Raw genomic sequence first — 72089 nt, 5'->3', positions numbered from 1 at the left:
TTTTGAAATTTAGGGTGTTACAAGTTGGTATCAGAGCCTTTTTTTTTTAGGGATTCAAATGTACCTTCGGGTATATCTGCACTCAAACTGAGGAAAAGAGGAAATTTTTCAAAATAAATGATTTTTCTGAAACGAGTAACAGTTCCTAAGAGAAAGCGGAAGGAGCAATGTGTACAATCAGCCATAGCCCGAACAGTGATTTCCCAAAATACCATTACCTTTGTGTTATGAGATATTTTGCATGCTAGAGATAGGCTAGGTATTTCATATATTAGGACTAGAGTGGCCTGATTTGTGATGCCTTAGCCTAGGATTAGTTGTTATATGTGATGCGCTTTCGAGTATGTGTTGAGTATGAGTATCCAGTGGTAATCCTTGTAGAGAGGGATTTGAGTAGAGGAGTAATCTAGGAGAGATATATAGATGAGCATTAGTGGAACCTACCGAGAGAGTAACTAGAGACTGCAAGAGGTAGAGTTAAAGAGTTCGGTGATATCTTATGAGTATGAGTAGAGCTAGTGGAATTATCACCTAGAGCGCGTTATATGTGGTTAATCAATGCCCGAATGCTGCTTGCTTCGTGCTTTGTGGAACTCCCAATGATGGGAGTCAGCTAACAAGTGAATGTGACGATATTCAGGAGGTAGATTACTGGCATCATAAGGAGTTTCTCAACAGCTGATGGTGGAGAAATGTGAGAACCTAGGAAGAGCCTAGGAAGTGGCCTTAGTCAGGTGAGTACGCTGACAGAGTAAAGCATTTTGTTGGGGAGCGAGCACGCGTGTTGTGATTGGTGAAGAGGAGGTTGAGCAGGTACTTAGGGAATCTGGGATGGTTCGTGCAGAGAGTATGGGTAGATGTGGCAGGTAGTATGGGCCCGAACTACTAAAAGCAGAGGACCCACACTCGATGCAGGAAGTACTCCAGGGGTTCTAAGTAGCAGATCGAGAGGTGATGTCATGGTTTGAGTACCATGATTGGTAGCAGATCGAGAGGTGATGTCATGGTTCGAGTACCATGATTGGTAGCAGATCGAGAGATGATGTCATGGTTCGAGTACCATGATTGGTAACATATCGAGAGGTGATGTCATGGTTCGAGTACCATGATTGGTGGCAGATTAAGAGGTGATGTCATGGTTCGAGTACCATGATTTGAGGTGGGTTGAGAAGAGAGGACATGGTTTGAGTACCATGAAACTTGGCGGTTAGTGCTTCTGGTTTTGCCAGTTATTCCGTAGTGATTATCTAGACCAAGGTCAGATGTGAAGGAGTATGGGCCCAGAAGGCCAGGGTGAACGAGTTTTAATGGAGCATCCCTTGATAGGGAAATCGAGTTAGCTACGAGGGATTGTTGATGATATGCATGTGGAGCCGGAAGACTCAAAGATGAGTAGGGACAGTGCGTTATGAAGGGGTACGGTCTGAGCTGGGGGACCGGACGATAGTAGATATGTCACTTTCCATGACCCGAGCGGTGCTATTTCTGTTTCTTGTGGGAGACGTAAGGAGTGTTGAGATTTCGGTCTCTGAGTTGGGGTGAGCCCTGTGGGATCGCACTGATGGTGATTTTTTTTTTTCAATCAGAGTATCTGGCAATAGGTGTGTCGCGAGGGAATGATATAGCTTGATCAGGTGGTCGGTGAGGACTGAAATGGTCAAGGACCATGATGTTGGATTAGTGTCTAAGTCCATAACTATTTTGGTATGTACTTGACCCGATGGTGCATGGTCCTTTTGGGTTGCCTTCACCAAAGCAACATCATAGGATGAATTATGGAGAGAAAGGATTAAATATGATTTATTAATATATTATGGGAATAATATATTAAAGGAGAAATCATATTGTTTAATTAATATTAGTCAATAATTAATTGGTAATTAGTTTTGTGACTAAAAGAGATTAATTAAACTTAAGGGACTGAAATTGTAATTATAAGATAATTGCAATTTGGGCCATGGATTGCCTTGAATCAAGGGGTGGACGAATTCTATGGGGAGACCCATAAGGAAATCGTCCAAGGGCTTGATTAAAGGAGTCTATGAGTTGCTTAGGGCTTAAGCATCCAAATTAGGGTTTCCTTGTTAGATAACCCAAATAGCCCAACTATATAAAGACCCCTTAAGGCTCAAAAACGTGGCTAAGCTTCTTGTAAGGGTTTCTACACGTTTTTGCTAGCCTCCAACCTCTCTCCTCTTCATCCTCTTGCTTATGGTGTTTGTAAGCCATTAGAGGAGTGACACTTGTGACTCTATGCATTCCAAAGTCAAATCAAGGAGATTTGGGATTGTTATTGCTACATAACAATCAAGGTAATATCATAAACCTAATTATATGTTAATATCGATTTCCATATACTAGAATTAGGGTTTATAGTCTTGGATTCAAAGCATGTACAATAGAGAAACCTAGATCCAAGCATTAGGGTTTGTATGAGCACATAGGATGTCTTATGACCAAAACCCATCAGTGGTATCAGAGCCTAGGATGGTTTCAATTGTATTGATGCATTGTATATCTAAAAAATTCGATTTTTTGGTGTTTTGGAGGCTGGACTCGCCGATTCCATAGCTGAAATCGCCGAGTCCAGGGTGACTCGACGAGTCAACTCGTCAGATAATGCTTATCTCGGGATTTCTTGTTGTTTTTGCATATGGATAGTTACCTTATCATGTTAGATCAATATTAATACGATTATATGATATATTTGATATTTGACTATATTTTTGATCTAATTGAAGATATTTATCAATTAATAAGATAGTTGTTTCCTTATAAGATAATTGATTAATTATTTTGAGTAAATTGATAAATTGTTTTGCAAGAAATCATTAAACAAATCAAATATGGATAATTATGTAATTAAATGTTAGTTTAGATTATTTTTTATTTGATACTTGTTGTTATGAAAAGTTTCATATTTTCCCCTTTAGGTTTTATAGTTTAAATTTGAACCCAAAAGTTTTGAAGTTTTGAAATTTAAATAGTTAAAACCCTAATGTTTTGGAAAAGGTTTCAAAACTTGCCCTCAAGTTTTGGAATTTAAAAGTTGATTAAAAGTTTATTAGGAATGTTAAATTCTAAAACCCTAGTAATGTTTTGAAAAGTTCAAATACACCCTTATGGTTTTATTAATTAATTAAGGTGTATAATTAAAAGAAGTTTAATAAATCCATAAAAGTTTAGGTTTGCAATTTAATTGAATTAAAAGTATAATTGTTAAATTTGACCACCTAGTATTTTAAAAGTGTAAAATGCACCCTATACTATATGTAACATTAAAAGTCTAACATTATATATATATGTATGAGTAAAAGTCAGTCTTACCGTTAGTAGGACTCATTCACGAACCTGGTCTATAAGGGGTGTTTAAGGAAATTGCCTATAATATGGCGATTGAATGGGTATCCACTCTTACCCACCGCACTCTTGACTAGTGGAGGGTCGTTAGCCGAACGGGTAGGATAGGACGAAACCTTCCATTATAAGTATAATGAAATACAAAGTAACTAAATGTTTTTCAAATTCCCAATCTTAGTTACTTAGGCAAAAGTGAATTGATGCAATTCCATGAAATTACACTTAGTGCCCTTGCGAAGACGTTAGTGGAGCGTGTGTGGTTTACCGGCACACTAAATGGTTCTAAGCAAAGGTAGCAAAGGGTGACTCAATGTTTGTCATAGTTCGGTGGAGCGTGTGTGGTTTACCGGCACATCGAATAGGTGATTGTAACATGTGAGGGCACCATGTAAGTTTGCATGGTTATTCACACCCGCTTTGTGATCCTCGGCATCCCAGTCACAAACAAGAGGGGCATATCGAGATTTAAACATGCCATTGAAATGTTCAATGAGTCTCAAAGGATCTAGGAGTTTTCATAGATTTAAAACTTAAATTTCTTTTTCGTTTTTCATGGCGGAAATTAGTGAATCGTCATTCACTTACCTTCAAATATTCTGCAACTAGATTACGGCATCCCTTTTCTAGGTTGTAGCGTATTGTGTTGGGTCCTATCCTTGGTATCTCATTTGGGTGATTTACTAAGGACTCAATCAATCAACTAACTTGAATTTGTTTTCTCCCGTTTTGTAGATGTCAAAGTTCGACAACTATGGTCTTCCCAAATCCCGTGGAACAAGCATTCCACATGAAGATGATATTCCTCGATTTGATCAAGGAACAAGAAATCATGCTTTACTTCCTCCTCCTCCTCTTATTATTCTCCCTAACCCACAAGTTCGAAGGCTTGAAAAGTTCAAGCTCACTCAAGCCCTTTTGGCAAGTAAACATAAAGAAGGAAAGTCCGTGTGTGCACACATCCTAGGGATGAAGTCACACATTGATAAGTTAACAATGTTGGGATCCGTTATCTGTGAGGAAATGGCTGTTGATTGGGTTCTTCAGTCACTTCCCAACTTATATAGTGAGTTCGTAAGAGAGTACTATATGATGAACTAATACGTGACCCTTATAGATCTCACCTATATGCTTATTGCTGTTGAATCAGCAATGGTTTGGCGCAATAGAAAAGCAAAGTTGATTGGTGAATCTGCCTTCAAGACCTCTATGGATATAGACAATGGCAATGAAAGACATGCAATGATCGAAAAAGTTTTATCATAAGAGAAAGGCAATGTCTGAAGTAGTTCCATGTGTTGTTCCAAAAGAGTCAATTTGCTTTTATTGCTAAGAGATGTGGTGATGGAGACGAAGTTGCCCTATTTACCTAAGAGATCTAAGAGATGGGAGAGTCAAAAGTATGACTACGCTTCAGGTAAAATCCACTATCTAACTCCTTTAAGTTCATATTCATTGATTCTTAATACATGATGTGATAAGATTGCATTTGAATGTTTTGAAGGATCGGTGAAAAGAAAGGAAGCTTGATAAGAGAGCAAGATGAATCTAATCACAAGAGATGGATCTTGATCGCATGGACTTGAAGATTGGATTTTGAGCTTAGATAGTTATGATAGAGTTGTTAGAAATTTTCCTTTTACATAGTTTTCAATAGATTTTGCATTGTAAGGACAAATGTTTTTCCGCTGTTTTTATAAATAAAATAAATTTTGTTTGACTTATTTGTTTACTTCCTTGCAATGAAATCGTTATGAAAATTGATGTTTGCATATTTCTACAACGAATGGATATTATTCTTAGTTATGTTATTTATGGAAATGTCGAGAATTTACCAAATAGAAAGAGTTTCTCATCGCCCAAAGTTTCAATTGGACTGAAATTTGGAATCACGCAACTTGGTTGCATGATGTGACAACCCGATATTTCAACTCTTTGTAATGGCCTAATAGGTCAAGTATTGTAACCATTTTTGAGTTAATCAAAATAAACGTTGATAATAAAATGTCCAAAAAGTTTCTATTTAACTACCTACTATGTTTTATATCATTAAACCGGGATCGTATGTAAAAAGAATGCCCAAACCCGACTTCGTATATTGAAATTAAGATTCTTCCAATTTCGGCTTAGCAACAGTCAACTGAAAACTCGAATCGGAGATCGAGCGACTTTTGGCCGGGATGACCTAAACAAGAATCGAAGGTCTTGACAATGGTTATTCGGCGGTAAAAAGTCTGGCAAAAACCGACGTCAGATAAAGAAGTTATGAATTTTTAAAGAAATTCCTTAATCACGTCATTTTAATAAATAAATAATGAAAATAATTTTGGAATTTGCCGACGGAATCTAAACGAAAGTTATAGAGCGTAGTCTCACCTTCGCGGGGATATAAAGAACGTTGAAAACGGAGTTCGTGTGAAGAAGATATGAATTTTTGAAGTTTATTAAACAAATTATATATTTATTTAATTATAAATTCTTGGTATTATCCGAAGGAGTCAGCACCTAGGGCCGAAGTACGCGTCGCATACCCTCGTACGCCCCGCGTACTCAAGGCCAAGGCCTCGGATCATCCACGTCCCGGTCTATGCGAGCCTACCCCCGTCCCATCCGAAGTGCAAGGCAGTCGAGGACTCGGTCATGCGTGACGTACGCGTACGCCCCGCGTACGGAGGCGGTTCCAGCATCCTATAAATAGGATGCGAGGGTTCCGGAAAAATTTGCTCATTCTCTCTCACTTTTCTTGCGTTTTACCTTGTTTTCCGTGCTCGCACTACCCCGAAGCCCTGGTCATTTTGTGCAAGTCCCGAAGGTCGATTTTACTCCCGAGATTCCCGAGAATCCCGAGGAAAATTCGTTTCCCGAGACGAAACTCTGCCCGGTTTTCCATCTCGCTATCTTCAAACTTTCAACTGAGTTCATACCCCTTAATTAACCCTTTTAATATTCTAAACGCTTTTATATGCTTTCTATGGGGGGAAATACAAGAAAAACACACGACTACTATCGGTTGTTATATATAAAGATTATTATACACTTTTATTAAGTGGAATCATGTGTGATTTATAAACTTTATAGGGAACTCCCGTATACAAAAATATATTACAATAGATTCTATCTTTAAAAACTATAAATGGTTGTAATGCATGTATAAACTAAACATTTTCTTAGATTTAAAGTATGTTGTGTCTACCTTATAGGCTACAAAAATCTATGTTTTCATAACAAGTGATTCTTTTCTTGATATTCTAAAAACAAACGAGGCACACTTTTAGAAAACTATAATAGTTATAGTTTTATGAGGACATTGCTAACTTTTACATACTAGAAACACGATTTTCGAGAAATCACTTTCATGGACGATAACAAACGAACATTTCAACACGTAAATATGTTTTTATACTACGGTTCTGTGAGACATTTACTTCACGTACGTTCGAGTACACATTTCAAGTCCTGTATTATATACCAGAATCCCTTGGAGGGGGAGCATGGTGTTTGTGTATAGATCTATACGGGCTTGACAACCCGCGCCCTGACTGTTAGCTACAGTCCACTGTTTGGGGTGACAAACGTCATAACATTTCAACGCCTGAAGAACGTTGTGTATAGGCAATCCGAGTCAATAGTATGGTTATAAAGCTCATAGGAGGTATTAAAAAATACATTGATTTACGAGGTTTTCAAACATATTGGTTACTTTTACACTTACAAACATTTTGGAAACAAACTTTGGTCTGGAAGGAAGACTACTTTTATACTAGTAGAAAATACAGGATTTTCTAAACACAAACAAACAAGGACAAGATATTTCGTTTCATACAAACATTGTCATTAAATACTTATGAAACTCACCAGCTTAAATGTTGATCTACTCTTTCAAAATTACTTATATGTCCCAGGGATTCAGTAACTACAGGTATCATTATGCTTTTGATGAAGAGATGTTGCGGCGCCAGTTTAATCTCATATTTTGACATCATATTTGTAATTGATTTTGAACATGTAACGTTTGACAAATGTAAACTTTCAATTATATATATATATGATGGTTGTATTGCTTTCTTTACTATATATTCACTTGTTACGCTACCACATGAAGTCATCCGCCCCCGAACGTTTCCGCCGTTCAGGTTTGGGGGTGTGACAGATTGGTATCAGAGCAATCTTTATAGTGAACAAAGTATATCGAACCACATAAGATATACAAACTATAAATGCTTAAGGGACTAATACTCTCTAACAAAATGATTTTATTTACGCCTAAGCCGCGTTTCGTGTAACTTAAAAATGTTAGTTCATTCAAGTACAAATACATGCATACAACAAATTAGTTTCATATTTATTAACTATACAACAAGTATTTAGACAAGTTGGACACTACGATTAAGACTCGATATATGTAATCAGATTTGGGACAAATATAGTGTGATCAACTATATTTGCCCGAAATCGGACCAATATATATCGAGGAACGCTCGTAGTGAGCAACGAGTCAAAACTTACCAAAAACATCACAAAGATCGAACACAAGAATTTAAATACTATAGGAGTATTTGGTGCATACGCTAGATTAATTAGTACTACATGTCTCAAGTTTTATTCAAATCTTATAACCCTATTCTCGTATAGTCAAATGGCTGGATTTCACCCACATGGAGACCCCTACTACCCACAACAAGGCAACGAAGGATGGATTGAAGAGGATCCGGAGGAGGACGAGGAGCCCATTGAGTTGGATGGCGGGGACGACTCCGGGACTGACTCAGAACCAGAAATAGTCAACCCTCCACCCACTAGGAGGAACTTTCAAGGACCGACTCCCGTCTGGGGGAGTCACCTCGTCCACTGGAGCCAACAACAAAGTATACGCTCTCCCTATGGCATGTGCCAAGATTTCTACGATGTCCGAGGTGGAGGTTCAGCCGATCAGGCACTCCCGGTTATGGTGGGCAAACTCGCCAATCAGTCCTACCAATCGAGGCTTCAAGCAAACCGAATCCAAGAGGTAAACGTGGAAGTACAAATCCACACGGCCGATATCAACCGCCTAGAGATGTTGCAGAACGACATCCGCATCCGCGCCGAAGCATTCCAAGCACAAGCGAATGCAGCCTTCGCAGAATTGAGGGAACAACAAGCCGCCCTTGATAGGTGTCTTATGGAGTCGAAGCAATCAATTGCAGAATCGAGCTCCAAGCGCAACACGCGTCGCAAGTAGTACTTGCGAAAATCCTCAAATTTTGTTATAACTTAGGACTTCGGCTAAAAGTCTTTAAATTTCTCGAACCTTGTAATCGGAGACCTTTATAAGGGTCAAATTTTCATGATCGTTGTATCAACTTTTATATTAATATAAGTGACACTATTATAAACTACGTTGAGTATTTCGTTCAAACCTTGAAAAGTCATCAAGAAACCAAATACTTGTTTCATACTTTCAGTCTTACAAATAACTTTCATTTTTATGCTATCATCCGTTGTTGAACCATGTCGATTTGGTTCATGAGACACATTCATTTGTCACTTATTCTTATCCATATCATCATCTTTTAAACGTATAGTTAAAGATGTCGCCACGCAGGAATACAAGACGTAACCCTATCAATGAAACACCGATACCACCACCTTCACCTCCTCAATTTGATGTTGTCATGTTCCAAGCAGCAGTCACCGCATCGGTAGCAGCTGCCATGTCACAGCTAAATAACTCGAGTACTAGTGACTCGAGAACTGGCACACACGTTTCCAACCATGGCGAGAGTCATGGGCAACCCCGAGAATGCACTTATAAGGACTTTACTAATGCCAAACCCTGTATGTTTTATGGAACTGGTGGTGTGATGGCTCTAAGACAGTGGATTGAAAGGACAGAAGCAGTCTTTGAAATCTGCTCCTGCCTCGAGCACAGCAAGGTCAAATTTGCAACCTTCACACTCATTGATAGAGCTTTGACTTGGTGGAACGGCCACGTTAAAGTACTTACTCTAATAGTGGCAAACTCCATTAGCTGGGAGAGCCTCAAAGCCATGATGATGAGAGAATACTGCCCAAGGGGAGAAATTCAAAGGCTCGAACATGAACTCTAGACTCTCGGAATGGTTGGTACCGACATCGTAACATATACCAATAGATTCTGCGAACTGGCAATCCTTTGCCCAGATATGATTGCTCCTGAGAGAAAGAAAATAGAGAGGTACATATGGGGACTAACGACCCAACTACGATCAAGCGTGTTAGCTTCCAAACCTAACACCTTTGAAAGTGCTAAGGAACTGGCACAATCTCTGATTGACTACGGAGGTCATCAGAACTCAACCGTTTCTGCACCAGAACCATAGAGAGGAAACAACAACAACAACAACAACAACAACAACAACAACAACAACAGGAAGAGAGTATGGAATAAAGGGAAGGGTGGGTCTTCCCAAGAACCCACAAAGAAACAACTGGTTTCGGTAAATGCTGCCACGGTACCTACTACAACTCCTACAAATACCTACCCAACAAAGCCTTATGAAGGTAACCGTCCAAAGTGCACCAAGTGCACTTACCACCACCATGGACCTTGTCGGGAAATGCAGTGCGCCACTGCAACAGAAAGGGACACACAACCCGTTTCTGCAAGGAGCCCGCAGGGCCGACCACTCAAGCCCCCAGTGCGGGTATAGGCCAGACTTGCTACGGTTGTGGCGAGGTGGGCCACTACAGGAGGAACTGCCCTAAGACAGCAGGCACCGGCGGCGTAGGACGAGTTTTGACTATAGGCCACGACGAAGCTATAGCAGACCCAACTATAGTTGGTGGTACGTTCCTCCTTGATAATTCATATGCATGCATATTATTCGATAGTGGAGCGGAGAGAAGCTTCGTGAGTCAAAACTTTATTCACATACTTAAACCTAAACCTAGCAAACTAGAAAAATCATTCACTGTAGAGATGGCCAACGGAAAAACCGAAAACACTAACTACATATACAAGGATTGTATGTTAACTTTAGACGGTCATTCTTTCCCAATCAATCTCATGACGGTTCCTATTAAAAGTTTTGACGTCATAGTCGGTATGGATTGGTTAAGTCTTCTTCGCGCCGACATTATGTGTTTTGAAAAAGCAGTTCGCCTTAATCTTCCTAACAACGAAACATTAGTGATTTACGGCGACAAATCAAGTACAAACCTTCGTATCATTTCGTGCATCCAGGCTCGAAAGTGTTTACGGAAGGATTGTCGAGCATTCCGAGCGCACATAGTCGATACAAGCTAGGAACTGAAGGACATCAAGAACATTCCAGAAGTACGCGATTTTCCCGATATCTTTCCAGAAGAACTACCAGGATTACCACCACAACGCCAAGTCGAATTCAGAATCGACTTAGTTCCAGGGGCTACCCCAATAGCGAAATCGCCTTACCGTCTAGCACCAGCAGAGATGCAAGAACTTTCCAGTCAACTTAATGAACTCCTGCAAAAAGGATTCATAAGACCAAGTTTCTCACCTTGGGGAGCACCAGTCTTGTTCGTAAAGAAGAAGGACGGATCGTTCCGCATGTGCATCGACTATAGAGAGCTGAACAAACTTACTATCAAGAACCGTTATCCTCTACCCCGCATTGATGATTTGTTTGATCAACTTAAAGGAGCAAACTACTTCTCGAAGATAGATCTACGATCCGGATATCACCAATTACGGGTACTTGAGGGGGATATTCCTAAGACAGCTTTCCGAACTCGTTATGGGCACTACGAATTTGTCGTAATTCCATTTGGATTAACCAACGCACCAGCAGTATTTATGGACCTAATGAATAGGGTATGTCGTCCCTACTTAGATCAGTTCGTCATCGTCTTTATCGATGATATACTTATCTACTCCCGAAGTAAGGAAGAGCATAGTCAACACCTACGAAAAGTCTTAGAAACACTGCGATCGGAGAAACTCTATGCGAAGTTCTCTAAATGTGAATTTTGGATTCAAAGAGTCGAATTTTTGGGCCATGTGGTTAGCGAGAAAGGAATACACGTGGACCCCTCCAAAATCAAGGCCATCGAGAACTGGTCGGCACCAAAGACACCTACGGAAATTCATCAATTTCTAGGTCTCGCTGGCTACTATCGCAGATTTATAAAGAATTTATCTAGCATTGCGAAACCTCTTACTACATTAACCCAGAAAGGCGTGGCCTTTGACTGGGAAGCAAAACAAGAGAAGGCGTTCCAAACACTGAAACAAGCCTTGTGCACCGCACCGATACTATCCCTCCCCGAAGGGATAGAAGACTTCGTAGTGTATTGCGATGCGTCAAATCAAGGACTTGGTTGTGTTCTTATGCAAAGAGGTAAAGTTATTGCTTATGCCTCCCGACAGCTTAAGACACACGAAGTGAACTATACGACACACGATATTGAGTTAGGAGCAGTGGTATTTGCTCTGAAGATCTGGAGGCACTACTTATACGGAACAAAGAGTACTATTTTCACTGATCACAAGAGCCTTCAACACATTTTCGATCAGAAGGAACTCAACATGTGACAACGATGATGGGTTGAGTTACTAAACGACTACGAATGCGAAATTCGTTATCATCCTAGCAAGGCCAACGTGGTAGCTGACGCCCTCAGTCGAAAGGAATACACTGGTCGGAGGGTCAGATCTCTGACTATGACTATCCATTCCCACTTATCCACACAAATTAAAGAGGCACAAATGGAAGCTTTGCGACCTGAAAATGTGGTGGGTGAATCCCTGCGGGGAATGGAAAAGAATCTAGAAGTCAAGGGTGGCGGAGCATATTTTCTTATGGACCGAATCTGGACGCCAAGACATGGCGGGTTCAGAGACGTAGTAATGACTGAAGCACACAACACGAGGTATTCCGTTCACCCGGGTTCAGATAAGATGTATCTGGATCTTAAAAACTTGTACTGGTGGCCTAACATGAAAGCAGAAATTGCTACCTTCGTAAGTAAATGCCTTACTTGCGCTAAGGTTAAGGTCGAGTATCAGAAACCTTCAGGATTACTACAACAACCGGAGATACCAGAATGGAAATGGGAACGGATTACTATGGACTTCATAACCAAGTTGCCCAAGACAACGGGTGGACTCGATACCATATGGGTCATCGTCGACAGGTTGACCAAATCCGCGCATTTTCTACCCATCAAGGAGACTGACAAAATGGAAAAGCTTACAAGAACTTACTTAAGGGAAGTAGTGCAACTGCATAGTATTCCGGTATCCATTATCTCCGACCGAGATAGTAGATTCACTTCAAGATTTTGGCAGTCACTACAAGGTTCCCTGGGACTAAGCTAGACATGAGTACAGCCTACCACCCACAAACAGACGGGCAGAGTGAGAGAACGATACAGACTTTAGAAGATATGCTGAGAGCCTGTGTGATTGACTTTGGAAAGGCATGGGATATCCATTTACCCCTTGTCGAATTTTCATACAACAATAGTTATCATACAAGCATAAAGGTTGCTCCGTTCGAAGCCCTCTATGGTCGAAAGTGCAGATCCCCTCTGTGCTGGGCTGAAGTTGGCGATACCCAGTTAGCTAAAGGAAGAGTTCCTGAAAGCACTCTCACCGGTCCGGAAATCATACGAGAAACAACAGAGAAGATCGTTCAGATTCGTGAACGATTGAAAGCCTCTAGAGACCGACAGAAAAGCTACGCTGACCAAAGGAGGAAACCTTTGGAATTCCAGGTAGGAGACCACGTTTTATTAAAGGTCTCACCGTGGAAGGGTTTAATATGCTTTGGAAAGCGTGGAAAACTAAATCCAAGATACATAGGGCCTTTTGAGATTCTTGCCAGAATCGGCCCTGTGGCTTACAAGCTTAACCTACCGCGTGAACTTAATAACATACATCCAACCTTCCACGTCTCAAACTTGAAAAAGTGTCTGTCCGATGAGACTCTTGTTATTCCACTCGATGAAATTGAGATCAACGAGAGCCTCAACTTTGTGGAAGAACCAGTAGAAATCATGGACCGAGAGGTCAAACAAACAAAACAAAGTCGAATTCACATGGGAACGCGAAGATCAGATGAAACAAAAATACCCTCATCTCTTTCATGTTCACTAGTGTCTTTACTACTTTGAATTTCGGGACAAAATTCCCTCTAACGGGGGGATGATATGACAACCCGATATTTCAACTCTTTGTAATGGCCTAATAGGTCAAGTATTGTAACCATTTTTGAGTTAATCAAAATAAACGTTGATAATAAAATGTCCAAAAAGTTTATATTTAACTACCTACTATGTTTTATATCATTAAACCGGGATCGTACGTAAAAAGAATGCCCAAACCCGACTTCGTATATTAAAATTAAGATTCTTCCAATTTCGGTTTAGCAACAGTCAACTGAAAACTCGAATCAGAGATCGAGCGACTTTTGGCCGGAATGACCTAAACGAGAATCAAAGGTCTCGACAATGGTTATTCGGCGGTAAAAAGTCTGGCAAAAACCGACGTCAGATACAGAAGTTATGAATTTTTAAAGAAATTCCTTAATCACGTCATTTTAATTAATAAATAATAAAAATAATTTCGGAATTTGCCGACGGAATCTTAACGAAAGTTGTAGAGCGTAGTCTCACCTTCGCGGGGATATAAAAAACGTCAAAAACGGAGTTCGTATGAAGAAGATATGAATTTTTGAAGTTTATTAAATAAATTATATATTTATTTAATTATAAATTCTTGGTATTATCCGAAGGAGTCAGCACCTAGGGCCGAAGTACGCGCCGCGTACCCTCGTACGCCCCGCGTACTCAAGGCCAAGGCCTCGGATCGTCCACGTCCCGGTCTATGCGAGCCTACCCCCGTCCCATCCGAAGTGCAAGGCAGTCGAGGACTCGGTCATGCGTGACGTACGCGTACGCCCCGCGTACGGAGGCGGTTCCAGCATCCTATAAATAGGATGTGAGGGTTCCCGAAAAATTTGCTCATTCTCTCTCACTTTTCTTGCGTTTTACCTCGTTTTCCGTGCTCGCACTACCCCGAAGCCCTGGTCATTTTGTGCAAGTCCCGAAGGTCGATTTTACTCCCGAGAATCCCGAGGAAAATTCGTTTCCCGAGACGAAACTCTGCCCGGTTTTCCATCTCGCTATCTTCAAACTTTCAACTGAGTTCATACCCCTTAATTAACCCTTTTAATATTCTAAACGCTTTTATATGCTTTCTATGGGGGGAAATACAAGAAAAACACACGACTACTATCGGTTGTTATATATAAAGATTATTATACACTTTTATTAAGTGGAATCATGTGTGATTTATAAACTTTATAGGGAACTCCCGTATACAAAAATATATTACAATAGATTCTATCTTTAAAAACTATAAATGGTTGTAATGCATGTATAAACTAAACATTTTCTTATATTTAAAGTATGTTGTGTCTATCTTAGACGCTACAAAAATTTATGTTTTCATAACAAGTGATTCTTTTCTTGATATTCTAAAAACAAACGAGGCACACTTTTAGAAAACTATAATAGTTATAGTTTTATGAGGACATTGCTAACTTTTACATACTAGAAACACGATTTTCGAGAAATCACTTTCATGGACGATAACAAACGAACATTCCAACACGTAAATCTGTTTTGATACTACAGTTCTGTGAGACATTTACTTCATGTACGTTCGAGTAGACATTTCAAGTCCTATATTATATACCAGAATCCATTGGAGGGGGAGCATGGTGTTTGTGTATAGATCTATACGGGCTTGACAACCCGCACCCTGACTGTTAGCTACAGTCCACCGTTTGGGGTGACAAACGTCATAACATTCCAACGCCTGAAGAACGTTGTGTATAGGCAATCCGAGTCAATAGTATGGTTATAAAGCTCACAGGAGGTATTAAAAAATACATTGATTTACGAGGTTTTCAAACATATTGGTTACTTTTACACTTACAAATGTTTTAGAAACAAACTTTGGTCTGGAAGGAAGACTACTTTTATACTAGTAGAAAATACAGGATTTTCTAAACACAAACAAACAAGGACAAGATATTTTGTTTCATACAAACATTGTCATTAAATACTTATGAAACTCACCAGCTTAAATGCTGATCTACTCTTTCAAAATTACTTGTATGTCCCAGGGATTCAGTAACTACAGGAATCATTATGCTTTTGATGAAGAGATGTTGCGGCGCCAGTTTAATCTCATATTTTGACATCATATTTGTAATTGATTTTCAACATGTAACGTTTGACAAATGTAAACTTTTAATTATATATATATATATATGATGGTTGTATTGCTTTCTTTACTATGTATTCACTTGTTACGCTACCACATGAAGTCATCCGCCCCCGAACGTTTCCGCCGTTCAGGGTTGGGGGTATGACACATGATGAATGAGAAATTTCATATTTAAAAATTGGACAAATTCGTTGACAAAGTGTCAAGTGAAGGACTAGGAGATCGAGTACACAAAGTTGTGTGTTGACCAAGTTCACCATAAGAGTAACAAAGATATTCGTCATGATTTGCTAAAGGCTTAGTAAATATGATTACACCTACAAGATTAAGTGTGATTCTGAATTGATTAAAAAAAAGTTTAAATCAATAGCAAAACGAATAAGAAGAATCAAGTAGGCAGAAAGATAAAAGGTTCTCCATTCTAAGAAGAAGGGAGAGTACCTTTTATGCTTTATGATAGGTCTTAATGATTAAGAACCATATCTCAAATGATCCTCTAAGTGATTCTTAGTACAATTGTATGTTTGAGAAGAGGAATCAAGAATTGAAGAAATGGTTACATCAAGAAGTCTATCATACTTCGTTCCAATAACAAGTCTTAAAGTTATGATTGTGGCAATGAGTGAAAAGTATTAAAGGTTTATAACATTCATAAAATGTGGAAAGTTGTGATGTCTTGAATAAGACAAAGACCAACTTGGACCAATTTATGAAAAGTTTTGATAAAAGCTACACTAACTCTTGAATATTTGTTTGTCAAGAAATGGTTATTGACAAAAGAATCTTATATGTCAAGGAGTCAGTGGGAGTCTTAATGGTCTCGAAAAGTTTCAAGAACAAATCAAATAAACCTTATCGATCATCACTAGCACACGAGTTGAGGTTTACAACCTATCGTGTTGACGTTATTTTGTTTCTATGCCATTCAGATTGAGTTAATTATGCATATGAGTTCTATAAGTTCTCATTTTGAACGCATAAAAGGTAAAGCACCTTGATCAATGAAAGGTACATTGATAGGAAAAAGGTGAGATGCTTAACTACTTGGAAGACGTGGTGGGCAGCTGTGCTACCATAAGGCAAGAAATCAAGATTAAGAAAGTTCAGTCCATATGAGTTTGAATATGTCGTAAACTTTGGTTTTAACATATTCACATGGATAGGAACAAATACACCATTTAAATCTAAGTGTCATAAGATTTCCTCCTTCATGAAAATGATTGTGAGGAAATGCTTTCATTAAGAAAGATTTTAAAAAGATAGTGATTGTAAAATTGCATTCTCGAATTCGATCATGGTTACGGCATCCCTTTCCATAATTTGAATTGTGAGGTTTGGCAATTAGTCTTAATTGTTAAGACACACATATGCACTATCTAAGGCAAAAGTGTATAAGTTCAAGAAGCCTTGATAAAAGATTATTAAAGCACTAAGTATTAGAAACATGGACTTAAGAAATTCAATAGGTATTGTCTTTCTGAAAGTTAAGATGTTTATGAATACATGTCAAAGCTAGTGGGAGCATAAGTGTTATGTTTTATAGTAATCATCTTAATAGTGGGAGCATAAATGTTATGAGTGTATGATTATTATGGAAAGTTTTGCAAGTTGGCAATATTAATTATAGAAAACAAGAGTTATACCTTGCAAAGTCGTAAGGGTTGTATAGTTGTTTTGCTATAATTAAGGGAGAGAATATTATGCTTCATTTCAAATCTAAAGGATTAGGTTGAGAAATGATAATAAATTTAGTCAAAGGTACATAGTGTGTTCTTAAAATTTCGATTATGATTACGGAATTCCTTTTCACAATTCAAATTTTGAGAACATAGCAAATAAAACATTGTGCATCGTGTCCCATACGCTTCGGGTATAGGATCGATTGCAAATGCTTTAATGTTTGACCATTCTAAAATTTTCCAAATGTCTAGCGCATTTAGAGGAAAAAGGGACTAGAATTGGTTTTGACTAAAATAATTAAACAACTATCAAAGGACAATCCAAAGTTCGACGAAGATTGGTCGCTTGTGAGTAGTTGGAAGTATAGTATTGGAAGATATGGAAATGTTCTCATATTGGATGGACCATATCGACATCATTACGAATAGATAAGATTGTATTAAGAATGAGTTTTCATATGGAAAATATGGAAGCGTGTCCATATTGGGAATTGAATATTAAAAAAATCTATGACTAGATTAGAAACTTTTATGCAAAAGGATGTTCAAAGGAATGTACTTTGAGAGAGAGACATCATATCTAAGGAATTGTCTTGTAACATTCTCCGATAGAGGACTTTGTAATATCATTGGCAATAGTCTTTGTGACTTTGGTGTAGTGACATTACGAAAGGTTCGTTGCGTAAAGTGTTAGAATCTAGCATATTCTATAAGTAGCAAGAATTTGATATTCTTACACTTATGAAAAAGGATTTGGAGTTGTGAAATGAGAATGATTGGAAATGTATTCAATTTGATCTATTTCACAAAGTAAAAACCATAGGTAAACATTGTGTGCATGCTAGGAGCATGGGACAAGTGTAATAATTCAAGTAAGAAGTTGATTACCCGAAACGACAAATAATGAGTAATCGATATGGTGATAAATAAAACGTGTTTTATTTATGCTCAAAGGGTTGAGGCCATATGGGATTAGTATTATTCTTGTGTTTCACTTTGCATGTTTTGACTTCCAGAATAATTGAGTTTATTAAGAATAATCGAATTATTCGAACGGGCCACAGTCGTTCATATGTTGGAAGTAGATATGAATGAAGACTGTCATGAATTGGTGTGTGGATTGTCTAAAAGAGTATTAGACATAAGCAAATGTTTGCTGCAACGTTCATGAGTGCTTACGAATATGATTTGAGCATTGGATTAAACCCACGCTCACTTGGATCACTCCATGAATTGTATTACGAGTGATTGGTGAGACGATAACATCTTATATTCTTGAAACTGAGATGTGTGAGTTGTATCTTGCTAATCGGTTGCACATTGATAATATGTAAACGCACTAGTAACTTGGTGTTATAAAACATAATGTTGTGTGTGATTTGGTTAGTGAGTGCAAGCAAGCATTGTATCAAAGTTTATCCGTTCCTTTATCCAAAAAAGGATAAAAGCGATATCTTTGGGCCCCTCGATGGTTTAGTGATGACAAACGTAAATGCTCGGCCGGGCTAGGGCTAATTTGATTTTTTCAATTAGTCAGTCGTCATAAATCGGGAATCAAGAAATAGTACAAAGAGAATGATTAGAAATCATGTCTCATACAATATCTAGAATGGAGGAATATATGATCCCTTATCTTAAGGACACGCGTATCTGATAGGATCAGAGTGGACAGCGGCTTTGGAAAGCTACGATTACAGATCAGGATCTAAAGTCATACGCAGAATAGTTGTTAGACTTATCCAAGTGGGAGAATATTGGATTAGTGTCTAAGTCCATAACTATTTTGGTATGTACTTGACGCGATGGTGCATGGTCCTTTTGGGTTGCCTTCACCAAAGCAACTTGATAGGATGAATTATGGAGAGAAAGGATTAAATATGATTTATTAATATATTATGGGAATAATATATTAAAGGAGAAATCATATTGTTTAATTAATATTAGTCAATAATTAATTGGTAATTAGTTTTGTGACTAAAAGAGATTAATTAAACTTAAGGGACTAAAATTGTAATTATAAGATAATTGCAATTTGGGTCATGGATTGCCTTGAATCAAGGGGTGGACGAATTCTATGGGGAGACCCATAAGGAAATCGTCCAAGGGCTTGATTAAAGGAGTCTATGAGTTGCTTAGGGCTTAAGCATCCAAATTAGGGTTTCCTTGTTAGATAACCCTAATAGCCCAACTATATAAAGACCCCTTAAGGCTCAAAAACATGGCTAAGCTTCTTGTAAGGGTTTCTACATGTTTTTGATAGCGTCCAACCTCTCTCCTCTTCATCCTCTTGCTTATGGTGTTTGTAAGCCATTAGAGGAGTGACACTTGTGACTCTAAGCATTCCAAAGTCAAATCAAGGAGATTTGGGATTGTTATTGCTACATAACAATCAAGGTAATATCTTAAACCTAATTATATGTTAATATCGATTTCCATATACTAGAATTAGGGTTTATAGTCTTGGATTCAAAGCATGTACAATAGAGAAACCTAGATCCAAGCATTAGGGTTTGTATGAGCACATAGGATGTCTTATGACCAAAACCCATCACATGATACACCCTATTTGAGTATAATAGGGCATGTGTTAGCTGCAGTGTTGGGCGATCAACAGGAGTATATAAGGGCAGTGACTCTTATTGTTCTTGCGATGTATAGGGAGTGGAAATGTGGTTTTTTCTCTTATGATAAGGGATATGTTGGAGCGTTGGGCAAGGAGTCAAGGATGAGGAGTACGATGGTTCATTATTTCCATATCAAGATTTAGTGTTAACACTGGACAGTTGGGAGGTCCGGTGAGGGTATAGTGTGAGATCCTGAGTGACTAGAGGCAGTCACGATGGTAACTTATGAAGGTTGCATACGAGACTCTGGTATTTGGAGTTGTTTGATCCTTGTCAGAGAGATTACCAAGCATTGCGTAGCACCTTGCAGAATTCGGTGTGATGTTACTAGCGGAGACAGTCTGTGGGATAAAGTGTTGGTGCACCAATTGGTGATGGTTCGAACCCTAAGTGGGGGAGGACCGGGTACCCATGTTGAGAGGATCAAAGAGTTGTTCGAGATTGGTAAGAGATCTGGATATAGGATCTATAGTGTGGTTTCAAGTGATCAGGTTTATTGGTATTTGAAACAAGGTACAGAGCGAGATAATGCGTGTGACAACCCGAAAATTTTTCCGTCACGATAACTCGTTCCCCTCAGTAAAACCCGTCAATCTTTCAATTTTCCGTTAGCATTTTGGATTAGGTCATTTATTTAAGACTTTTATCATGACCTCATGAGTGTTCAAATCCATTAGTAACGAATGAAAACACCCCAAATTATTATTTGGAAAAAATTTTAGTTTTATTCCGTCGGGTTATAAATAATTAAATCAGGTACGACCAAAAGCCCCGTTTAACATCAGTATCGGGTAGAATTCCACCGGGCCACAAACTCAACCCCTATATAAAGGATTGAGTGGAATCATTTTGAAGATTTTTCTCTCTGTTAAAACACTTTCTCTCACTACTCTCTCTCTCTAGAACTCCAGATTGATCCAAACCCCCCCCCCCCCCCTTTCAAGCCTCAATTTGGTAAGCAATCTATCCTCACTTGTTGTTTAACTTGATTGGTATGCAAATTGATGTTTGAATCACCCAAAACACTCATGAACAAGTTTTTACGGTTTGGGAACCCTCCCAAAACCGTGAACACCTCTAAAGAGGGTTTTGAAGCCCCAAAACCCTTCCAAACCCCCTCTAATGCTTAGATATGGCTTAGAAACTTGCATGCATGAGCTTAGGACCCCAAAATCGTACCATTTGATGTATGGACATGAGTTTACGGCCCAAGAACATGATTGGATCGTAAACCCTCATTCATGGACCATAAACACCTTTTTAAGGTGTTAAATTGCCCTTAAACACCTCCAAAAGCTTCCATGAGCTTCCATGAGTGCATAGAACCTTATATTCCTTCATGAGATGCACCAATACATACACAAATGAATCAAACTTGATTTTACAGCCCAATAACACTCTTGTACTATAAACACCACTTCTTAGACCATAAACACTCCCAAAGGGTGTTAAAGTGCCTTTAACACCTTGTATGGCTTGGAATTGGACCTAGAACTTTGTATGCTTAACCTACAACCACTAAAACACATGAATCATGGAAAAACATGAGTTTACAGTTGTAAAATCATGTGTTTAAAGTAATGAACTCCCCAAGAAAATCTTCATGAACCGTAAACTCCTTATCCAAGGTCATTTCAAGTCCCGATCACTTCTTAAGCCATGGAATCAACCCTAGAACCTTCCCATGTGCATTGTAAGACCATTTGGCATCCAAAAACACACCACCCATGAGTTTACGGCCGTAAACTCATGACTATATGGTCAATGGGTCGTAAACTCCTCAAGGAGTTTACTCTTGAAGAGTAAACTCCAAATTTAGGCCCTACGCGCCCTTAGATGCCACCCGGGTCACTCCGAACACTTGGAATAAAGTGTTTTCGTGTCTCGGAGTGTATATTCTCAATTAATTAGTAGTACAAAGTCTAATTGGATACAAATGTGTATCTCTTCATATTACATAGGAACCTCGCACGCGTTCAAACCCCGAACTGACATTTAGCATCCAAACCGACACATTCCGCGACTGGTGAGTTCATACCCCTACGTTTTTCCATGTTTTCAATGTTTTCAGGGGGGATACAAGCAAAATTACAAGGAAATCTTTTACTCAAACTTATTATTTCATTTGAAATGTTTCATATTTCGTATGCTTTTAACACTAGAAAACCGTATTAACCAATCATTCAACTTGTAGAGTAAACCGTCATATTATTTGTGAAACTCATTTTAAAATGTTATATTTTATATTTCACAAATGAATTTCCATATCATTATTGTTAAAAGCATGAATCTTAAAACTTTTAAACGTTCTTGATATCACTCCCCGTAGATACGAGAGTGCAGGACTAATAACATTAAACTTAGAACTTTACCACTCCCCGTAGATTCGAGAGTGAAGGAATAATAACATTAAACTTAGAACTTTACCACTCCCCGTAGATTCAAGAGTGAAGGAATAATAACATTAAACTTAGAACCTTACCACTCCCCCTAGTTATGAGAGTGTTGGAATAGTAACATTAAACTTAGAACTTTAGTCAAGTCCTTGATAACACTCCCCCTAGTTACGAGAGTGGAGGACTAATTAATCAAATTTTCCCGTTTTATTGTCTTTTAATTCATTAATCTTAAGATTGGAGACATGTCCTTGTAACACTCCCCCTAGTTACGAGAGTGTAGGACTACCCCCGTAACCAGAATCTCTTGGAGGGAGAACTTGACTTGAGTGTATAGATCTATACGGGATTGACAACCCCGCACCTGGCTGCTAGCTACAGTCGAACCGAAAGGTTCAAGGGTGACAAAAGTCATAAAAAGATATTGGCCCTTGTTTCGAGCCTTATCCAGTCTATAGTATGGTTATGGAACTCGCAACTTAGATTATGAATACCTTTATACTTACTTATTAGTTTTATATACGTGTTAAAACTAATGTACTTTTCTAGGATAATCAGGTTTTCAGGAAACATCACACGAACACATAAAGTATGATAGACACTTGTACATTACTTTTAGAACCAATAACTAAACTTAACTTTTAGGAAAATAATGGTTTTTCCTGGGATAACAAACTGTACATAACCGGATCGTATAACAAACGGATAACTAAACTTTTCTTATAAGAAAATTTGGGATTTTCTTGGATAGCAAAATTTTTCGGAAAACCAAAGGAAACTTGTGCATTTTCAGAAAACAAACCTCTTATGAACTCACCATCTTTATGTTGATTTTCAAACTGCTTGTATTATCAGGTCCACATTAGACAGGTACACAGCCATCTTTTGGGAGAAGACGAAGCGTACAGAAGACTCGTCTTAACTTTTGTTCATATGATATATATATATATATATATATATATATATATATATATATATATATATATATATATATATATATATATACATGTATAACTTTTGTAACACTTTGCTTTCATACAAATGTAATTATTCATATGTAATGTAATGTTTTGTGTTTACTATGCTTACTATGTACATTGGTTGCGATACTACAAGACGTCCTCCGCCCCGGAACGTTTCCGCCATCGGTTTCGGGGTGTGACAGATTGGTATCAGAGCCCTTGTTTATACTGAACTAGTATACCAAACCTTACATGGTATAAGGCTATAAACACTAAGGGGCCGAAGTGCTCTAAACTAAAAGTATACTTTAAAATATAAGTATTTTCAAAAGTATACAAGTATACCTAGCCGCCGAAAACCGTAACTACAAGTAGAACAAAACATAAGTAATTGGGTGTTGTACGTTGCGGTTAAATCTGAGCAGTTATGTAGTCGTGTCTAGGGTCAATATAGCCTGATCAACTATATTCATTCGAGACACGGCCAACATGTGCTTGGGAGTGAATGTGTTGTTCATCATGCCTAAAACTTACCCAATAACCAAACACCGAGTCGTCGTCGCAGCAGAACATAAAATACTATGGGAGTATTTTAGCCAGAACCGAGTACATTGTAGAAATTCATTCTGAGTGTTGCTACTCATTCCTTCCTTAGCGATAGTTTATCTGCTTTGATAACTCATTCTTGTTTTATCTCTTGCTAGAACTTTATATCTGTCATAAAGAGATAATTCTTGTTCCATGTCTCTTGATTCAATTTAGAGGACTTATGATCCTCTCTTTCCTGACTATTATAGATCAAGATGCCTCCAAGAAAGAGACCCAGCTCAAAGAACAAAAACCCTCCGCCACCACCACCCCCTCCTCAATTTGATCATGTGATGTTCCAGGCAGCTCTTACTGCCGCAGTGGCAGCTGCCATGTCTCAAATGAACCCCGGTGGTTCAGGAGGTGGTACCCAACCCCAAAACCAGGAAGGTAGCCAGGGAAACCGGAAGGATTGTTCCTATAAAGACTTTATGAACACGAAACCCACATATTTTGATGGCACTTGAGGTTTCATTTCCTTAACCCGATGGTTCGAGAAAATCGAATCTATTTTTGAAATTTGTGCCTGCTTTGAATCGGATAAGGTTAAGTTCGCCGCCTGCACTTTCACCGATAAAGCCTTGACTTGGTGGAATGTCCGAGTCAAATCCTTAACTCTACCTGTAGCAAATGCTATGGGTTGGGAGGCAATGAAGGAACTTATACTTGCGGAATACTGCCCTCGGGGCAAAATGCAGAAGTTGGAGCATGAACTCTGCAACCTGAAGATGAAAGCTACCGATATCGCCGCTTACACTTCAAGGTTTGACGACTTGGCACTACTATGTCTGGGAATGGTTACCCCGGAGAGTAAAAAGATTGAGAGATTCATCTGGGGGTTGACCCAGCCAACCAAGGGTAATGTCTTGGTTGCAAAGCCAGACACATACGACAACGCCAAATGCCTAGCGCAAATCCTGATCGACCATAGTGATGACCTAGAGGAAGCAGCCACCACTCCGAAGCCGACAGAGAGAAGTGGTGAGAAAAGAAAGTTTTCGAAGAAGAAAAGTCAACCTTCGCAGGAGTCCTCGAAGAAGCAGCAAATTGTGGCAGTCCACGCTGCTACTATCCCTGTTGTTGTTTCTGCCATCGGATCCACAGCTCAAACACCTACCAGTAGGTATGCTGGTACCCTCCCTATGTGTAACAAATGCACCTATCATTAGCTCACTTCCAGCCCGTGTCGAGAGGTGTTTTGCAACAGTTGTGGAAAAAAGGGTCACACGGCGAAAAACTACAAGACGCCAACCCAATCAACCACTCAAGCTTTTGGAGCGGGTATCGGTCAAGCCTGGTACGGTTGCAGTGAAGTCAGGAATTTCAAGCGAAACTGCCCCAAAGAAGCAACAACTGGAAACACAGGGAGAGTCCTAGCTATGGGACAAAATGAGACAGCCGTCGATCCCAATGTTGCCACAGGTATATTCCTCCTCGACAATTTCTACTCTTGTAATCCTTTTTTGATTCTAGTACTGGAAGAAAATTTGTTAGCAATTCATTCGAACATCGTCGTAAACATAATCCTCAATTAGTAACCAAAACGTTTACCATCGAGACGACTAACGGTGAGAAAGAGAACGTCGCACTCTTACCCTGAACGATCATTCATTTCCCATTGACCTAATACCAGTTACCATCAAGAGCTTTGATGTTCTTATAGACATGGATTGGTGGAGTCCCAATCATGAAAATATCCTTTGCTACAGCCATCCATCCCAATCTCCCCTCTGATCAGATTCTTAGGATCTACAACGATAAACTTAGTTTCAGCCTTCGCATCATTTTGTGTGCCGAAGCTCAAAAGTTTCCCCAAAAGGAGTGCCATAAATTCCTAGCCTATGTAATCAACAAGACACAGGAAGCCAAAGACCTCGAGAGCATCCCCGAAGTTCGGAATTTTTCATGATGTCCTTTCCAAAGAGCTCCCGGAAATTCCTCCCGAACGTCAAGTCAAGTTTCGCGTCGACCTAATTCCTGGAGCCAATTACTTCTCGAAGATAGACCTTAGATCAGAGTACCGTCAACTTCAAGTTCATGAGAATGATGTTTCCAAGACAGCATTCAGAACTCTATATGGTCACTACGAGATCGTAGTGATGCCCATCGGTCTAAACACTTTACTTGGTCACGTGGTAAGCGAGGAAGGCATACACGTGGACCCGTCCAAAATCCAGATGATAAAGAATTAGTCGGCACCGCATACACCCACAGAAATCCGTCAATTCTTGGGTCTCGCTAGCTACTATCGCAGGTTCATCCAGAATTCATCTAGAATCGTCTAAACCCTAACCACTTCGACACAGAAAGATGTCCCCTTTTGTTGGAAATTGTGTCCTGTTGATGGCATTACCCCGAAAAGGCTCGATACGCTTTGGAAGCACAGAAAATATAACCCGAGGTACATAGGACCTTTCAAAATCCTCATTAGGATCGATTCCGTAACCTACAAAATCCGACTACCTTCAGAACTTAACAACGTCCACCCTATCTTTCACGTCTCTATTCTTGAGAAGTGCCTATCCGATGAAACCCTAGTAATCCCTTTGATGGGACCGAAACCAACGAAATTCTGAGTCTCAAGGAAGAACCAATCGAAATCATAGATCGAGAGATTTAAAACGTACGAAACAAAGCCGTATCCCGATAAGTGAAGGTTCGTTGGAATACCGTGCGAGAACCTGTGTTCACTTGGAAGCACGAAGACTCGATGAAATGGAAATAACCACGTCTCTTTCCAAACCCATAATTGTGCCTTGATTCTAAATTTCAGGACGAAATTCCATCTATCGGGGGGATAATGTGACAACCCAAAAAATTTTCCATCACGATAACCCGTTCCCCTCAGTAAAAACCCGTCAATCTTTCAATTTTCTGTTTGCATTTTAGATTAGGTCATTTATTTAAGACTTTTATAATGACCTCGTGAGTGTTCAAATCGATTAGTAATGCGTGAAAACACCCCAAATTATTATTTGGAAAAAAAATTAGTTTTATTCCGTCGGGTTATAAACAATTAAATCGGGTACGACCAAAAGCCCCGTTTAACGTCAGTATCGGGTAGAATTCCACCGGGCCACAAACTCAACCCCTATATAAGGGATTGATTGGCATCATTTTGAAGCTTTTTCTCTCTCTCTTAAAACACTTTCTCTCACTACTCTTTCTCTCTCTCTACAACTCGAGATTGATCCAAAAACCCCCCTTTCAAGCCTCAATTTGGTAAGCCATCTATCCTAACTTGTTGTTTAACTTGATTGGTATGGAAATTCATGTTTGAATCACCCAAAACACTCATGAACAAGTTTTTACAGTTTCGGAACCCTCCCAAAACCGTGAACACCTCTAAAGAGGTATTGAAGCCCCAAAACCCTTCCAAAACCCCTCTGATGCTTAGATATGGCTTAAAAACTTGCATGCATGAGCTTAGGACCCGAAAATCGTACTATTTGATGTATGGACATGAGTTTATGGCCCAAGAACATGCTTGGACCATAAAACCTCATTCATGGACCATAAACACCTTTTTAAGGTGTTAAATTGCCCTTAAACACCTCCAAAAGCTTCCATGAGTGCATAGACCCTTATATTCCTTCATGAGATGCACCAATACATACACAAATGAATCAAACTTGATTTTATGGCCCAAGAACACTCTTGTACCATAAACACCCCTTCTTAGACCATAAACACCCCCAAAGGGTGTTAAAGTGCCTTTAACACCTTGTATGGCTTGAAATTGGACCTAGAACTTTGTATGCTTAACCTACAACCACTAAAACCCATGAATCATGGACAAACATGAGTTTACGGTTGTAAACTCATGTGTTTAAGGTAGTAAACTCCCCAAGAACATCTTCATAAACCGTAAACTCCTTATCCAAGGTCATTTCAAGTCCCGATCACTTCCTAAGTCATGGAATCAACCCTAGAACCTTCCTGTGTGCATTGTAAGACCATTTGGCATCCAAGAACACACCACCCATGAGTTTACGGCTGTAAAATCATGGGGATATGGTCAATGGGTCGTAAAATCCTCAAGGAGTAACTAACTATTTGCAACTTGACAATTTCAAACAGATTTTTCAAATACTTAAATATTATTTACTGGATGAAAATGGTCAAATTTATAATCCCTATTCATGCAGTAACATCATTTTGAATCCATTTCATTTGAATTGGTATTTTCTCCATTACAATTATTGCGAAGAGACATCTCCAATCGTTAGTCTTGGGCAGTTTCTTTGTGAAAATGTATGTAAAGCAAAAAAAAAAAAAGGACCGCATTTAAAATCGGGCCAACTTATAATTGTTCAAGTTGACTCTGTGGTAATACGATCAGCTAAGCCTTATTTGGCTACTCCAGGAGCAACTATTCATGAACATTATGGGGAAATCCTTTACGACGAACTGACGTTTAGCATCCAAACCGACACATTCCCCGACTGGTGAGTTCATACCCCTACGTTTTTCCATGTTTTCAATGTTTTCAGTGGGGAATACAAGCAAAAGTACAAGGAAATATTATACTCAAACTTATGATTTCATTTGAAATGTTTCATATTTCGTATGCTTTTAACACTAGAAAACCGTATTAACCAATCATTCAACATGTAGAGTAAACTGTCATACTATTTGTGAAACTCGTTTTAAAATGTTATATTTTATATTTCACAAATGAATTTCCATATCATTATTGTTAAAAGCATGAATCTTAAAACTTTAAAACGTTCTTGATATCACTCCCCGTAGATACAAGAGTGCAGGACTAATAACATTAAACTTAGAACTTTACCACTCCCCGTAGATTCGAGAGTGAAGGAATAATAACATTAAACTTAGAACTTTACCACTCCCCATAGATTCGAGAGTGAAGGAATAATAACATTAAACTTAGAACCTTACGACTCCTCCTAGTTACGAGAGTGGAGGAATAGTAACATTAAACTTAGAACTTTAGTCAAGTCCTTGATAACACTCCCCCTAGTTATGAGAGTGAAGGACTAATTAATCAGATTTTCCCGTTTTATTGTCTTTTAGTTCATTAATCTTAAGATTGGAGACACGTCCTTGTAACACTCCCCCTAGTTACGAGAGTGTAGTACTACCCCCGTAACCAAAATCTCTTGGAGGGAGATTGTCACTTGAGTGTATAGATCTATACGGGATTAACAACCCCGCACCTGACTGCTAGCTACAGTCGAACCGAAAGGTTCAAGGGTGACAAAAGTCATAAAAAGATATTGGCCCCTGTTTCGAGCCTTATCCAGTCTATAGTATGGTTATGGAACTTGCAACTTAGAATATGAATACCTTTATACTTACTTATTAGTTTTATATACGTGTTAAAACTAATGTACTTTTCTAGGATAATCAGGTTTTCAGGAAACATCACACGAACACATAAAGTATGATAGACACTTGTACATTACTTTCAAAACCGATAACTAAACTTAACTTTTAGGAAAATAAGGGTTTTTCGTGGGATAACAAACTGTACATAACCGGATCGTATAACAAACGGATAACTAAACTTTTCTTATAAGAAAATATGGGATTTTCTTGGATAACAAACTTTTTCGGAAAACCAAAGGAAACTTGTGCATTTTCAGAAAACAAACCTCTTATGAACTCACCAGCTTTATGATGATTTTCAAACCGCTTGTATTCTCAGGTCCACATTAGACAGGTACAAAGCGATCTTTTGGGAGAAGACGAGGCATATAGAAGACTCGTCTTAACTTTTGTTCATATGATATATATGTATAACTTTTGTAACACTTTGCTTTCAAACAAATGTAATTATTCATATGTAATGTATTGTTTTGTGTTTATTATGCTTACTATGTACATTGGTTGCGATACTACATGACGTCCTCCGCCCTGGAACGTTTCCGCCATCGGTTTTGGGGTGTGACAATGCGTGTGGTATATGTTTGGTAAAGGCTGAATGTCTCCATGGAAAGTGGCCATCAGTCGGAGACCTTGTGATGAATAGGAAATCTTCGAGGTGGTTGGCTCGTAAGGTTAGTTTGGCGATGGAAGATTCCTGGTTCAAATGTTTGGGTTGTTATGCAGTTTGGGAACGAGTTTCGAATTGCCATCAACATGTTTTGGGTCGTTGACGATCCCTCCATATTCAAGGTGAGAATTTGAAATATTCTAAATGTCAGGTTGTATATCAGGAAGATCAGTGGCTGAGGCGAGACATCATGAGGTTCTAGGGTGGTGTATCGAGATATCCGAATTTAATGTCTAGAATTTCGGATAATTTTAGGGTCGCAAGTTGAGACGGCAAGTGGATTATTTAAGGCAATGGATTGCAGCAAGGGAAGGTGTTTTGTTATGATGATTTTCGTCAGTTATCGTGGTGCATAATTCAGGTAGGTGCGTGCACCTATCTATGGATAGTACGTAGAGCATGAGTAATGAACGATGTGTGGCGTCGATCTAAGGATGAGATTGTGAAGTGGTAAGAGTTAGTGGGGTGAAACTACGAAGAGCTACAGTTCAATGTGTTAGTGAAAAAGGGTGTTGTGATGCTACGAGGAGTCGTAGTACTCACTAGTCAGAGAGAGGGTGTTGTGACGCTATGGGGAGCCGTAGTACTCACTAATCAGAGAGATGGTGTTGTGTTGCCACAGGGAGCCGTAGTACTTACTAGTCATAGAAAGGGTGTTGTGATGCTATGGGGAGTCGTAGTACTCCTTAGTCAGAGAGGAGGGTGTCGTGATGCTATGGGGAGCCGTATTACTCACTATTCAGAGAGGAAGGTTTTGTGATGCTAAGGGGAGCCGCAGCACGCACTAGCTAGCGAGAGGTTGTTATGATGAAGCACTTTTTTTAGAGCAAGACCCAGAAGAGATTTAGGCTTGAATAGCGCAAATATATGAGTTCTTGGGAGCCTGGTGGTCAGACCAGGGGCGAGACCGGGGTCTCCTCAATGATCGGGAATCATTATATTCTGAGTAAGGTATGGGCATCGCAATCCGAAGGAATTGGTTAAGTGAAGTACACATGAGTTGTGGTTCTCAAGTCATGAGTTGAGCGTGTCCTTGGGACGAATAGTTCTTACTTCGGGTCGGACCAAACTCTCGAGTTGAGTTGAGTCTGGGTGACGTGTTGGATAGATGAGATGAGATTCTAGAATCAGAGATGGATTCCATATTGAGGGGTATTGTTTATCATCCGATGTCTTAAACCTATGTAGGTCAGTACTCGGGTACGGGAAGTACCACGAGATATATGGAACTTTGAGCAGTGAGAGACACAGGTTGGGGTTGACTCGACCTTCAGTGGGTGTATAGCATTCGCTTGGGGTAAAGCGAATTTCATGACTTGTGTGTCACTATGGATCGAGGTAGTTATTGTGTGAAGGGAGCCATTGAGACGGTTGAGATAATGCAATGGACCTCGGAGGTTCAACGGATGGATCGAGTTCAGATCTGGTGCTCAGTGTTAAAAAGGGGTATGTGAAATGGAACTAAGGCTTATGGCTATTTTTGCGTCTGAGGACACTTCTGAGCGAGCACGATTATTCTCTTGTGTTTGGGGGCAGGGTGTTGAGAATTCACTGTTCGGATGGGTTAGTATAGCAGTACAGTGAATGAGCTCTAGTAGGATGTGAACCCTTCCGTTCTTTGGGGCGTGATCAAGATTGTTTGGTGCATTGGTATGAGTGACCGATAGCCGATTGTTGAATTTTGTCTTGTGACAACAGAGGAGCAGTGAGTTATCAGGGTTTGAGGTTGAAGGGGTGACTATCATGGTGATAACACGAGTGGACGGCTTGGCGGCGAGCCAAGCGACTGAAGTTCCCGATTTTGGGAAGGTCAAAAAGGGTGTAGCTTAGCGGCAGAGGGTTCAATTTTGGTTATGGATTTGGGAGTTCCTGTTTGGACTCAAGCATCCAGGGGAAGATAGTGGTGGGATATGAGGTCCTTTTTATTGGTGCCTCTTGGGTTTGGTTTCAATCTAAGTGTTGATAAGAAGCGATTTCGAGGGCGAAATCTGATTAAGTGGTGGAGAATTGTAACATCCTGATTCGGATGGTCCATGATTAGGGTTCGTGGGCCACGAGTCGGGTATGAGGAAGTCTCGGGTTGTGGTGAGTTTCTGGAATCGTAAAGCATCTCATCACCTTTCCGTACGTATGAGGATCTTTGAAATTGGAGTTATATCAAAGAAGCTATGGAAGTTTGAAGATTTGGCAAGATGAGTCCCTAAAGTGGAGAAGTGTGGCAGCGAAGTACGTTGAGCATACGTATGCGTACGCTTAGCGTACAGATGCGCGTGTTTCTTAAGCAAGAGCCACCTAGTACGCTGGGCGTACCAGGGGGTACGTTGGGCATACTAGGCACAGAAGGAAACCCTAATTAAGTGAAGTGTCCCTATAAAAAGAAAGATATGGTCTCATTTCTGGCCACCTTCCTCAGTTATTAAACCCTCTCAAACCCTAATATCCGCTCTTGAAGCTTGTGGTGGCCATGATGAGCTTGTTTGTGTTCTTGTGGACTTTTAAGAGTTAAGAAGGAGCATGGAAAGGAGTGAAGTTGAAGAGCAGGCTGTGGATCTGATCTTTCTTGGGGTTAGAGCACCATTTGAAGGTATAAAGCTCCAAGCTTTCCCCTCTCTTTTTGTTTTGTGCATATTAGGGTCCATTTTAGGGTTTTTTGGTCCCATGCTTGAGGCTTTATGAGTTGATGCACTCCAGAGCTGATTAACTTGTCCTTTTAAGTGTTTCTAGTGGTGGAGAACCATAAAAATAAGGCCTTGATCGTATAAATCTACCCATGCATGAGTTATGGGCATTTTGGGTTAAGAAAGTAAGAGTTTTTATGTGTTGTGACCTTATCAGCCATGCAAAGGCTTAAAGTTGTTAACTTTATGGAGTAAGAGATGTTAGGAAGTCCATATCCAAGAGTTGAGCTAAGGTCTTAATGGGTTAAGACCTAGAAAATGGATTAAGCAAGTTTGAGGGTATGCGCCGCATAATTCCAGTACGCCCCGCGTACTGGGTTGAGGTCCCCGATCAATTTCTTGAGTGTTTGGGTACGCTGAGCGTACTAAGGGGGTACGCCCCGCGTAACTCCTTTTGGGGGTTTTGGGCTAAGCCTTGTGTTGGGCCTTGAAGTGTTGGGTCGGGAGTTTGGACCTCATGTAATAGAGTCTTAGACTAGAGAAGTGTATGTATGTGCTTTGGGCCTTTGGTTTGGACTTGCCTTTTTGGATTGGGAATTGGGTCGTGTGAGGGCCCATTTATTATTAGGCTTTGGTGTCCCCAATGGGCTTAGGGCATTAATGGACTATAAGGTGGTCTATCTTTATACCCAATAAGTGAGAGGTTGGACTTAGCTCCTAATTGAGATTATTCTGGGTTTGGCATAGAGTTAGAGTCTGGTGCGTAGCAGCAGTGATTATAGGAGTTGTTCTTCATCCGAGGTGAGTCTTCTCACTATACTTTACCTAGAGTGGTAATTAGAGTTATGTGACCGAGTATTTTGTATGCTATTTACATGATGTGATACACTGCATTATTTCTATGTGATTTATGTTATGTATGTTTCAGAGTTTACAGAGTTAGGACCGGAAGGTTCATAGAGTTAAGACCAGAGGGTCCACGGAGTTATGGGACTGGAGGGTCCCACTGAAACACATTGACCAGAGGGTCAAACAGATTTATAGCCTTGAGTGGCCAATATGTGTTGTATGTGGTATTTTGGGGAACTCACTAAGCTTCGTGCTTACCATGTTATGTGTTATGTGTTTCAGGTTTTGTTATTTGGACGCAGCACGGCATCGACTTGATTGTACACACCAGAGAAAGAGTTAAGAGGATATTAGATTATCATTTTATTAAACATGGAGCTATGTTTTTGTGATTTAATAATGATGTATTGTAAAATATACACTGAGAATTATAATTTTTTAAAAGAAAATTTGTTTTGAAATTTAGGGTGTTACAGATAAACTGGCAATAAGTAACAAATAACATATCAGTTCCATGTTGGGATTTGACTTTGTTATAAACTGAAATTTCATATTTTTACGCTTCCAAGCTTGTAAGATGTATTGAATATTGTTTGGAATTTTACATAGATCATAATGTTGTTTGTCTAACTTGATTAAGAGTTTGTTTAATTAGGTTAGTAAAATTTGGGATTAACTGAAGAGCTCGTTTTAGTTAATTAACTACGTAAAAGAGAACTTACAAGAGCTTGTTAGTAGTTTTTAATACCAGCTTCGATAAAATGCATCTTAAATAATTAGGTATGTGTTTGATTGCATAATTAGGAAAGTCCCAACAAAACTGAAACATGTTTTATTACTGGATTTTCTTAAGTTTATTTCAATGTTATTTGTTATTAATTCATAACAACCCCCCCCCCCCCCTTTTTTTTTTCTACACTTGACTAGTATATGTCTTACACAAAGAGGAATTGGTCATTAGGTTGAGTCACTGAAGATTCGATCCTACTTCCCTATGCTACCCATTAGTGAAACCAAGCGGTGAATTTATTATTTGTTTAAGGTGTCCACAACAACATTTTAACAATAGTATATGTGCATAAATCAAACCATAAAGTAGAATCATTTTGTAAGACATCATAAAAATACTAAGTCCATTCCTAAGGGACATATTGAAGCAAATCTTCCCTGATGTTTTTCATGCTCTTACTTGCTAAGAAAACTCCTTGTAGCAAGTTCTTGGAAACATCATAAAAAGTTCTAAAATTTCTCCAAAAACGTAAGCATGGTTTTTAATCTTCAAAATTGTCACCATCTTTAATCATGTTATATTTTTATATAAAGTAAATTAATATAATACCAATCTATCACTTACAAAAATAAACAAGATGAAAAGAATATATTTAATTATTGCATATCATATGAATAAATAAATATTACACTCATTTTAATAAATCAACACATTCAACATCATAAATGGTCAATGGATAGTTTATGCACTTTAAATATATATTTACACATAAAACAACACATTGTTTTTCTAAGATTACTTTTATGATAAAAATACATATAAACTTTTGGTCACAATAAACTAACAATTATAAACATTTTAAAATTATCCTAAAAATATGTATGATATTTCCTTAAAAGAGAAAATTATCCATATTTTCAAAAAAACAAAGATTATTCAAATAACCTTAGTAATTTAACCATGCATATAAAAATGGTTCTAATACCAATTGTTGGAATTTATTCAAAATTTTGGTTACTAAAACGACAAAATTGACAACGGAAATATTATAAGTTTGAATGACATAAAACTATGTTATTCCCACCAAAGATCATTTTGTATGTATGGAAAAATTAAAACAACCATAAGAAGAAAAAATAAAAACATTTGAAGTCTTTAATTTCTTAATAAAAGGTTGGAAGTTAATGAAGTGATGACAAAATCACAAAAAAAAATAATAAAAAAAATAACTTATATGGTTTGACATCAATAATAACCGATTCCACTTGCAATAAAAGAAGGGGTCCAGTTAATCCGCCACCCTTCTTTTAAACCCCTCCAACCCCCCTATGAATAAAAAACAATTTTATATATATATATATATATATATATATATATATATATATATATATATATATATATATATATATTATAAATAAAAAACAATTATAAATAATTAATCAAACTCGTAATTAAATTGTCAAACAATAAAAATGTCCAAATAAAGGAACTACATGACATTTAAATTAAATTGTGCTATATAAAATATAAGTTATTTTTGAAGGACCAAAAATTAAAATTATTTTAAGCATTTAATTCATATTTAAATTTATTTAAAGGATCTATATGACATTTTAATTTAATTAAGGATGAAAAATATCATAAAGAAAACTATAATGAAAGAAAATTAAAAAATATTAAGTAGATGTAATAGTATGTGAATTGAAATTTTAAAAAGTTGGAAAAATATAATGGAAATCCGTTTTAGGTGTATATTGACAAATATAGGGATTTTAAGTGCAAAATATAAGTTCCATGCAAAAGAAAGAAAAACACCAAATTTGCAATTTGTGACATACTCATAATTGGCGATTGGCGAGTGGATAAAACAATAAAAAAAGAGCGTGTGGCATATAAATAGTTTTTGTAGGGGTGGCTGAATAACAGGATCCTAAAAGAAGCTCTTGAACATTTAAGACAAAAGAACAAGTTTGTCTTAAATGAGAGTATTAAGTATCACTTTCTTCTATTTTATTGTAACTAGTTAAGAGAGAAAGAAGAGAGAAAGAAGAGAGAAAATTAGAAGTGATTCACAGCATTCACTAGCCAAAAGTGAAGAGAATGAAAGTCTTCTAATGTCTTTTAAAAAAATCATTAATCTTCAGGTCTTAATATTTTTTTTGAACGGCTGAATTTCAGATCTTAACATTTTAATATCCATGCTTAATCACATTGTCAAGATTAAAATAATCAAAGTAAGACAACGTGTCATCTATTCTCCAACTTTCGGTTGTGCATTTATTAAAAATAATAATAATAATAAAAATAAAACTCACATTCTTTATAAGTTATAAAATCATGACATATTAGATAAAAGAGAAAAGTCTTTAAATCCAAATAAATGTACATAATTTCATATATCATACTTTATGATATAATTCATGATACTTACATTGGAATAATATTATATTTTTTAAATAAATATTTTTCATTTAATTCGAACAATTATAATTATTTAATAAGAATAAAATTCTTATAAATAATATTTATATCAGTTGGTTTTTTATATGGCCTTATAGAATTATATTTTATTAGCAAATATCATTCTAACATAATTTTTAACATATTTATCCAACATTATTTACCAATGTTCTAAATAACGTAAGACGTGACTTGGTGGCAATATCAAGTTTCAAGCTTTTTGAGTCGTGACGAGCCATATCATTTGTAAAGTATTACTTAATGCGGTAATTTTGTATATAATTAATAATTTTATATGTATGTTCTAATTATTCATTTTTATATACATATGTGACTTAAGGCGGCATTTTATCAAAGCTTAGCGGTAAATACAAGCTTTGGAGCCATGACGAGCTTTTGAGAACATTGTTATTTACTAAACTTAATTATCATATTGATCCAACATTATTTACTAAAACTTATTTATCTTTTGAATAGTTCACTAACTTAAACTTTCCAAGTTTCTTGTCTATCCCAGCTCTACCAGATTTGTTTTTTTTCCAAGTTTCTTATCTATCCAAGTGTACCAAAATTCGTGTCTATAAGACCTATAAGTTAATTTCATAATATGATATCCATTCACTAATGATTAAAAAACATTTTTGTCTCCCTTATCTTCTGAATAAAAACATATTTTATATATTGATGGTCTATATCCTCTTATCAACACCTTTCGAACCATATCCATAATATGACATTTCACCCTCAAATGGTCCCCCTTTGCCAATAACAATATATTCCAGAATTGAATCTTATCCATTCCAAACATTTTAAACTTACATGCTCAATTCCTTTAACAAGCAACATCATCCAATCATAGATTTTCTTTCATATTATAACATATACACAAACGTCAACCATCAAAAAATTACAACTTTTGACTCAAACCAATCATTCATCGAGTACGTGTACTATAACTTCAAACATGTTTTACAAGCATATACATACAAATCCATCAGATAACCATGCTTTTGTAGTTTCTAACATCAAATTTGTTATTTAGATCTCTCAACTTTTAAACATATACAACAAATTACAAAAAGAGAAAAATTATGTGTTCTCATTACACTAATAGTATAATAAGAAGATAAAAAGAAGTATAATCACATTAAATATAATTAAAACACAACTGATATAATGTAATTCATTGTTATCTTCATTAATATCCATCAATCACAACTTCGCATAAAAAGAAAACCCAACATGTTATAACAACTTTTAAACTCATTTCAACATAAGTAGCAGTTAAAGATTACAATTTACATAGTTTGCCATATATATATTTTTTTATCTATCTCTATTCCTTCTTTTGGTGTCGCTTTGTAAGCTTACTTAACACAAACGCCATGACAAGCTTTCCACTTAAGCTATTATGTCCACGCGCCAAACAAATCACCCCACCAACAAGAATCAATCCATTCGCTATCAATTTCTTTGAAGGCTTTCGCGACACTTTTCTCTCTTGAGAAACTTCCGGAAGACCTATCTCTTCAATCCTCCTCGTAGACTCCAACTCAAGCGGTACCTACATCAACCAAAACAATCCATTCAGCAGACAGTAGACAGTCGACAGCAGACAGTGTAAAAAAGCAGACCTTTTGGACAAGAGTGATCGCACTAACAACCGAAGCAAGTTGAAGACGTTTAATGTCGGGATATTTCCGAAGAGCATTATCCATTTTACATACATAACTCCATATGCCCTTAGCAAATACCATTTTAGCCATATCAACGTTTAAACCAGCATCTTCTTGGTGAACCATTTTTATCTCACATGAATTTCTACCACCCACTTCAACATAACAAACAAATAATTAAAAAAAAAAAAAAAAAAAGTTAGACTAAGCCTTGTGTCAATTCAAGAAAAAACAATTTCAAGAATGCTAAATGTTTAGTTTGTGTTATAAATAAAGGTACCTAAAGTTATGCTTAAGTCTTAAACCAATTTAGCGGGTCCCAATTTTACACTGAAGGAAACAAAATAGAATGCTAAATAAGATGAAGGAGAGTAATATCAAGGGTACCCCTATACAAACTTGCCTTCCTTTATTCTCCAACCAGATCTTAAAAGGCCAATGCGTACATACTTCTTTTGTCTTGGAGCTAAAGGATGCTCACATTCCTAAACATTATTGTAAATATAAATATAAATCAACAAAATGTATGATAATAATGATAATATAGAGTAGAGTATAATACCTTACTGTAACAGTAATAGGTTTTATCACTTCCTTCCCATAGTCTCCAAGCAAGAATGTATTCTCTTGGAGTTAAAAAAGGGAATTTTTTTATTGTGCGTCCAATTTCAGTTCCATTACTTTCATCAATCTGCAACTGTTCATGGTCAATTATGGTTTTGTCCCACTCTTTTCTGTAGAAATTATCCATGTAGAAGTCACGTAGTGTGTCTGAAGAACAAGAATGGAATACTGTGGTGCTTAAATACTTCAGTGGGCCACCATCCTGGAAGTAATATACATGTTTAAATAAGTGAAAATGAAAGTTTTTTTTTTTTTTTTGATAAATCATGATATGTTAGGGGAGGAGATGAAGAATAACCTTTGGTTTGCAACATTTGACATGGTAGGAAAGTGAATTGTTTCTTTTATCTACAACATTTTCCCAATTTTCATGTGTGGTTTCATCCAGATTGTCTACCAGAAGTTTAAGATCCAAATCAGTAATCATATCTGATATTCTGCAGAAACAGATGTGAATGAGTAGGACATACTAAAATCGAAAACAAAACAAGTATTAGAATCATAATAATAATATTATCCTGGAAGAGGCTATAATGATTGAAAAAACGTAGTTCTAAAGAAGACAAGACAAATCTATAAGGAGCAAGAGCAGAGGAGGAAGAAGAAGAAGAAGTAAACCTGATTGGTTTAATGAAAAATTTAGGTTTCTTCAAAAAAAAATTGCATAGAGCAACTTATTTTATGATTTCAAGTCTAGGATATGCTGAATGAGAACTCAGGTTAGCCTAAAATGATATGTAATTGTTGCATTTTCAATAGCACGAGATTAAGACAATGAATGAAAAGGCAAAAACAGAATCAAATTACTAGAATCCAATCAAACCAGAGAACAGAGAACAACTAACCTATGTGATTGAGACGACGGTGGAAGAGACACTGTGGGAGTGTTCGATTGTTCCACGGATCCAAAACGAGGGTTGATGAATAGTAGGAATCGGGGGATGATTTGAAACCTCGCGAACTGAAACACAAAGACGAGGGTTACAACAGCAAGCGTGTAGGTAATCCATCCACTCCCAATTTCTGTCCAGAATCGTTCTTCCATCGACGATGATCGTTGCGACAATAACAATTCTCTGTTCCACATATCCTCCATCGCACTCTACTGGGAGTTCATCGGGAAAACCAGGACACGTATAGCTAAATGCCTAAATCTCATAAATAAACAAATCAACTCTTTGGTATTATCATTTTCAGAACTTCTAGCCACAGAATATTAAATCTTATAAATAAATAAAAAAACCGCCTATTGTCAAATAATAGTCATAAATATTTTTATCAATAAATGGTATTGAATTATTGATAGGTCGGTTTTTTCAGCAAAATACAAATTTTAAAAATCGACTTTTTATCTAAAAAAATAAATTAAATACATCAAAAACTCTTTTTTTTTATATATAAATAAGACAAAAATATTGACATATTTTTACAAATAAAAAAAATGTAAGGTATCATGGCTTTTTGCTGTCCCATTTGTTTCAAGTAGTTCCTATAACTATAAAGAAGTGGGCTTGATTGTTGATAGATTTTCAAAAGTTAATATAAAAGTCACTTAACTATTTATTTTTTTATGATTTTATCATTGTGTTTTTATTTCTAAATCGTTATATTTTCAATTTGTTGCAATTCTGATTAGATAACCGGTTTGTTTCAAGTTATTTGGTTGTCACTGTTAAAGTGACATGCTGATATGATACTATTTGTTTTCATTTGTTTGCGAATTTGAAACTAAGTTTTCAACTTTTTTCAATTTTGACATTTCATTAATTAAATGTGCAACTTAACATTTACTAAAAGGTTTAAACCTTATTACACAATACAACGAAAATGCAAATAATTTGAAAAAACGCGAAAACAAGAAAAAACATATGATATTGTGTCACCTCAACATTATATTTTGGAAATTAATTCATCCAAACTTTGAAATACATGATGATAATCGATGATAGATGAGAAATTGTTTCATATTAGCAAAATATGGTTTTTAACATTTTTATTAAGAAAACATGAATTTAAAAATGATTAAGGTCGTGAAAAAAAATTATTAAAACCGTCTTTAAATCTATATTACCATAACACCATTCAATGTAAATTTACTATCTTTAATTTATTGCTAATAAATTTATTTTTTTATAGTATGTATGTTAGATTTTAATAAAGATAAAATCTATTTTCGCAAGATATTTATGATTTCGCATGAACCTATATATATATATATATATATATATATATATATATATATATATATATATATATATATATATATATATATATATATATATATATATATATATTTGGTTGAACATCTTAAGTAACAATTAAATGTGTTTATGATGTTACTATTAAAATGATCCATAATTTGTTGTGTAGAAAACTTGCTGATTATATTAGGCTAATATATTTTGTATAAAAATAAATATATTTGTATAAGAAAATTAATATAAATCTTGAAAATTACATCACGAAAAAATAAAAAAGTAATAAAATGATGTTTTTATACATCAATTTTTTTTTTTGATAAAAAATAAAAACAAAAATATTTAATGATGTATTGTAGTTTGAATATTTTAGAAAATTTTAGATAGCAAAATTTATTTATATACTAGTTTATAACCCGTGAAACCACGGCTATAAAACTAATTAAACTTTAATAGTTAGAACACAAAATTATTAATCAATTATAATAGTTAATTTAAATAAATATGTGGAATTATATCACCTTATAATTTGTATTAATTTTTATTCCATTGTTACTAATTTATTGTAATTAAAATGAAAATTTTAAATTTTGAAATAGATAATTAATAGGTTGACAAGTGGCATGCATTAATTAATATGTTTAATAGGGTGACACATGGCAAAAAAAAAGAATAAAATGTGTATTAATTAGGAGGTCTAATATGATGACACATGTCAAAAGGAGATTAAAACTATTGTTTTATTAGAATAGGAATTAAATAAAGTATATTTGGATGATGATTAAAATTAGTAAATGTTATTTTTTATTTATATAAATATTACATTTTATATGTTTAATTTTTTGATTTTTTATTTGACATATGGTAATTATTACTAGAGTAAATTACACGAATGGTCCCTATGGTTTAGGGTAATTTGGACGTTTGATCCTAACTTATTTTTTTAACTCGGAAGGTTCCTATTGTTTGTTTTTGTTACGTATTTAGTCTCTGTCTTATCTAAAAAGACTATTTTTCCCTTATTTTTTAATTTATTTAAATAAACAGACCACCAACCCCACCCCTCCACCTTACCTTACATATCCCGTCATTTTTTCTCTATTTAAATAATATATTTATTTTTGTAAAACAGGGATCAAACACGTAACAAACACAAACAGTAAGGACCAAATACGTAACAAAAACAAAAAATAGGGATCTTCTAAGTTAAAAAAATAAATTAAGGACCAAACGTATAAATTACCTTAACCATAGAGATCATTCGTGTAATTTACTCTTATTACTACAAGATTTAATAGACTTCTAAAATTCACAAATGGTCCTTGGGAGAAGTATCACAAAATATGAGAATTAGTCATTGTCTAAAATTTTCTCAACTTAATTATTCCATCTAACACATCCATATGAGTGGAGGTTTTGTGTCCAAACTACCGTTCATTGCCAAAAAAAAATGTTTTTGGACAGAATAAAACCACAACGACCATTTGTGAAAGTTTGTCAAAAATCTACTATAATAAATAAAGGTTTTTTTGCCACATGTCATTTTCTCATTTATTTGGATACATAGTATTTTTTAGAATTTTTAAATTTTCTATTTTCCATTTGTTATTTTATTGTATTTTTCATTTTATTAAATTAAAATTCCACATTTAATATGTAAGGTAATATATATGTAAAGTATTTATTAGAAATGGTTTATATATGTAATGTATTCAATACATTAAAATCTCATTAATTTTAATAATTCAAAATTTTTCTTATTTTTCTTATAAATTCAAACTATTCAAATTATTAAAATTTCATATTAATTTTTTTAATTAAACCCATGTAATACATGGGTCTCACACCTTGTTAATGTAGTAGTATCTTTCCTATGTTGTTTTGTGCAACGAGCTTAGATTTTGTTTGTTAAATGAAACTAGACTGGTAATTTTATTTCTTAAATGGAAACTCTATACCCTAGATTGTTTGTTAAATGAAACTAGATTGGTAATTTTATTTCTTAAATGGAAACTCTATACCCTAGATTATAACAACAGTGCAACGAACGCTTGAATTTCGCAACTGAAATTGAAATCCAAGTTGTTTCTTGTTAGTAATATATTTGAATATATACAAAAATTGTAGGAGAACTCCTTTATAACTTAACACGAACATGTCGTGTTATTATTTTTTCTGAAAGAGCCATATAATATATTATCAAGTTGAACAACTCAGTTACATTTCTAGTGCAGTTAATTGTTTATATTCGTGATTTGAGAACTTTAACCTTTGGTATATGGGATTCATCCTCTATTTTAAACAAGTTTTCTTATTTCTATACAATGATATTACAATTTTTGTTTCAACTAGAGCTTTTTTTAGAATTACAGCTTTTAAATCACCAGCAAGAAGCTATAATAATATAATATGATATGCTTTTTGAAAATAGGCGAAAAAAATGATAAAATAGTGGCCATTGGTGTAATTTACCCAACAAAAAATTGGGATATTTAAGATACACAACCAGAGATATAATATTACGAAAATGATTTTTTCATACTACCACATAATAGCCACTAACCACACACTTCATTATTTTAAGCATAGTTGAAGAATATATGATCGTAATAATGCCTTTTTGTGCTGTACTAAGTTTTTAGAAGTGCGCAATTCCAGCAACATTCACAGCTGATCAAAAAGTGTGCAACATTCTTTTTCATCAAAGAATTCTTACACAATCATTTTTATTAAGACATTTCCTTTGTTAATCTTTTGAAGAAATATTTACTTTTGTCGTGACTCTATTAACATTTATTTAACAAAAACACATTTAACAAACTTTCTCCAATGATTAACCATTTCAAAAAGCTGAAAAGCTTTTCCTAAAGACGGTGTTCTTACCTTACCCTCCAATGATTTGTACCACATGCATTGTTTTTTGTACTCTAAAGTTTATGGGAGGATGATAAATATGGACATTTCTGTGGTTGAAAGATGGTTTAAGAAAGAGAGGGAAAAGGCTGATGTGGAAAAGAGACTAAAATTAATTTTTTTTTTTTAAAAAAAGATTTCCATTTGTTAAAGTTGTAATGCTCCAAAAGGATGTAAAGCCAATAAATGACAACAAGACTACAAACAATGTAATACACTTATATATATATAACTTGTTGAAATCAACAAATAAAATAAACAGAAAGAAAGAAGCAAAGGAATTATATTATTATAAGTAGTATCATTATTGATCCAAATTTATCATGAATTATAAAAAACTAACATCCTTAGAAGCAGTGAAAGGAATGAAACCACGAAACTTACTAATCCGTGGTGTCGACACCTGGCGGCGACATGGCGGTTTTTTCAAGTTTTACACGTGTTGACTTGGAAGTATCTTTGTCTTCCAGGCGGACAACCTCCGAGAAACTTTTGGACATCTGTCGGATAAACTCATTAACATTTTTATTTTCATTTCCACCCCCCAAGTTTCCCTGTTGTTGCTGTTGTTGTCTTGCTTTTCGCTCTTGCATCGCCTTCTGTCTTTCTTCATAAAAGTCAAAGTCATCAAGAATCGACATATCCGTTTCATACTTATTGAAAATTTTCAACATTTCAACTCCTTGCTCAAATTTCACCTATAAATATAATCATTCATTCATCAAACCAAACACATAATACATTAATACCTCATACTCATAACAAAAGGGCAATATCGTCATTTTACCTCCTGTGTATCTCGACTATTGGTGACAGGTTTGTTGTCGTTATTTTCAAGCACGATATGGCGAAACTGACTGTTGGGAACATCTTTAATGATATGCCACTTAACTGGAAACTGACCACTCCATTTATCCTGTTGCCAGTAATCCACACTCTTGTCAAAGTCAACACCCCCCAGCATTTCAGCCACCCCACAAAACTGTCCACTTGCATTCACTGAGAAAAACAGAAACACATGAACAGAAGTTTGCTTCTCTTTTGCTTCACGATATGCAGAATCTAACTTCCTGTTTCCATTCGAAGTGCTTGCCCAAATACTGTATTTGATGGATTTATGGACATTATCTTCACTGTAGGATTTGATAATGAAGAATTTCGCCTCACTGGTGTATTCCGATACAGAATCCGGGAGGCTTTGGGAGGAGGCATCCATCATATTATCATTATTGTTGTTATTATTATTGGGAATGTTATTAGGTAAAAGGGATTTAGGTCTAGAGGCTCTGGGACCACGGTTTTGTTCACTGAGAATATCAAGAGTGGAACTACAACTGCAAAGAGAAGCGGGTCCCCTGCCACCTCGGCGTCTTGTGTTGTCCAGTGTGGGCCATGGTCGTACATCTGGCGTGGAGAGTGATGACGTGGCAAAGGCGTGGTTTGGAGTGAGGCCGTTGTTTAAATAGGTGGTGTCGTAAGAGCTTGCTCCGTAGAATGATGCTGGCTGTTGAGATGTCTGAAGAATATTTAAAAAAAAAAGTTAGGTTTCTGTCATTTACTAAAACACGTAAATTAAAGGGAGAATAAGCAAAAAGGCTAACAGATCCAAAGCTTTGGTGAAAAGATCCAAATGTATGATGAGGAGATACAGAAGGTGATAATGGCATAAAGGATCTGTGTCTGTCTGATTGTCCAGACCAATCTGACCAAAGTCCTCCTCTGCTTCTGAATGCATCCAGACTTTCCTGAAACCCAACTCTCCCTGGAGGATCACCTCTCCCAACAGAAGCACCTACTGGTGATGAAAAACCAGGTCTTGGCCCATACACCATTCCATCACCATGTTCACTGCTCACCAAAGACTTTAATTCTGGTTGTTGTGAAACTGGAGTGTATGGAGGAACAGGATGCTGATAATATGGTGATCCAGAGAATGTATATTGCTGAGCTGGATGTGGGTATAGCTGAGCATCACCATTAACAGAAGGGAGAGGTGTGGTCACTGGAGAATATGGACCATATGGCATTTGGGAATTGTACCCATAACCCGTGTGGAACACAACAGAATTGTCTGTATACATTGCCTTGAAGATTTAAAAAGAAAAAAAAAAAAAGATAGTAAATTTTTTGAGGACTTACTTGTAACTGTGAAAACTGAAATGCAAACATTCGACTTACAGGAGATCCATTGGCATCCAGTGTCTCGGTGTTGATGAATGGAGAGTATTCATCCCATTTACCTGAGCCATTTTCAAAACCTGAAGGACAAAAGAGTCAAAAGAACATATATATATATATATATATATATATATATATATATATATATATATATATATATATATATATATATATATGTATTATCAAAAGGAATTTGATAGGTGGAGAAAAATAGAAACGGACCTTTGTAGTACATTGGATGTGCTAAAGGGGCACAAAGATTGGGAGGATAGACAGTGAGATCTCCAGCTACATTCAAGGCTCCTGAGTGGCTTGGATTATCCCTTGAATAGCTGATTGCAGCATCCTGAGAATTATTAGGACAAAAGAACATCTAATTTATATCATTTATACCTTCAATCTATCAAATGAAAGCAAAGAAATACCTGTTCTTTAATGATATCAGGTTGCACCAGTTTCTCCTCTGCATTCATTACCAAGGACTCAGTAATAGAAGAGTCTTGAGATACCAAGCATTACAAAGGATTGTTCATAAAAGGTTAGTGTGATGACTAGAAATTTCAACAAAGGAGACTAATTAAGCAGAGAATTGAACAAATTGAACTCCAGGGAAGGAAATAATGTTAGTTATCACATTCTCCAAATCTTGATAGTGTTTTAACCAAGTGGTATACAAATACAGTTTGTGTTATAGCTTAAAGATACAGTCTCCTTTATAGAAATACTCTTTGTTTTTGTTTTTTTTTTGTCCTTTTATACCTTGATTATAGCAAAAGGTGGTTTGAGTAAAGCAATCTCAGTATTTAAGTTGTTGTTTAAGCATCAATATATCAGATTCTGAAACTCTTTTATAAATTCGAAAGTTAATCAGTGAAGACAAGCGACACCGTATACATATCCGAGTAAAGAAGACAAAAAAAAATGTCACTAGCCAGTGTCCTTGAAGTTTCACCTATGAAATCTGCCATCCGCTAGCGGATTCTATATGACTTTCTGTATTATGATTGCATCTGAGGGCCCGATAACTAAATATTTTCTCTCATACAACGAACAGAGAGTATCTGATAGTAGATGCTAAACTGCTAGGAAGCAAGAAATCAAATCGTTCTAAACAAACAGACGCAGCATCGACATCGACATCGACATCGAACCACGATCGCTCGAGTAATTAACAAAATGAAATTAAACAACTCTGTGACCTGAACCGACAATCAATAGGGTGATGAGCTAATGCCGATAGAGCGAAAACATACCATTTGGAGGAACAATGATGTGATCGGTGGATTGATGCTGGGTTGCTGCCATCTGGAGAATCTAAGCCCGGACGAGGAATTGGATGATGATAGCGCATGAATGCAACAGAAATCGAGTTCTGATTCGAATAGGCACCAAATTATTGAGCAGAAATCGAAAGATTTACATCATTGTTGCAGAGTAAAATGTTACCCCCTTTTTTTTTTTTTATCTTTTTCCCATGAGCAAACCGCGACAATGGGGTGTTATAACTTGTACCTTTTTAATATTTTTTTCTTTTATGTGTTTATCAACTTCTGTTTGATTACGGAGTAGATAAATCCCACTCTTACGATTATAATATTAAAATTCTTTGTGATTTAATAACGTTTTGCCAAAAATTAAATAGAAAAATTTAATCATTATCTTTATAGATATTAAATATTATTTTTAGACAAAATTATATAAATGATCCTTATGTTTATCAAATATCACAACTTTAGTTACTATAAATTTGTATTGACAAATATGATCCATATGGTTTTTAAATATTATATGGTTGATCATAGTAGTTTCCTTTTATTATAAGTTTGATCTAAAAGTATTATTATACCTTTTTTAATTTCATTTTCCTTTTTGTTTTATATAATTTTATTTAAACATTGTATTACCAATAAAATAGGAGAGAGAAAGGAGAGAAAGTCAAGGATACCAACTCTTTTATTGGTTTATGTATTTTTATTTTTTTCAATTTCAAACCATTTAATCTAATTTTAGCTCAACCCATCTATGTAGTGTCCGACAAAAATAATGTGCACATACAAAAAAACTGATATAGCATGGTGGCAAATATAACATCACTCCCGACAAAAAATTAAAGAGGTTCTTTCAAATATAAGAAGTTGATATACCAGGAAAAATAAATATGACACGTATATCACCACTCCCTCGATTCTTATAACCCTTCCATCAAATTAGGCTTTCTTATAAATTTTGACAAACTCGTTTCTGTGGTTTCCAAAACTTACATGGATGGTCCTTGAGCTACATAAAAAGACTATTATACCATTTTTATTCTAGTTTACCTTTTTTATTAAAACTATATAGAAATTAAAAAATAATAATAAATAACTAAATAAACATAACCCTAATCAAACCCTTTACACCTTGTTGTTCAGTTTACCCATTTTTTCTGTCGGAATCACAATAGACCGTTAGTGCTTAAACCCTAACGATTGATGCCCCTCACCAATCGCAAATCTCTCTGGTGATAATTATTAGCTGCCACTTTGCTATCTTTTTCTTCAACCCACAAATTTAAACACCGACTAGTCCTTCCATAAATCTGAGTTGTCTCGTCCTAGACATAGGCACAAAAACTGGTTCTTCCTCTTATGAACGAGAATACTATAAAGGAGATTGCATAAATGGTGTCATCCCTTTCCCATTCATCTTTTTACAGTGAGAGATATCGAGGAAATGGAGGAAAAATATGGCGTTATAGCTTAGATTCACCATTTTTTTATATTTGTGTGAGGTATGGTGGAGCCACCATATGTGGTTGTATGTGACTACTACACCACCCAACTTAACTATAAAAGTTCATGAGAAATTCCCACTTAGTATTTTAACAAATACATTGCAGGAAAAAAAATTTGTTGAATTCAATTATTATGGCTCATGTTAGATGACCAGAGACATAATGAAACTGTATATTGGCTCCAAAATTCGATTGTAGATATGGAGATTTAGATTTATTTGAATCTCATGTATGTTCTATGTGTGTGTGTGTTTGGAAACCCACAAAAAGAAAATGATTTCCCTAAAAAATCAACTTGTTTCTTCTATCTTTAAGAAAATCACAACCTCTTTCTTTATCTTATCTTACGAATCGATGTTTGCCCTTTGTCTCTCTTTTTTTCTTCAAATTAATATGGGTAGAAGATGATACTCAGTGGTGGTGTAAAGGTGATGGTTAGATGATGGCATGTGTAAGGTAGAGAACACGATGAACAGGGCATGGACAAACTCATATACGAGGAAGAAGGACAAAGGCTATGAGATTAATTTTAATGACTTTAATCACTAATTTGTTGAAGAGATGGATTGTTAGATACTTAGAAAAAATAACGCGGGGAATAAGAAGAAAATTGGGGATTGGGGATGTGGTTAGCGTGGACCACAAGGATTTTGACATGTGGCAAGCAACTGATAGACCGACGTTACCTTAGTGCGCGATGCGCACCTATGATGCACAACGTGCATCTTTACAGTAAATAGCGTGCTCCGGCTTCATTTGTTCCTCACTCCTCTTTTTAATCAACTGTTCTATGAATGCTTCCCAAGACATCTTCAGAGCTTCTTCTTGTGGCATCATATTCGCTAATAATTTCCACCAGCTTAAAACTTTGATCTTTAGTTGTCTGACCGCAAAGATGGTTTTCTGCTTGTTGCTACAGTTGTAGCTTTCAAATGTCATCTCCATTTCGGAGATCCAGTCCATAATCTCTATAGGCTTTGGGATTCCGGAAAGACTTGGTGTTTTGGAAACCAAGAAATTCTTATATATACGTCCATCTCTGTTGATTCCCTTCTCCGGGTCATTCCTTTCTGCCACTGGGGGTTCCGCGTGACTGACAGTACGGCTGTAATTTCTTTCCTCTGACTGTCTGTCATTCAGTTTAGGTTATTCAACAGGCATCGAAGGTTCATCCACATTATTCAACAACAGTTGTCTCATCTCTTCCCTTTGTTTGGCCATCATAACCCAAATCATGGCTTGTACTCCAGCCATAGTGATTGGCTCAGGTGCAGCTTATACTATCGGCACCTGCTCAATCACTTGGGGACGAGACTGCTGATTCATGTTTTCATTCGCTTTTCCAGCTCCACTTTGAGTTTTTTCCATTTTGATCTATATAGCAAATTAGGCGAATTTAGATCTTTATTCACGATAGACGTTTAAATCCTCATTTTCATTCTGAAACGTTACATGCTAGTTCTAATATCATAGTCATACGTTTAGAATCATGAACACATAAGGTTTCCAAATCCGATCGGCAACAGACCATAGATTCGAACATATATCATATATATCATTTTTGGCATCTTTCCTAAAATAAACTAGTGCTCGTTTCTAAAATATGGTAGACACTCATCTCACGATTATTGCTTAGCATTCTAAATTTAAGTCTAGAAATCCTACAAATTCCTAGTTCGCTTAAACTAATGCTCTGATACCAACTGTGACATCCACAATTTCACGGCCAGAAAATACCGATTTCATTTATGCTTTATAATAAAATCAGAGTAACCTTTTAAAGAAAAATGTTGCGGAATTTGTTCCCAAAAAAAAATATGATAAAGGTTTGTTAAAACATTTCTGAGGAAAACGTATTTTCATTACATTACAAACTTCGGGATGTCATTGTCAATACATATCAAAAGCATAAACAAAACATCATAGGCCATAAAACAAAATTGGCCTTAAAAACAATATAGGCCTTACAACATTCTATTTATTTTCTACTGGCCTATAAATCCATAATCTCTCGTCAGATCATCCAACTATGTTATTGCCACTACCTGTAACACAAGAAATTAAGTGGGTCAGGCTTGAGAGCCTGGTGAGCATATAGGGTTTTCAACCCACAATAAATAAGTTTATTAATTTCATCAAACCAAACAAATCCGATTATCCATTCCCGTTATCCTCACTTTACATCCCTAAAGCATCTAATAAAAGGGACTTAGTCTAAGGATCATCATCGGGGTAGACTCTACTGCTGAGGGGATTCCTCGGTCATACATGTATATAAGGCAACCATGAGGGGGATTAATTACACTGATGAACACATCGTTCACAAACACCTACACGTTGCGAGCCTGCTAGCGTTCCACTGGACTGTCAATAAAATTTTGTGGTCGTCATCTATACTTCGCTAGATGACTGGAACATCGTCAACATCGAGGCCTCTCATCATTTTATTTCATCACACATCTACTATTTCAGCTACCCATGTTTTAACCAACATATTTGTAGATATAAAATACATATACAGTTCAGATCAAAAAACGAAGTTTAAATCTTTCATCCAGCATACATCTCAGGTAAACAAATAATATATATATATATATATATATATATATATATATATATATATATATATATATATATATATATATACACACATAGCACGTAATTTATATAAAATACTTCATATCTATGTCTAAGATGAAAGTGACTATACACTCACTTGATAAGGTGGTGATTCGAACAACACTTCACTTCATAAAATTGTCTTCTTTGACGAAACTGGGAGGTTCTCTTGAAAATCGGGCTCTGCGGGGGCAGAGTTTCTAAACCGAAAAACTCTTTTTCTCGTAGCCTTCGGGTGCTCTGGGCTTTCTTCTAGTGCTAGGGAGGTTCCCTAGGCTTCGAGGTGGTTTAGGGTGGCTAGAGAGAGAGAGAGAGAGTAGAGAGAGAAATAGAGAGAGAGAGAGAGAGAGTGAAGAGAGAGAAATAGGTTCGAGGCTTGGGATTACGTTGGGCGTACCCTCGGTGGTACGTTGTGCGTAGAGGATAGGTATCCGAACTTCGGTGGTGGTACATGGATGCTACCAGACCACAGAATAAAAGAGACCGTGGGGCGTATGGGCCTTGTACGTTGGGCGTACTTCAGTACGCAGAGCGTACCCTCGTACGCGGGGCGTTCTCTTCGGATAGCCTTGAAATGCATACCTATTACTTCAAAATTTCATAACTTTTGCATACGAGCTCTGTTTTTGACGTTCTTTATATCCACGCTTAGGTGGGACCATACTCTACAACTTTCATTTAGACTCCGTCGGCTAATTTTGAATTTTTTTAAGTTATATTTTTAACAGGCCGGGACAGGAAAAGTCCGTTAAAAATTCATAACTTCTTCATCCGACGTCCGTGTTCGCCTGTCTTATTATCATTGAGCTCCTGTTAATGAGATATTCGATTCTCATTTAGGTTGTGTGGGCTAAAAATTGTTTGATCTATAATTTGAATTCCGAGTTGTACACTGCTATGCCAAATCTTAGAAAATTCATAACTTCCTCATACGAAGTTAGACTTTGACGTTCTTTTTATGCACGTTGTAGCACCTGGTTCCTGGTACGTAAAATTTATCTAAGTATTTGTCATTTTTATCCTTGGACTCGGCGAGTTGTAGGTCCGACTCGCCAAGTAGGGATGGGGTTCGGAACGCGTTTAAGTTGGCAACTCGGTGAGTCCATATTCTGGACTCGGCGAGTCCCCGCTGTTTGATGAAAACCTAAATTTCAAGGGTTTGCACCCTATTTAAACCCTCTTATCCGCCCCTAAGCTCACCCCCTTCACCCTCAGAGCTCCCAACATCGTTTATACCATTATTCCTTGTGAGATTGAAGTGTTTTGGTGTGTTCTTGAAGATTTTGAGGAGAAAGAAGAGTAGATCAAGAAGAGGAGAAGGAGGCCAGGCATCTTTGTGCCATCTCAGTGTTTTCCTTGAGGTATAACTCGTTTCCCCTCTATTTTCATGCTTATACTCTCTATTAGCTACATGAAAGTCCTTCTTGAGTCATTCCCCAAGCTTGTTTGTGCATTGTGGGTTGTAATAAGTTGTTAGCCTCTAGATCTAGGCATGATTGAGTCCTTGGAGCATGGATCTACTGCCTTTATGGAGTCATATTGCATGAAAGCCCTAGATCTACCCCTTTTGGTGCATTTTGAGCCCTAAAACCTTCATTGGTGATTATCTACACGTAAAGTTGGAAACTTTACGTGTAATCCATACCCTAGAAACCCAGATCTGTGAATGGCATGAGTTGGATTCAAGAAAAATCGAGTGTATAGTAATTGCATGTGGCCGACTCGGCGAGTCGTCCCTCGGACTCGGCGAGTCGAGTCGCGAGTCCCCAAGTTTTCCCCCTTTTCGTGTTTGCGGGTTGGATTAATGAGTCATAGGGTGTGACTCAGTGGGTTGGAAGCCAGACTCACTCATGTAGTAACTCAGCGAGTCAATGCGATGACTCGACGAGTTCAGGGCAATCTTCTTGCCTCAAGATCAGACTCGGCGAGTTTCAGCATTGAGTGTTCATCGGATGAAGAAGAACTCGGCGAGTTGCTCATACAACTCGGCGAGTAGGATGAAGGACTATTGGCCTTTAGCTTAGAAGGAAAACTCGTCGAGTCAATGCAAAACTCAACGAGTAGAGACGGGATAGTGGTCAGACAAAGGGATAGGGACTCGGCGAGTTGACAGGCCAACTCGGCGAGTCGGGTCAACTGGAAAATGACTTTGACTTTAACTCATGGTTTGGTTAAGGGTAAATGGTCAGTTTACCCTGAGGTCGGTTAGTAGTATTTGACTAAGTGTTTGGTGGAAATTGCAGCCAGAGGATCTCCGGAGCAACAACAGCAAACAGACCATTCCCACACAGATCAGCAGCTACTACGAGGTGAGTTACCTTCCAGTAGCGGTGGGTCTATGGCCACAATGCCGACCCACTAGTAGGAGATGTATGATAGATGATTTTCTTTGTGATATCATCTAGGTTTGCTACTACCTGATATGTTATATGCTAGCATGATATGTTGTATGTGATGGTAGTAGTAGAGTTCGGTTGTTAGGACTGAAGGGTAGTCAGACACCCCAGATACGTCTGACAGTATGTGATGATATGTTGCATGCTGGCTTGTTATGTTTTATGCGATAGAGGTAGTAGGAGGGGACTAGTCCCCGAGGTTCGGTCGTTAGGACCGAAGGGTATATCGGACACCCCAAATATGTCTGATAATATGTTATGTTATGATATATGTGATAGTAGCAGTAGGGGTGAAATAGTCCCCGAGGATTGGTTGTTAGGACCGATGGGTATTCAGCACCCCATAATGGCCTGACATGGGTAGTCAGCACCCCAGAATGGCTTGACACGGGTAGGTCGGCACCCCAGAATGGTCGTACCGGGTAGGTCGGGCACCCCAGAAATGCCTGGCAATATGTATGATATGTGATTGTATGGTAGGTGGTATGATGGGGGAACTCACTAAGCTTCGTGCTTATAATTTTCAGTTTTGATTTCAAGTACCTCTTCTTCGAAGGGGAAGGAGCTGGCGTGGTAGCGGTACATCACACACATGCTTATATTCCGCATTATGATATCACCTGGGGATTTGTATTCTGACACGTTTCTGTTTTTATAAAAATGTTTTCCAGACATGCAATATCTTTTGTGAAATGATATGGTTGTTGAACGTTTTATTCCTAATGTTTTGGTTAAGCACACGTTTTAAAAATGAAATTTTTGGCTCGTACTTTTGGGGTGTTACACACGCTCTCAGTTTAATGAACATTACGACTTTTGTTTAGATCGCTAAGGCTAAAAAGCAGTTTATCTTAAACTCACTTTTTACGTTACGCAATGTTGTGCCGGTTCTGTCACAAAATTTCGACAGGTCATAACTTCTTCATTATAATTCGGATTTAGGCGTTCTTTATATCTTCGGAATCGTTGTCACAACCACTACAACTTTCTTCATAGATATCAGGTTTATCTAACATTTAATTTTTGATGCTTATTTTCTTTCTTAATTTATTATATCTTTATCAACAAGTATAAAGCACAAAAATTCACATAATACTCAAATAATTCATCTTTATTCGTTTGAAATAGGTTACATTTGTTGACCCTATCTATTACATCATTGTATCAATGCTTAGCCTCGAAAAATGGGCGTTACATACACATGCCCAACTCCATCTCGAATCCCAACGACCTATCCTTTCCTAATTCCAATCCTACTATGACCTTTCTATGATCCTATGAACTAACCTACCCTGGCATAACTTATCTCACTAAAACTGTGAATGCTACAGCTCATTTCGCAGTCTAACAACACCTTCCCACACTATCTGACCGCATGAAGAATGATATGGTTGCCCTGTAGTCGTACCATACCTTCTATATTCTGGCTGCTGGTGAATGCTATGGCTATCCCACAGTCTTACAACACTTCTCATGCTAACTCAACCGTTGACCATGATATTACCGCTGATTACCAATCCGAACACATCCAAAGTCGAGCACTCACATGGTCTAGCCTTCGGACTGAACTCGCGTCCTGGCGGAAATTCCTAACCTGATTCCCAAATACCAACTATCAAACACCAAGAAGACGTGAACCCAACGTTTGGGAAGTTTCCCAAACTCCCAACTCACACACTCTTTGACCCAAACAACCACTTGGGTCATCTTCCTCCCTAGCAGAAATGCGAACTCATTCTAGTTTCGCATCTACCTCTGTTCTTGGATACTTGAACGATTCTCCCCCACTTTGATTCAACTAACATCTTACATCACACAAGATTGGAAGGATTCCTAATCCTTATTACCATCCAATGATCAATCTACTAGAAATCATAGCTTACCACTGTTAGTGTTCCAAAACTAATCCACACTACAGCAGTACAATTCTTGAAGACTAACGGAACACCTCCCGAGTTCCAATCACACTTGCTACAACTACTACATCCTAGGAACCCACTATATAAGAAGATGACCTCGAACTACTGGTCAAAGATTCATGGTATGCAGATGGTATATAACCCGAACATAAGCAAGAAATATAAATCCAAGATATAGTTACTCATATCGATGCAAGACAGTAACAATAAAATCATAAATAAAAACTGATAGGAAAGGAAAAGATACACACTTGCAACATCGGAATCCACTTGAGCCTCCTCTATAGTCAGTTGGAAATCCCTGCTCCTCACCGCAAGCACCTATGCTCGACCCTGATGGCCGTCGGTGATCCTCAATGTCGTTGGGGAAGGTGTCATCAATTGTCCTACTGCATCCATACTCGGACATTGTTCCTTTTTGTGGCCCCACTGACTGTAATGAAAGCAGATTAGGTCTGATATCTGGGTGGTGGTAGCAGTACAATCCCTGCTACAATGACCGATCCAACCGCACTTGAAGCAACCAGAATCATTACCACTACCACTCTTACACGCACCCGCATGTGTCCTGCCGCACTTGCCATAGCGGCTACAATCTTGATGACCACTCAATCTAGAATCCGATACCTTGGGCCTCTTCCCTCATCTAAGGGATCTCTGAACCTCGTCTGGCTTCCTCTTCCTTTCTGCCTATAATTCGATCTCCCTCTCCCTGGCTCGAGCGGTCATATCCTCCAGCGTCTTGCAGCTGGACCGACTTACAAACTGACTGATGTCGCTCATCATCATCTCTTGATATCTACTGCAGAACAAGAAGGGCCCTCTCCCTGAATTTGGTGATGATCTCCGCTACTGTCACTGTAGTCTGCCAGAGGTCCTAAAACTCCCGTGCTAGCTTCTGCACCTCAATCACTGGTGCAAACTCGACCCTTAACCTGGCCGAGAAGTCACTCCATGTCATCGCATCAATAGCAGCATCATCTCCAATAGCATGTCCAACCTCCTCCCACCAATCATGTGCTCTGTCCTTCAGAAGACATGAGGCGAGTCAGACCTTGTCCCCCTCGGGACACCGACTATAACGAAAAGCATTGGCGACATCTGCCAACCACCGATCGCTAGCAATAGGGTCCCTATCCCCATGATAGTATGGAGCTCCACAAGCTCTGAACTCCCGGAATGTCAACATGTGTGCCCCAATCATGGCTGCCATCTTAGTGCATAACGCACCCAACCTCTCATCAAGAATCTCCAATATAACCTCGTTGACTGTACCGAAGATCACAGGAGTCTAGTCAATAATACTACATGTAACCTTAGCTGAAATAAACTCTCTCATCTGCTCATCAAGCTGTCCGATTCCAGAGCCCGAGCATGATCCCTCACTGGCGCCTGAAACAACGTCACCATGCTGCAACATATAATAACAACCATCAAAATACTCATCACTATCAAGGGATCACACACACACACACTACAAGTTTCTTGGTTTTATCTTAGCCCTCGTCGACTCAAGTACGGACCCTCTGCTTTCAATAGTACGGGCCCATACTACCTTCCATATCTATCCGTACTTTCCTCAAGAATTACCTTGACTCCACCAAGCCCCTTTCACTACTACTGCTCCCAGCACTAATCTCATCCTAGGTTCCCCCTAGGGAAATCTCTGACCTACTCTCCGCCATCAGCTACATAAAAAGTCCCTGCTATCTCCCCCTAACTAGCTCACGAATACCATTGCATATCACTAAGACTAGATAATTCTTCGAATGAATGGTCCTACCCTACAACGGTTGGACTCAGACAAGAGCTACGAAATAAGGCTAAACATAACCTTCTGAAATTATTTAGTCCTCGTAATATGTAACTTAGCGTATTCATTTACCAGTTAGTTAAAGATAGCTAGAACTCATAAAAGCACAAAGCAAGTTGCATTCGAGCATTGAGTAACCATAATCAAGCATGACCTACTAAGGCCATCATATTACTAACTAATCAGTACTAGCATACAGTTCAATAAGCTCATACAATATGCATATAAGGCATCCTCCCTATATCCTTAGCCCTAAACTAGCATGCAGTTCTCATACACATATAACATGCATACAAGGCATCATTCCTAGATCCTTAGCCTTAATCTAGCATGCACTTCTCATAATCATAACATAACAAACTTGTATAGGTAATTTGGGAGAACTTAATTGAACTCGACTGATTGCATGCACCACACCCTTTTTCTCTTTTCCAAAATCCTTTTTATAAAAATGGTTTTGTTTTGAAAATTTTATACCAAGTCCTCAGTTTGAGTCCATACATACCCAAGAGCATGCCCGAATCCCTCAAACCAAGGCTTTGATACCAACTTATAACATCCCAAAATTTAAGACAAAAAATTACATTTTAAATTATTAAATAAAACCATAGTTATCAAAATCCTATCATAAAATGTAAATCATAGTATCTCAAGCATCATATCAATATATCAGAGTAAAACATCCCAGGCTAAACATAATGGTGTGTGCACTGCAGTAATCCCGAGCTATTCCTTTGGCTACCAAAAGTACCTGAAACCAAATTTGAAAACTGTAAGCACAAAGCTTAGCGAGTCTCCCCAAACCACCACATACCATATACATATTCACATATACTAGGCCTCACCCCTTCCTCGGGCCCCGCCCGGCATCGGACAGTGTCCGGCATCAGGCCCCGCCTGGCATTGAGCCCCGCTCGGTATACATATATGTTTCTCCTAGGCCCCGCCTGTTACTAGGCCTTGCCCGCTATACACATACAAACAATATCATATATGTTGTATTAGTTGTCTAAGCCCGTAACTATAATTGGTATGTACTTGAACCGATAATAGCATGGTCCATTTCGGGTTGCCTTCACCAAAACAATTTGATAGATGGATATTTGAGAAAAAGGTTATTTGTGATTTATTAATATATTATAAGTATAATATATTAATTGAGAAATGATATTATTTAATTAGTATTTATCAAGAATTAATTCAGAATTAATTTAGTGATCAAAATAGACTAATTATATAAACATAGACTGATTATGTAAAACAATGATACATATGATTTGGGCTAATGACCCATGAATGATTTGTGATGGGCTAAGCTTATGATTTAGTCTATAAAGTGTTAATCCAAATCATTTGTTCGATCATAATCTTAAGTGTAAGAATTAGGGTTAAACATATGACTATTGGAATTCTACACTATAAATATGTACCCTAAGCTCTAAAATTGGTTCCCCTTTGCATTCCAAGAAGATCATATCCGATTTTGTGTCTCCTAAACCTCTCTCATATTCCTCTAATTGTTTATTGGTGCTTGTGACTTGTTTGAGGCATTCCGATGTCATCAAGTATGGTTATGATAACTCATAATTTGGTATTGAACGATATGATTAGTGTATGAATAAGTAAACAACTTCATATAGTTTTATTATATAATAAAACTATAATAAAATATTTTACAAGTACAACTGGTAAATTCAGATAGTTACAACTATACTATGTACATACGAGTACAAATATAGAATACTATTCCAGTGTAGAGAAAATGTACTTTTCATGGTTTTATGAGAACTAAACCATATTATTACAACTTCAGACTACAATAACATTCATACATTTTGTTGACAACATACTACAACAAAAAATATAGGATTTTCTATGAAAAACATACTTACATTATCAAGAAACATAAAACATATTTCAGTTACAAACATGCTTATGAACTCACCAACTTAATTATTTACACCTTTTCAAAACTACTTATATTCTCAGGAAAATAATAAGCAGGTACCCATAGGTTTTGAAGAAGATGGACCTTCATAGACTCATGTCTTTTAAATTTTTGATATACATTTTGTTATCATGTATATAATGATTTTGAACACAAATGTAAAACTTATATTTTATCAATACATGGTTGTTGTACTTTGATTTCTATAATGAAATTGTTGTGATACTTAACATGAAGTCATCCACCATTGAACGTTTCTGTCGTTCCGGTTTGGGGGTGTGACATTTATGTCCATGGGGCTTAGAGGAGTTCAGATTTGAGACCATGTCCTCATGAAATGCTCAAACTCAAGAATGACTCCATTTTGCACCAAAAATGACCATATACTTTGATAAAAGGAGATCTAAGAAATGGAAAGCCAAGGTAAGGACTTTTTACCTCAAAATGGTTGCTAACACAGAGTAGATGTCGGATCTAATTCTTCTCCCTTTGCTCCAACCTCTTCAAGCTCCAAGTTCCTTCACAATCACACCAAAATCACACTCCAAGGCTCTCACACACACACTCAAGAAGGTCTAAGGCTCAAACTAAAGTTTCTCTGGATTGTAAACGGATAAGGGAGGCCAGAGAGAGGACTTAAGGTCCTTTAAATAGGGTGAAAACCCTAAAAATTAGGGATTTCATACACAACCTCAACTCATCGAGTTAGGTCCTCCAACTCGTCGGGTGCGGTCGGATCAGTTTCTACACGACGAGTTGGGGTAGCCAACTCATCAAGTAGGTCTAAAAATATGAATATAAAAGCTTCAAATTTATACATGGGAGTCGGGATGTTACAAACATATATAATAAAAAGGTGAATAAATAACATAATGTGGTTGTATATTAAAAGGTTAGTTATTAATAAAGATTGAATAAGTAAAGGTTGCTTATATACAAAATGTGATTATTTATATGATATGCGGTTGTTTATATGGTCTTCGGTTGATCATATATGTAAAAGGTAGAATTGCGATTGAACATATATGCATGTATACGCTGGAATATGTTATTGATTAATTATGATATGCAAATGTTTGATAAGTGTTATTTGTCTATCATTTTTTATACTTCATCGTAAAGTGAATGGTTGGCCCATTTGGGGGTTCTATGGTTTATGTACAACTTTTATAAACTCACTCAACAGGGGCTGAGTCTGACACTTGTGTCTGTTCTCTTTAGTGCGTTATGATCGGTGCAGGCAACTTAGGAGTTTGATCTTGGTGAGAGGGGTTACTTATGTGTAGTAGATTTTTAATATTGATACCACTCTTGGACACGGTTCTGATTATTTGCTTTAAAATATTTTTGCTTTCATTACATTTTAATTGGTTTGGAATTATGTTTAAATTTGAAAGTAAGGTTGTGGTTTGAAAATGTTTTAAATTAAAAATGAAGTCTTCCGATAACATATTCTGTTAAAGATAATTTAAAAAGAAAAAAAATATATGGTAAAAATCACGACGTTATTGTATATATAGTAACATCTTAAAACAATTGTATGAATATTGGCCTTAGTGATAATAATTTTAATCGAAAAGAAATATAAACTATAATCACAACTTTTATTAAATAACCAATATTCTTTTTTACTTGTAATCCAATGAGCAACTTAATGTGTCCTGTCAAGCTAGCGATATCATGTGTAAGACAAGGATATCTACATAAGACAATAAGATAATATATTTAACAGCTACATATAACACTTTTAAAAAGTATAAATAGGGTTGCATGAATTGTAATGAATGAATGTAATGAACTATACAAATTTATGGTTCATAATGGAGTAGGTAATAAAGTTGCACCCCTAGTAAAATTGTTTATGTTGTTGTACCGATTGACGATGTCATCTATTAAAAAAGTTTCCCAAGCCTTATGGAAAAGGGGTGTGGGTCCAAACCCGGATCAGTAGTCCAAGACCTGGAAAACCTAGGAACCGGTTAATGGGATTTTGTAGGATCGGAAACCAGAACGGTGTATAGGAACGAGTTTTGGTTTGGTTCTAGGTAAGGTATCGGATAAAGTGGGTCTAGAACCGGAAAACCCGAAAATATTAAAGTGGTTCGGGTGGTACCGGGTAAAATGGGTCTAGAATTGTAATGAATGAATGTAATGAACCATACAATTTTATGGTTCCTAATGGAGTAGGTAATAAAGTTGCACCCCTAGTAAAATTGTTTATGTTGTTGTACTGATTGACGATGTCATCTATTAGAAAAGTTTCCCAAGCCTTATGGAATAGGGATGTGGGTCCAAACCCGGATCAGTAGACCAAGACCCGGAAAACCTAGGAACCGGTTAATGGGATTTTGTAGGATCGGAAACCGGAATGGTATATAGGAACGAGTTTTGGTTTGGTTCTAGGTAAGGTGTCAGATAAAGTGGGTCTAGAATCGGAAAACCCAAAAATATTAAAGTGGTTCGGGTGGTACCGGGTAAAATGGATCTAGAATCGGAAAACCCGGAAAATCCAGAAATTTTTTAGTAATTACTTAGTGGTGGAACTTCAAAAATTTTCAACTTTGATATCCCAACTTCGGGAGACTGTAAGTCATTGAATATTAAAACAAAAATGAAAAAATTATAGTCTAAAATCATGTACAAATTCTAAACTACACGTTGCAAAAAATCTCATAACAATTCGACTTCAAACGAATTAGATATGCATCTTTAAAATTTCACAAAATATAAAAATAAAGTTGAAAAACAGAAAATTCACAACATTGATATTCTGATTTTGAGGGACTGTAAGTCAATGAATATGAAACCAAAAATGACAGAATTATACTCTAAAATCATGTACAAACTCTAAATTACATGTTGCAAAAAACCTCATGATAATCCGACTTCATACGAATTAAATATGCATTTTTAAAATTTCACAAAATATAAAAATAAAGCTGAAAAACAAAAAATTCACCGCTTTGATATTCTGACTTTGGGAAACTATAAGTCAATGAGTATGAAACGAAAAATGACAATTATATTCTAAAATCATATAAAAACTCCAGACTACACTTTGGAAAAAAATCACATGCTATTCCGACTTCATACAAATTAGATATGCACGTTTTAAAACATTCACGTAATACAAAAAAAAAAAAATCTAAAAAACATAAAATATCCAACTTTGATATCTCGACTTTGAATGACTGTAAGTCAATGAATATGAACTCAAAAATGAAAAAATTATTGTATAAAATCATGTACAAACCATAAACTCCACTCTAGAAAAAACCTCATGCCAATCGGATTTCAAACGAATGAGATATGCATATTTTAAACTTTTCATAGAAACCGGTTCCGGTTCCGGTTCCTAACATGGTTTCGGTTCTTAAACTTGGTTTACCCAGACCCGAAGGACCCGAAACCAGGATTACCTGGAACCCGGATAAAACCATTCTTTAGATTTGGGACCCCGACCGGTTCTACATATTCTGGTTCTAACGGTTCCGATTCTGGTTTTCCGGTTCTAAATCTTATCCCTATTAGGGAATCACTAGTGCTAATTAGCTATTCGTGTCGATAATAAAGAAGTCATCTTTGATGATTTTCAATTCCTTCCCTGCCAAACAATCTCCCTTCGCGATTTAGACCCTGTTTTATAGTTGTTGACTGAGAAAATGTTGATTGGGAAAAATCAGTTTGAGTAAGAAATTATGACTGATTAAGAAACCATGTTATTTGATTACACATCTTACTAAATGTACTGACTGATGCAAAATGACCATTTTACCTTGATGCTCTCTACTTTTATAATAATAATAATAATAATAATAATAATAATAATAATAATAATAATAATAATAATAATAATAATAACATTATTATTATTATTATTATTATTATTATTATTATTATTAATTAGCGATATACTTTATAATAATAAACGTTTGAGCAAGCAAAACATAAAAAACTTCTAACATGGTAGTAATAATGTTGCTTTGTGAATATGAGGTCATGGGTTCGATTCTTATTATTGGAAAACCCTTTTTTCTTTCCTAATCGTCTATCAGATAGCTTCTTTCTCAATCAGTTCTTGTTGACCGAGTCATACACCTAATTTTTGTTTATCAGACACATTTATTTGACTGAGTCAGGAAAAAGTATCTGACTTAACTCGATTAAATGCATATCGAACATGTCCTTAGTCTCTACCTTCCTTTTTCTTATATTGCTAAACGTCATCGTTTAGAATCATTAATAAATTTTAGAGTAAATTACACGAATGGTCCCTGTGGTTTAGGGTAATTTGCACGTCTAGTCCCTAACTTATTTTTTTAACTCGGAAGGTCTCTACTGTTTGTTTTTGTTACACGTTTGGTCCCTATTTTACCTAAAAAACTATTTTGCCTTTGATTTTTTAAAATATAAAAATAAACACACCCCAACCCCCCTCACCTTACTTTACCAATCTCACCATTTTTTCTTAGAGTAAATTACATGAACGGTCCCTATGGTTTGGGGTAATTTGTGCGTTTGGTCCCTAACTTATTTTTCTAACTCGGAAGGTCTTTACTGTTTGTTTCTGTTACGCGCTTGGTCCCCGTCATACCTAAAAAGACTATTTTACCCTTGATTTTTTAATTTATTTAACTAAATACACCCTCAAACCCATCCCCTTCACCTTACCTTATAAACCACATCATTTTTCTCTATTTAAATAAGAGAAAATTAAAAAAATGATCCTTATGGTTTGCCAAAAGTTACAAAGTCAGTCCCTGCTATTTTTTTTTGATGAATATGGTCCCTGTGGTTTCCAAAACTTGCATCAATGACCCTTTTTGCTGACGCCGTTACTGTTCATCCGTTAGTGTAAGGGTATTTTGGTCTTTTCAAATAGCAGGGACTGGGTTTGTGATTCTGGGTAAACCATAGGGACCATTTATGTATTTTTTTTTATATTTTATCTTTATGAGTTTTTGACTTTTCCACCTATTTACTTTTTAAAATATCACTTTGAACCTTCACTTTGAACTTTGAAAAATGTTACTTTCACCCGTCTATTTTCTAAATTTTCGTGTTTAACCTCGTATTATATATAATTTGTTTTTTATTAATAACTTTTGTTCGCTAACCTAAAAAAAACTATTTTTACGTGTTTATTTTCATATATTTATCGGTATAATTCAAGGTAATTAACGTTTCGACTATAATTTAGAACTTTCTTTCGTTATTTTTTTTAAAGTAACATGGTTTTTTTATAAAATTGTCGGTTTAAATTCGAGCTTATTTTTTGATGTAGTCTTTTTTTTTTTAATTTTTTTTAACTTTATGTACGTTTCCTACGTATGAGACGGGTCATATATAATAACTTTCGTTTGTTAATTTTAAAAAATATATTATATTCGAGATTGTCTATGTTTTGATGTATTTTGTATACATTTTGTGCTTAATTTTATATACATTCCTACATATCATTTGGGTCATATATAATAACTTTCGTTTGTTAGCTTTAAAAATATGTAGTATATTCGAGTTTGTCCATGTTTCGACCTAACTTTTGTTTCATGTTTTTTACGTATCAATATAGATTCGAGTTCGTCTATATTTCGACGTAATTTTTTTTATGTGTCGTGCTTAATTTTATGTACGTGTTTTTTTTCATTCATGTTTTTTTACGTCGAAATGCAACTTTAATGACTATAATCACCAAAATTCAACTTACAAAATTAAAGCTTATAATTACGCTTTTATCTATTATATATAAACAAACTTATACGTAGAAACATACATAAAATAAGCACCAAAACGTTTTGCGAAACATATTTTTTTAACTTTTTCGTGCTTTATTTTCTGTATGTTTTCTATTTATGATTAGGGTGACATATTATATATTTTTTATTATTTAAACTTTCGTTCGTTAATTTAAAAAAATCTTACTTATTTTTATGCACGTGCTAATATAAATTTGAGTTTTTCTTTTTCTTTATTTTTTTATGTTTTGATTTAATTTTTTTGTACGTTTTGGTGCTTATTTTATGTATGTTCCTACGTATAAGTTTGTTCACATATAATAGATAAAAGCGTAATTATAAACTTGAATTTTATTGGTGATTATAGTCATAAAAGTTGTATTTCGACATAAAAAAAACATGAATGAAAAAAACACATACATAAAAATAAGCACGAAACATAAAAAAAATTACGTTGAAATATAGACGAACTCGAATCTATATTGATACGTAAAAAACATGAAACAAAAGTTAGACCTTTTTTGGACCTTTATAATTGTTCAAGATTCAATTTTTATCTATCTATGTAGCTAGATCTTGAGTTTTGTCCCTTTTTCTCCCTATTATTGGATGTTGTAATGGATGGACCTCATAAAGGTTGCAACATTATGAATCTCCAGGTCAAGGTGACCTTATAGTGGGTTAGATGTGATCTTTAGCCAAGCTTTAATGTCATGCATGGAGTTTAGGTCATATTTTCCATTTTAGACCCATTTTGGGTTTAAGACATGCATTGGACATGCATATCTAGAAAGCACCAACCTTTGGGACGTTATGAGGCTAGAATCTCTTCTGGAAAAGTTGGGTTCCAGATCTCAAGGATTTTATGCTTAATGGTTAAGCCTTTGAGTTTTCAAGCCTCATGGAGGGGTTTTTGAGCATTTGGAGTAGCCCCAAAGGATAAATTTGGAAACGTTATCCTTTCAGACACATCTGGAGTTTAGATCTAAGCCTTAGAGTCCCTGGAATCGAAGAATCAGTTGTATATGTTAAGCTGGGGAAAACTCAGCTAGCCGTCCAGGCAACTCGTCAAGTTGGCCAGGGGTTTCCCAATCTTTTTGAGTACCGTAGAAACTCGACAAGTTCGAAGGTGCACCCGATGATTTAGGTTAACATGGACTATCGACCTTAACCATTAACTTTAACTTTGACCATGGTTGACCAAGTTGGACTTCTGAGGGCATTTTGGGTATTTTAGGATTTTGAAGGGATTGGTCATGTTGGTTGTAGGCTTTGAGTTGGGAGGTGAGATTCGGAGTCAAAACTTATCTGTTATGTGCTACTTGTGAGGTGAAATTTCCTCGCTGTACTTTGGGGTCGAAGGCACCAAGATCTACCCTTTGGATTGTTATCCTGAATATCATGTGATTAAGTATTGTAGTGATCTGTTGGATCTGAATCCTGGTAGATACGATGATTATATGCTTAATGATATGTATAATATGTGCTTATCTGTTAAGTGATTATACGTTTACGAGTTATGTATGTATCGACATTTGTGTGGTTGGGTTGAGGCGGTTCTGCTTTTTGCTGAATACCAATAGACCCAAGGCAGCCTAGATAGACTGAAGGACTGCGAAGGGGATCGGTCAGGCAGAAGGGCCGAAGAACTATCCAGACAGGCTGAAGGCTCAGTGTGGTGGTCCAGACATGATGAAGGTTCTGTATATGTACTGTTCTGTGATAGTTATGATTAACATTTTTGTAGATATAAAATAAATATACAGTTTAAGTAATTTAAAACATGTATAAAATCTTTCATCCAGCATAGATAGCAAGTATTCAGATAATATGCACACTTAGTATGTAATTTATATAAAACACTTCATATTTATGTGTAAGATGAAAGTAACTATGCACTCCCCTGTTAAGGTGGTGATTTAAACTGTGCTTTGTTAATCTTGAAACAATTTCTTTCGGCAAAACCTAGTATCATTACCACTATGGTTTAGTCTAATATTCACCAAGACTAATTAATCGTCTAGCTATTATTTCTATTATATAAGCGTTAAACAATACTTATATAACCCATAATAATACCTCAAGTACTTATTATAAGTCCCTAATAACGTTAATATAATTAAATAAAAGCAATATTAAAAAAAGAGTATGCGTAGCTCACTTATAGTGGGTTTTATAGAAAACTGGGCTTTGCTTGGAGCAGTGTTTCCGAATCGAATGATTATTTTTCTCGGGTCTCCGGGAGCCTTGGAGCTTCCTTCGGATGCTAGGGGGTTTACCTAGGCTTATGAGGGGGTTAGGAACCTTAGAGAGAGAAAGCAAAAAATGAGAGAGAAGAGGAAATAGCGCATCGAACTCGGCAGCCTTCGCTGGCTTTTATAGGCCCTCAGACCTCGGAACACTGGGCGTTCAGAAAGGCTACGCTAGGCGTAGCTTCGGATAATGGTGACAGGTGGTGCTCTTCGGATGGGGTGACGTGGTCGCTTCTGGGCTGAGGAAAGTAGCAGTACGCGGTGCGTTCCCGAGGTAGGATGCTGGGCGTATGCGAAGGGTAGGTGTCCGAATTCGAAGCGAGTTCTTTGATCAACATCGAACAGCTGGGACTCGGCCACGTCATCATCATCGCACCAGGCTTCACAAATTCGAGTACCAACTTCAAAAATTCGTATCTTTCAAATATGAGCTCTGTTTTCGACGTTCTTTATATCCACGCGTAGGCAGGAACAAACTCTACAACTATTGTTTAGACTCTGTTGACTAATTTTGACTTATTTTTGAAAGTTATATTTTTAACAGGCCGGGATACGATTGGTCCGTTAAAAATTCGTAACTTCTTAATCCGACGTCCGTTTTCACCTGTCTTTTTATGGTTACGCTACTATTAACGATATCTTCGATTCTCGTTTAGGTTGTGTTGGCTAAGTACTGTTCGATCTAATATTCGAATTCCAGGCTGTGTACTGCTGATCCGAAACTTAGAAAAATCATAACTTCGTCATACGAAGTCAGATTTGGGCGTTCTTTTTAAGGACGCTATTGGTTTAACGTATTCTATGTATTTATTTTAGATTTCTAAGTCTAAAAATCTCTCAAATATTTCATCTTTATTACTTCAAAAAGAGTTACAATAGTTTACCTAGACTACTACATCATCTACCAATGCTTAGTCCTGACACACGGACGTTACACCGACAAAGGGCGATGGCTCTGACCCTCATCTCTTTTTCGATCACCGAAGCTTTGGAATGGGATAGAATATTTGTCAAATGTGTTTGAAAGAGGGGATAACTAGGTTAGAAGAGATAGATATCGTGAATAGCGGGAGCATGGAAAGTGGGATGGAAGTTGGAATGATAACTCGCTTTTAGGATTAGAGTTATCAAGCATTTTGTGATGCTAGAGGAATACTGACGGAAGATAGTAGATATTCAAAAATTGATGAGAGCAGGATGGAGGCAACGCAACATTGGATTTTCTGTGGTCTTGAGTGGTTCTGTGGAGCCGATTGATTTGTTAACTGTATTAAAGAGGGGAAAAAACTAGATTAGATAAATTACCATAATTTTAGGAGAGAATTTTCGAAAGTTATTTTTTCTTTAGTTTTTTTTTCTGGCCATTTTGATTTTTAGACATAACTTTTATTTTTGAAAAAAAAATTTTGAAAACTTCAATGTTCTTAAACGAGAAAATTACAAAAATGGTCCTTATGGTTTGCCAAAAGTTACAAAGTCAGTCTCTGCTAATTTTTTTTATGAATATGGTTCCTGTGGTTTCCAAAACTTGCATCAATGACCCCTTTTTGCGGACGCCGTTACTGTTCATCCGTTAGTGTAAGGGTATTTTGGTCTTTTCAAATAGCAGGGACTGGGTTTGTGATTCTGGGTAAACCATAGGGACCATTTATGTATTTTTTTTTTATATTTTATCTTTGAGTTTGTGACTTTTCCACCTATTTACTTTTTAAAATATCACTTTGAACTTTGAAAAATGTTACTTTCACCCCTCTATTTTCTAAATTTTCGTGTTTAACCCCGTATTATATATAATTTGTTTTTTATTAATAACTTTTGTTCGCTAACCTAAAAAAACTATTTTTACGCGTTTATTTTCATATATTTATCGGTATAATTCAAGGTGATTAACGTTTCGACTATAATTTAGAACTTTCTTTCGTTATTTTTTTTAAAGTAACATGGTTTTTTTATAAAATTGTCGGTTTAAATTCGAGCTTATTTTTCGACGTAGTCTTTTTTTTTTTTTTTTTCTTTTTTAACTTTATGTACGTTTCCTACGTATGAGACGGGTCATATATAATAACTTTCGTTTGTTAATTTTAAAAAATATATAATATTCGAGATTGTCTATGTTTTGATGTATTTTGTATACATTTTGTGCTTAATTTTATATACATTCCTACATATCATTTGGGTCATATATAATAACTTTCGTTTGTTAGCTTAAAAAATATGTAGTATATTCGAGTTTGTCCATGTTTCGACCTAACTTTTGTTTCATGTTTTTTACGTATCAATATAGATTCGAGTTCGTCTATATTTCGACGTAATTTTTTTATGTGTCGTGCTTATTTTTATGTACGTGTTTTTTTTTCATTCATGTTTTTTTACGTCGAAATGCAACTTTAATGATTATAATCACCAAAATTCAACTTACAAAATTAAAGCTTATAATTACGTTTTTATCTATTATATGTAAACAAACTTATACGTAGAAACATACATAAAATAAGCACCAAAACGTTTTGCGAAACATATTTTTTTAACGTTTTCGTGCTTTATTTTCTGTACGTTTCCTATTTATGATTAGGGTCACATATTATATATTTTTTATTATTTAAACTTTCGTTCGTTAACTTAAAAAAATCTTACTTATTTTTATGCACGTGCTGATATAAATTTGAGTTTTTCTTTTTCTTTATTTTTTTATGTTTTGATTTAATTTTTTTTTTGTACGTTTTGGTGCTTATTTTATGTATGTTCCTACGTATAAGTTTGTTCACATATAATAGATAAAAGCGTAATTATAAACTTGAATTTTGTATGTTGAATATTGGTGATTATAGTCATAAAAGTTGTATTTCGACATAAAAAAAACATGAATGAAAAAAACACATACATAAAAATAAGCACGAAACATAAAAAAAAAATTACGTTGAAATATAGACGAACTCGAATCTATATTGATACGTAAAAAATATGAAACAAAAGTTAGACCTTTTTTGGACCTTTATAATTGTTCAAGATTCAATTTTTATCTATCTATGTAGCTAGATCTTGAGTTTTGTCCCTTTTTCTCCCTATTATTGGATGTTGTAATGGATGGACCTCATAAAGGTTGCAACATTATGAATCTCCAGGTCAAGGTGACCTTATAGTGGGTTAGATGTGATCTTTAGCCAAGCTTTAATGTCATGCATGGAGTTTAGGTCATATTTTCCATTTTAGACCCATTTTGGGTTTAAGACATGCATTGGACATGCATATCTAGAAAGCACCAACCTTTGGGACGTTATGAGGCTAGAATCTCTTCTGGAAAAGTTGGGTTCCAGATCTCAAGGATTTTATGCTTAATGGTTAAGCCTTTGAGTTTTCAAGCCTCATGGAGGGGTTTTTGAGCATTTGGAGTAGCCCCAAAGGATAAATTTGGAAACGTTATCCTTTCAGACACATCTGGAGTTTAGATCTAAGCCTTAGAGTCCCTGGAATCGAAGAATCAGTTGTATATGTTAAGCTGGGGAAAACTCAGCTAGCCGTCCAGGCAACTCGGCAAGTTGGCCAGGGGTTTCCCAATCTTTTTGAGTACCGTAGAAACTCGACAAGTTCGAAGGTGTACCCGATGATTTAGGTTAACATGGACTATCGACCTTAACCATTAACTTTAACTTTGACCATGGTTGACCAAGTTGGACTTCTGAGGGCATTTTGGGTATTTCAGGATTTTGAAGGGATTGGTCATGTTGGTTGTAGGCTTTGAGTTGGGAGGTGAGATTCGGAGTCAAAACTTATCTGTTATGCGCTACTTGTGAGGTGAAATTTCCTCATTGTACTTTGGGGTCGAAGGCACCAAGATCTACCCTTTGGATTGTTATCCTGAATATCATGTGATTAAGTATTGTAGTGATCTGAATCCTGGTAGATACGATGATTATATGCTTAGTGATATGTATAATATGTGCTTGTCTGTTAAATGATTATACGTTTACGAGTTATGTGTGTATCGACATTTGTGTGGTTGGGTTGAGGCGGTTCTGCTTTTTGCTGAATACCAACAGACCCAAGGCGGCCTAGATAGACTAAAGGACTGCGAAGCGGATCGGTCAGGCAGAAGGGCCGGAGAACTATCCAGACAGGCTGAAGGCTCAGTGTGGTGGTCCAGACATGATGAAGGTTCTGTATATGTACTGTTCTGTGATAGTTATGATTAACATTTTTGTAGATATAAAATAAATATACAGTTTAAGTAATTTAAAACATGTATAAAATCTTTCATCCAGCATAGATAGCAAGTATTCAGATAATATGCACACTTAGCATGTAATTTATATAAAATACTTCATATTTATGTGTAAGATGAAAGTAACTATGCACTCCCCTGTTAAGGTGGTGATTTAAACTGTGCTTTGTTAATCTTGAAACAATTTCTTTCGGCAAAACCTAGTATCATTACCACTATGGTTTAGTCTAATATTCACCAAGACTAATTAATAGTCCAGCTATTATTTCTATTATATAAGCGTTAAACAATACTTATATAACC

The 72089-nt window shown here is 36.4% G+C and overlaps 2 protein-coding genes across 3 annotated transcripts; both read right to left on the bottom strand.

Moving 5' to 3' along the window:
* Positions 1-37748: 37748 nt before the first annotated feature.
* On the bottom strand, positions 37749-40021 carry LOC145043000 (uncharacterized). Its single transcript, XM_078991531.1, has 6 exons — positions 39669-40021; positions 39122-39260; positions 38762-39025; positions 38603-38684; positions 38158-38354; positions 37749-38087 (listed from the first exon to the last, which is right to left on the bottom strand). The coding sequence occupies exons 1-6, from the start codon at positions 39917-39919 to the stop codon at positions 37860-37862; spliced, it is 1161 nt and encodes a 386-aa protein (XP_078847657.1). The 5' UTR covers positions 39920-40021; the 3' UTR covers positions 37749-37859.
* A 4182-nt stretch (positions 40022-44203) lies between these two features.
* ECT5 (evolutionarily conserved C-terminal region 5) lies at positions 44204-47607 on the bottom strand. 2 transcript variants are annotated; one of them, XM_078991529.1, is made up of 7 exons: positions 47366-47607; positions 46538-46611; positions 46335-46458; positions 46113-46192; positions 45536-46018; positions 44722-45450; positions 44204-44632 (listed from the first exon to the last, which is right to left on the bottom strand). In XM_078991529.1, the coding sequence occupies exons 1-7, from the start codon at positions 47415-47417 to the stop codon at positions 44318-44320; spliced, it is 1857 nt and encodes a 618-aa protein (XP_078847655.1). In that variant the 5' UTR covers positions 47418-47607; the 3' UTR covers positions 44204-44317. The 2 variants fall into 2 exon arrangements, with proteins under 2 accessions (XP_078847655.1, XP_078847656.1); XM_078991530.1 differs by having other exon boundaries at positions 46538-46575.
* Positions 47608-72089: the final 24482 nt, after the last annotated feature.

Source organism: Lactuca saligna, chromosome 4 (assembly GCF_052625555.1).
Source record: "Lactuca saligna cultivar CGN05327 chromosome 4, ASM5262555v1, whole genome shotgun sequence".
NCBI classification, from domain to species: Eukaryota; Viridiplantae; Streptophyta; class Magnoliopsida; order Asterales; family Asteraceae; genus Lactuca; species Lactuca saligna.
Note: the sequence above shows the minus strand (reverse complement) of the source record. Positions and strands in the feature narration are given on the sequence as shown.

Coding starts and splice junctions, on each gene's coding strand:
- LOC145043000 (XM_078991531.1), bottom strand. CDS start 39,919: ATGGAGGATATGTGGAACAGAGAATTGTTATTGTCGCAACGATCATCG. Junction 38,355..38,602: donor TGGTTGGAGAATAAAGGAAG/GCAAGTTTGTAT, acceptor GTTATGTTGAAG/TGGGTGGTAGAAATTCATGT. Junction 38,088..38,157: donor CGATCACTCTTGTCCAAAAG/GTCTGCTTTTTT, acceptor TGGTTGATGTAG/GTACCGCTTGAGTTGGAGTC.
- ECT5 (XM_078991529.1), bottom strand. CDS start 47,417: ATGGCAGCAACCCAGCATCAATCCACCGATCACATCATTGTTCCTCCA. Junction 45,451..45,535: donor TTCACCAAAGCTTTGGATCT/GTTAGCCTTTTT, acceptor AATATTCTTCAG/ACATCTCAACAGCCAGCATC. Junction 44,633..44,721: donor ATAGTCGAGATACACAGGAG/GTAAAATGACGA, acceptor TTATATTTATAG/GTGAAATTTGAGCAAGGAGT.